The following is a 72,089-nucleotide window of genomic DNA, read 5'->3' as shown; positions in this document are numbered from 1 at the left end:
TGAGCCTCTCCTCTTGCCAGGTGGCTCAGACGGCTTTGTGAATATCTGGGATCCATTCAACAAAAAGCGCCTGTGTCAGTTCCACCGCTACCCCACCAGCATCGCCTCACTGGCTTTCAGCAACGACGGCACCATGCTGGCCATTGCCTCCTCTTACATGTTCGAGAAAGGAGATATCAGCCACCCGGAGGACGCCATCTTCATTCGTCAAGTTACGGATGCTGAGACAAAGCCCAAGTGAGTTTTCCAATTTTTCTTTTTTTACCGCAACAAGGCACACCATGGCAGTTTACATCGTCCCCCTCGTTTAAGGACAGTTGTATTTGGAGTAAGCACGTCCAGCTGCAGCATGCATTGATCTGTATCTGTCCACTTTTCAATATCCGACAGCTGAAAGATACAGACGAGAGCGCCAGCTTTCCCGTTTGGTATACCGGTGGCTCTGGTAATAGACCAGATTTATTATGACTGCAACCTGATTTAAAAATGCAACCAAACTGACTATTTTTATATATAAAAACTTCTAGCTGGTTTTTTCAGAAATGCAAACACACTTGAGGCGAGTAGGAGACAGGTGTTAAACACACAGAGCAGATCCAATCTGAAGAACCACTTGTATATTACGGTTTATGTCTATATGAATCTGTTTCAGACCGCGATGTTTCTGCCCATAGTCTCTTTTTCTACAAGTAAACATCTGTATCGGCGTTTAGGGTCAGTCTGTGACTTTGTGAAAAGACTTAGACAACTTTGTCATTTTGTAAACACAGAGTACGTACAGAACGAAATTTTGTTGCATACAGCTTGTAAATTGCAGTAAAGTTAAATTACAGTATAAGGTGCAGCAGTGATTTTAAAAGTAAACAATTTAAATGTAGACAATGCAGGAGAAGTCACAGTGTACAGGTGAGTATTTTTAAAACCATTTGTATGGGCAAAAATTGATTGAAAGGTGCATTTATTGTGTTTTTCCTTTTGCAATTTTGCCTTAACAAATCTGACCCATATGCTACATGAAGTATTTCACTCCCTAAAAGAGGACCTGTCTAGTCTAGGGATCAAAATTTACAATCCAATGAGCTATTTCTAAAAACTTTTGTCCACAGCCCAACTGAATAAATGTGTCTAGAGCATTACAATCTGCATGACGTTTGGAAACGTGATGAATTAACGGGTTTTAGAAATGCCCACTATCTAAATGTAGGTTAATTGTATACAAAACCTGATGTAATTCAGTCTTAAGGTCTTTAATTTGTATATAATGTCCATATTGATGCATTTCTGTGACAACAGCCCAGTACTTTTGTCTGAGGGGGAATGACATTGAAACCGTTGCTTGCAGAAGCATTTACTAACAACCTTTTCACATTTTTGTTACATAACAACCACAAACTAAAGGACACAACTTAAAAGAATATTGTTCTAATTTTTTATTTTATTTTTTATAAAAAAAAATAAAAAAATCAGGCATGCATTTGCATTCAGCACCCTTCACGTTGACACCCTCAGGTGTGTTTGGATGCATCTTCTCTCTCCAATATGCCTGAATGATTTTAATGACGTAACCAGACGTCTGCAGAGCTGAATAACTTGCTGATTCGGCCGGTTGGTTTAAGTGTCTTGTAGTAAGGAGGCATCTAGAAGTTGCATGACCGTAGCTCTGGAGGATAGGATTTGGGCTTCCCTTCAGAAATGATTTAAAATCTGTTAATCCTGCTGTGCCATGGAGGACTCAAAGGATTATTGGAAAACATTAGTAAATAAGAAGCAGGATGAGGACCGAGCAGCACAGCAGACGGGTCTGGATAAAGTTTTAGGAACGTTTAACGTCTCGTATCATGGGTCAACACATCGTATGATTTAGCAGGACAACACTAAACATAAAGCCAGAGCTCCAGTGGAATGGTCTAGATTGGGTTTCAAACTCATTTCTACAATGGGCCACTTTGGCATCAGGAAGTCATTATAAGGGCCGGTTGCTCCTGTATAGATGACACTTTCGAATTCATAATTTCAGCTCACAAAAAATGTAAAAAGTATTGACAGTAACAAAATGTAGCACCCTCAGGCACAGTTTATCTGCAAAAAACAGTTCATTTACAGTGAGTTAAACTTTAAACTCATCATTCTGCATCACTTTTTTCTCTTTTTAGACATTTATGGGTTATTTTAATGCATTGTGTGAAAATCTGACATCTAATGGCAGGATGTTGTTACTACACAGTTTAAAAAAAAAAAAATCAACATTCGTTACAAGAGGCACAGTTTTAGCCACTTTACACTATACAAGGATATATGCCTCTACTTTATGACATGATATGCCTTTTGTGGCGCTTGAGGGCCAGATAAATTACCTGGACGGGCCTGATTCGGCCCGCGGGCCTCAAGTTTGACACGTGGTTTAGATGATGGTAAAGAACATTACAGACAACTCTTAAGCATCTTTTTCATTAACAATAGTGTCTCCAGATCCGTAACAGCAGATCCTTCATGCCTTCAGCCATCAGCATCCACAACAACTGGTGGAAGAAAGCTGCATGATACGAGTTACAACATTTAATGTCAAAGTTAATACAAGTGTTTTTGAGTTAAATTAACATCTGGACCGAAATCAAATGAAGAATGTGCTGAGATAAAAACACAGATGCCCATTCAAGCCGAATGAGGTGGAGCTATTTAGTGAGAAATGGGGGAAATTTCAGTCTGTAGTTGTGCTAAGCCGACGGCGACAAACCCCAAAGCACTTGTATCTGAAAATGTTGGAAACGAGTACAATCCTTTTATTTCACACACATGCGCTGCTTTGTGTTAGTTTACCAGAAGAAATCCAAATGAAGTTTGTGCTTTTAGCCTTACGAAATATTAATGTTCAATGGATGTGAATACTTTGCTGGATATTACATTGTTTTCCTGTTTTGTACTGAAGGATTTCTAAGGGTAGTTAATTTTTCTTCTTCTTCTTGTTTGCAGGTCAACCTAAAAGTGAAGTGTTCTGGTTCTCACTGCGTGCGACTCCTCCACCATGTTGGGTTTCTGCGGGCCTCCAGCATGCTAAATGTCATCTTATTATGTCTCTTTCTTTTTCTGCCTTCTGTACACAACTTTTTACTTGTGATGTTTGCTGTAAATACACGCTAAATACTTCCTTGTTCCTTTTGTTATATTTTTCCTTATCTGAGCTGAGTTAAACTCTTTTCTCTTTTTGGCTCCGTCACTGACGGGGCTCCACGTTTTATTACTGACTGACGGGAATAAAACCTTTTTCTTAAACTTTGAGGATGAACTCCATTTCTTCACCACCGTTTGTCACAGACCAGTAGAAGAATATGAGACATGCTAGGAATGTGTCAAAGCTCTAGTTTTAGCCGTGAGGATGTGTCGAGACAGATCGACGGTGCGCTGGTTCCACTGGGGGCCACACTTGGCCCCAGACAGTGACCTGTGCTGATGGACGTCGCTGCTTTGTGGTCCAAGGTGAATTCCGCTTTGTGGCCGAGTAAACTGGCAGAGAACCACTAAACTGACTCCCCTGATGGGGCCGACAAGAAAAAGGTTTACTGTAAACCAGAAAGCATCCTGAGATTTTTTTTCTAACGCCTTTTTATGACTTTAAGGATTGTGTTCACATTTAAAAATGCACCTGAAAGTTTCAGCGGACCAATGCGTCGTGTGAATTTGTGTCGTACGTGGCCTCAGAGCAGACCTTTTCCTCGTTGCTTTGGAATGGCTCTGTCTGCTTCCTCAGCTTCCTGGAAATGATTATTATAAAACTTAATTTCTGGGACTGTCTGGAATAAGGCTGCCTGTGACGTCTGATTTGGACTATAGCTTTAATATGAAATGGCTTTCAGTTTCGACTAATTACAGCCAGCGAGGCAGACGCAGGATGGCTGGGGGCTTGTTTTATGCGGCTAAAGTGAATTACTTTGTTTCCTGTCATCTTTGGCTGCCGCTGAATCGTGGAGTTGAGCTTCAGGAGCACACATCAACCCTGTTGGACTTCCTGCTTTTGGAAATCAAGGTATTTTTATTTATTCCCCCCCAGAAACATTGTTCAACTTGAATAGCCGTGAGTGTGTCTCCACTATTTTGTAAGACTTGGCTTTTTCACATCTTTCACCACAAACCTTTTATTTTTATTAGGATTTTATGTGATGGACTGGCCTCAAGTATTCTTAAGTGGAGCTAAAATGATGGTCTTCATGATTTGGCTGGAACATGCATGTACATGTATCCAGCCCCTCTATTGTCATAGCCCTAAACAAAATCAAATGCTATTTAAAGTCGGCTATAATATTCTATCTTTGTGCGATTTAATCTAAGACGTAGAAGGAGGTGCTCTGGTTTGGTGAGACCTGGATTAAGATGGCTGATTGTCCTAGACACTGGGCAGCACAGTGGTGGCAGCATCATGCTGTGGGGAAGTTTTTCCCTTCAGTCTGGACAGAGAAGCTGGAGGCAGCTAAGTTGTTTCATTTGTTGGAGTCTTCTAGACAAAGTCCAGACCTTAATTCAACAGGGCATCTGTGGCCAGACTTACACACTGATGTTCAGAGACGCTCGCTTTCCAATCTGACTGAGCTTGAATTATTTAGTAAAGAAGTGGGCCATAATTTCAGTTTTCAGATTTGCAAAACTGTTACAAATATGCCCCAAAATTGGCCAAGTACGGAAGATACGAAAGATTCATGGTTGTAAAAAATATTCTTAAATCCCATGTTTCACTTTCCATTCCCAATAAAATCCCAATAAAACACATTAAAGGCTAAATTGACAACATAACACAGTTCAATTGAAGGCGTTGAAAGGCCTTCATTTTGCTGTTAGTTGTCCGTATTTGTCTCCGAGGCTTTTACCAAAGCCCTCTCGTTTTTTTTAAATGCTCATGTGGCAACGGTCCAGATAGCCACACCGGCGTGCGGCTTGTGTGGCTGAGCTCTGGTTTCCAGCAGCTGAAGTGTTGCAGACAGTTTGGCTCTACATGAAACCGTTACATGACAATTAAAAAGGGTGACTCGGCTGCAGCGGCCTGTCAGGTGCATTTAACCTGACCACAAAGGGCTCTTATGTTCACTCAAGAGGGCACTGATGACCTTCAGTCGGACACCTTATCCCTCAAGACCGGCTTCTAATACGAAGGCGATGATACCGCAGCTGATGAAGGGTGGTAAGTTATGGGAAATCACGCGACTCATTGGGGAAAACATCGACAACGTTTTGTCTCTAGTTTCATTGCTCCAGACAGTTGACAGAATGCTGACAATTTATTCGTTTATAATTGGAGGTAGTGCATTAATATTGTATTTCTCCCTATAAATAAATGGTTTTAATTCATGGCTTCCTAAGTTAACTGGACAGGCTTGTAATGCAAATAAAGCTCTTCCCATTTGTAAGAGTCTTGTTGTAGTTTCCTGGATACAACAGCTGATATTTCTGTGCAGATTGGAGAAATTTGTAAAGATTTCAGACCCTGCCTTTGCATCAGAATGTTTTATATTGACCAGGTACTTTTTGGGAGCTAAAAACCCATTCATATATTGAATTTTTATACTCTACCAACTATATTCATCTAACACGAATCAAAACTGCAGCCTTCTTTGTGGTGGTTAATAGATACAACAAAGCCAGTTTTTTTTTTTTTTTTTAAATGTTTCACATGTTCACCCCAATTTTCATATCAAAGCCATACCACACCAAATACAAAATGCGTCTTTTCTAATGAAGCTTTAATTAATTAAGAGACAATGACTTTTCAAACCTTATGACAATTGGATTATTTGTGAAGGAATTGTCAGATCTGCCACATCGAAGGGTTTTGGTGTTCATTGGACAGCAGCATCTCATTGAGATTTATGTCCAGACTTTGTCTAGACCAATCAAAAGCCTGTTTTCTGTGTCAGTCTTTCAGGAGTGGGTTTGCTGGTCTGGTTCAGATTATTTCCCTGCCACATAACCCATGTGTGCCTGTACTTCAGGCCCCAAACTGATGGCTTGACATTTTCCTTGAGGACTTTTAGCTAGAGAGCAGAATCCATGTTCTATCAAGTATGTTAAGTGGTCCATGTCCTGAAGCAGCAAAGCAGGCCCGTGACCATCATACTGCCATTGTTTGCTTTTATCTTTTTCTGAAATATTGAGTTTTACTCGCCATTTAACAGCATTCACCTCCCAAAAGGTGACACTTTGGTATTATCAATGTATTTTTTTGACAAATGTGGGGCAGACCTTTGTGTATTTTTGGTCAGCAGGGGTACTTGAAGCTTTTCCATAGAAGCTATTTTTGCCCAGTCCCTCTATTTTTTAAATTTTTTTTATTGTTGAATACTGAACAGTTACCTTAACCGAAGCAAATGGGGTCTGCAGAGCTTTAGATGTACTTGGTTGTTTTGTGACCTCCATGGATGCGTATTTGACGTGCTTCTATATGGCTTAGGAACAATTTCAGAGGGAATAACTTATTTTTTTAACTGTGTTTGATTTTTATTTTATTCTTTTAATGGGGGTACTGCTTCATGTTGTCAGAAGGGGTTTTATTTTATACAGGTCCTGCAGTGAACAGGCCTTGACGTTGCTTATAAAATTGAACAAAAACAAAAGGGAAATCTCGTGTAATTCATGATTTTACAAAGGGCTGCGATTACTGGTTGGGATAGCTTTTATATATCAAATCACTATTTAAAATCTGCATTTCTTCTGTTAAAAATTAAAAAGCTTTTACAGGGAAAACAGTTTTCTAACATCAATGGAAATGATTAGAATCGGATGAATTTAAGAGTTTTCATTTGTAGCTTGAATATCTATTTGAAGACAGTTTATGGTCAGTTTTGTCACTTGAGCGCCAAAGCATGATTCCACTTTTCTTTTTTCATTGGAAATTTAACTGAGGTCTAGTCTCAGTCTTGATTTTGGCACTAGATGTGAGCAGTCACTTTTATTTATTTATTTATTTATTTTCCCCTGCATTTTTTCCTGCCAGCAGTCACTTTTAAAGCTGTCCGCTTGTAACTAAATCAACCACAATAATGCCAGATGTGAAGCATTAGGTATATACAGTGCTTTTTCAAAGCGGATCCCAATTTGTCTCTTGGTTTCTCATTGAAGCCTTGTGAGAATGAAGTTATCCCAGTAAAAAATCAACATCGGAAAGTATTTAACATATATTTGTGAAATATGTTTCTCTTTCTGGGTGTGTGACATTTAAAATCTGATAGCCAATATGTAAAGCTTCCGTTAATGTGTCCCAGACATAATTTGGGCCAAATTGTAAATCTATTTCTTTATTTTTTTTAATAAACCAACAGCTTACTGTTTCCAGTACGTTTTAGCGGAGGACCAGGAAACCTGACCCTTTCACTTGGACATGGCTGTGGTCTGCCACAGGACCTCACTCCAAGCCGTCCCCTGCCTCAGGGAGGCTTTTAAAGAGCCTTGGTGGGCAAGACAACATCTTCTCAAGAGCATTGTAGTTACATTAGAGCCTAATTAGACGATAAAGCTCAAGGCCATGTAACTCACTGCTAGGTGTCACACTAACAACCATCCATCTCTGTCCAGGCCCATCAGGCAGGCAGGCGGCGTGGGTTGACTAGTGAAGGGCGCGCTCACCCGGCAGCTGGACCGCAGTAAATCACAAATCTCTCAGCGTTGCAAGAAGGGTTGGATACATGTTTTGGGATTCGAGGTTTCACTTTTGCTCCGAGGTGTTGAGGAGGAAATGAATCAGCTGACAAATGACATGCATGGAATGGGTAATTCTCCAAACCTTTGCAGAATCACAAATAAACCCAGATTTAGTTTTTTTTACAAACAGCACTCTGTCATTTATTCGGAGCGAGGAATGCGCATTAACGCTGCAGGCAGTACTGACACAGACAGATTGTCCTACATATCTCCTCCGTTAAAGCAACACACAAAGGAAACGGGGAAGACATTGAAAATAACACACATACGTGTACGTCTCAATAAATTAGCATGTAACTGAAAATTTGATTTATACCAGTCATTAATTTCACAGTGGGAGAGTTGGAAAATTTCACGCAATTCTGTCAATTTTTATTAAACGTGACTCAGAGCTCGTGAAAACCCAAAATTAAATGTCTCAGAAAATGTGAATATTACACTGACCAACTGTCTTTAAACTGACTTTGAATGCATAACTGTTGTGTTGTGACCATGTTACGGCCTATACACAAGCAATGCCATGGTTGTAATCCATTTCTTGGATGCCTTGGTGGTGGCCCTAGAAGAACATACTCCAGCCACAGCTGGCATCTCATGCATCCTCAGTACTCAATTTTTTCCTTCCGCTCAATGTTCCCAAATGTCCTTTGCTTGGACATGTCATCCTGAACAGACAGCTTTTCAGGAAGTAACTTTTTGTGGCTTTTCCTCCATGCGGACGGTGTCGAGTCAGCACTCTTCCCTGCGACTGTTAAGCTACTTCTGACCCAGAGACATCAAAAGCTTGTTTTCTGGACTTAAGATATTGAAAATCTCGCCTAAACTCTTGAATGAGCTTCGCTTCAATATCCTCTTGAGATGTTGCTTGTCATCCTCCTTTTTTTATCCACACTTTTCCCTACCATTCAACTTTAAATATGTATTTTAAAGTCTCTGTAATATACGAGTTCAGTGTTTTTTATTTGAATTAGTTGTGAAACTAATGAATTGTGATTGTTTTTTTTTAAAGGACGGCACAACACTTAAACTCTGATGTCAGCTGTCAAAGTGATGAATGTATGTACAAAGAAGGTGAGGCGCAGAGGCCATGCTTGGAAACGTTTGTCTAATAGCTTCTAGGATAACTTGAATAAGAGACGGAAGGTGATTATACACATAAAATATGCATTCAGTTGGCTATTTGAATAAACCAACAACGTTCAATGCCCTAATTGGGCTGTTCAGGCTTTGCTTAGCGTTTCGTAAAAAGTTTTACACCTACAGTAGGTATTCACTGTCACGCTTCACCCAACGTAGTTGTGAATGGAATAGATTAGTAATTTATTTTTTGGTCTCGGGGTTTGTGAAACTGTTAAATATAGATTGGCGGGGGGGGGGGACTGAAAAACAGTTGTCCTCTGCATTTAAACTGAAATCAGATTGCACCTCTCTTCATGGGCTGTCTGTTTCTATGAAGCTCTCTGTGTTATTTAATGGCCTCATGGCCACAGGGCAAGGGTTACAGTTTGTCCTTTCTTGCAATTAGCAGTCACGGTTAGCTTAGCAGAACTAATGCACCGCAGTCTTTGAGGCTCAGGTTTCCTCTGTGCCCCTGAGTGACTATGGGCAAGATTTAACTGACTGCTTGTATCCATTTCAAGCTGCTTTGATAGATCTTACTCGCAAAATTCCCAGAAGAGTACAACGTCAGATTGGCTATTATCAGTGTAGGTGTCACAGTTTTCCTCTTTAAGGGGGAAAAAAAAAATGGAGGATTATGAATTTCATTTGCTTGTGATACTTTGGGCTATTTAGTTGCGTGGCTGTTGACACCAGTGTCTCAAAGGGTGTCAGACAAAGCTGCGAATCCAGATCAATATGGCACAATTACGTCTGCATATATCTCTCGCACATGTCTCATAACATCATTAATTGATTAGTTTTGTGCTTTGTCCACTGACATTTAAGCAATTGGGTCAAAACCAAGTGATATTATGGATGTACGTGGCAAAAAGGAACATTACATTAAGGTTATTCCAATGCATTTTTTCATGGATGTCTTGTATTAATTTAGGTGGCATATCAACAAAAAAAAAAAAGATAACATTTTTTAGGCATTATATTTTGGTGTTGTTGGTTGATTTTGGTTATTTGTATAATTTACTAAATTACAAGAGACGTCCAGATATTTGTGTCCCAGATAAAATCTGAATCAACCCAGAATCTCAGTCCAGTACTACTTTATTGACATGACGTTAAAATTAATATAAACAGCGGCGTGTAGCACTGTGGCAAATGTTTGTCCTCTAACAGAATTTTTTCTAGTTTTGCTCTTTTGTTTGGCTAAATGTTACAGATCTTTTAATGTCTATAAGGTAACCTCAGGGGTCAAATCATGATTTTATTTCATGAGAAAAAGCTATGCAAACAAATCTGGCTCCTTAGGGGGGACATAGGAGTGGCACTACCAATAACTGATTGTGGCACCTTTTAGTAGTGCCCATGTAGAGTTAAGAAATTCCTTAAGTGTGTGCAGGGAGTCTTTAACACCCCTGTGGAGGGATTTTGGCCTCGGAATTGGTTTTAATGTAGCCACATTAGAGAATTTTCGAGAAGGAAGACCATGCAATGGGATCTCAATCAAACTGAAGTCCAGATTTTTTCATTTAAGGCCACAGTCTGATGGGTGGGAATAATCCTTCAGGATTTTCTCTTAGGGAGTGGAATTCATGGATCCCTCAATCCTGACGAGTCATTTGGGTCCTGAAGCAGCAAAGCAGCCCCAGACCATCACACTACCATCACAGTGTGTGATTGCTGATATGATGTTCTTTTCTGAAATGCTGTGTTATGTAAAAGTTTACATAAAATGTAACAGAATGGTATTATGAGGCAAAAGTGGAACTTTTTTCCCAAATGTCTTGGGTATCATCGAAATGCTTTTGGGAAATGCGAGACATTGGTTTTCACTTTGGTACCTGAATCAGAAATACTGACCTTAACTGGCGCATGTGATTTCTGCGTCGCTTTTGATTTTATTCTGGGTTCTTTTATGACCTCCTGGATGACTCTTGATCAACTAGTTGAGTCTTTTTGATCGTTAAAGGTTCACAACTGTTCCATATTTTCTCCATTTGTTGATGATGGCTTCCTGACAGACATGTTAACTGACATATATCAAAACTTTGATCTTAATCTGTTGTTTAATCACTTTAGATCAGTAGATTTAGATTTTTTTTACCCTACTTCATGTTGACAGTCAGGTTCTATTTAAGTGACTTCTCACATCATGATGTAAATATTTTTGATCATGCTGTACAGCTTATCTTGTTTTCTTATTTTTTTATGTTTATTGCTATCTTTATTTATATCTGTGTCATTCCATCCGCCCTTAACTTTACTACTGAGACACTTGAATTTCCCCAATGAGGGATAATAAAGGACATTTCTATTCTATTCTATTCTATTCTATTCTATTCTATTCTATTCTATTCTATTCTAAATGCATGAAAAGCCAACAGATGTAGACAGATTAACTTTTTTTAAAATAATTTGTAGTAAGGGTTTTAAAGAATTTGTGTTGTAACATGTTTGTATGTTTTGTGCCGTTTAAATGTATTTTTTTTATTAGCTAACAACATAGTCTCAAGATTAAACAAAAACCCGACCAGAAGTGGCAGTCAGGGAGAAAATATTAGCTAATTAATCTTAAGTGTGACACAGTTTTTATAATACAACAACACGCTTTGAGCTTTTCTTTCCACTAATATTTGTCCCTTATTATAGAAGTGGAATTTTTTATTTTTTTTTTTTCATAATGTGCCTCCTCCCAAAATCTATGTTATTGAATATAAAGTACATTTGTCATTTGCTAAGTGCACATTCTGTCTGAGTGATCAGTGTTTGTCCTGCATTATGGAGGCAAATCAATGCCACAAAAAGTAGGTATTTTCATAAATAGCTTTTGATTATTGGACATTATTAACGTTTCTGAATTCGGTAAAGTGAAACAGTGTTTTTCCCGATCGACTCAATCGCAGATTAGGCAAAGTAATGTGAAAGCAGAAGATCAATCCACTCATCTAATAATGTTTCTGTGCGCGCTGTTGCAGCGGGGCATCGAGAAGTCTGGTCCTAATTCATCATCGTACACACACATTATTTTATTATTGATGGCTGTTGCCTCAGGCAGGTCCATTTGTTGTTGTTGTTTTTTTTTTTTTTTTTTTTTTTTTTCTCTTTCCAGTTTTATGCCAGACTGCAGAACGCTGGACGGAGGTTTGTTAGGGCAGCCCTGCCAGCAGCGTCGCATGCAGCACTCTCCCATTCAGATATTGATCATCATTTCTCCCGATAATCCGGCACCTGACACATTTTACAACATTATGTGGAACAGGTCAGGGGGCCGTGTTAATGAAACGGCATGATGGATGTTGTTGTCCGCCGCATCAAGAACTGGATTTATAAGTGCACAACTCCGGCCCTGCAGAGCTTGTAAAGAGTTAAGCATTGAGGTGGTCCAAAATCGCACTGAAGGTGGATTTAGTTGCGATGATGGCTTTTTGCTTCTATTAATTTGTGTTTTCAAATTTTGTCAAGTTAAAAAACCCAACCTTTAACGCATTACGCTGGGATTTTATCATAGACCAACACAAAGTAGAACGTGATTATGATTTGGAAGGAAAATTATACAATTGTGGTATGCATTTGTATTCAACCCCTTTAATTCAACACCACTATTTAAAACATAAGTAATAGTCTTCTGGGAACTAAGAAAGTAGAGTGCACCACCACAGTTCTAAAGTCCCTACTCTGGCTCCCTTAATCTCAGAGAATAGGCTTTAAAATACTCCTGTTGGTCTATAGTGAAGTCTGAGTGACTTAGGACTAAAATACATCACAGACTTGTTATCAGTGTATCAACCATCCAGACCACTAAGGTCTTCTGGTTCCAGCCTACTCCGCATACCTAGAACCAGAACCACACATGGAGAAGGAGCATTTAGTTCCTATGCTCCACTTATCTGGAACAAACACCCAGAAAACGGTAAAAATGCTGAAAGCCTGAGTTCCTTTAAACCAGGGTTAAAAACTCTGTTTAGAGTTGCCTTTGATTGCTCTGTTTAAACGGTTACATTTTATTCTCTATGGATGGACATTGGGGGTGTCCGGTTAGTAGTCTGGGATTACAAGGGAGTCCAAGTGATCTAGGTCCATTGGACATCATGGACGTCAGTGTTGAAGTCGGCTATAAAGGGTTCTCGAAGCCCATTAAGTAATCAGGATTACAGAACCCTGGGAGTCCATGTGATTTATAGTTGGGAAATATAGGGACTCTGGGACATCCAGTGTTGATTTGTAGTTAACTGAAACATCATTAGATTAAGTGTGTAGTCCGACTTTTCTTGACCTGCCTCTATTATCCCACTGCAATTTACTTTCCTCTTTCTTTTCTTATGTTCTGTTCATGTACAGCACTTTGAATTCTCTTCTTACTGAAATGTGCTATACAAATAGACTTGTTTCGCTTTAGAGATATCCACTAAGATGCTTAAATCTTTAATTTAATTTAATTATATTTTATTCTCCAAGGACTCTCATTTAAAGTTACACCCTACTTCCATGTATTTATTTTGAAAAGCACTGTATTGTAGCCCTGGTTGTATGATGAGGGTTGGCGTCCTTCTAGAAAATAAACCATGTGGTAGTTTATTTCCCAAAAGATTCTTTAAGTTTTTTTTTTTTTTTTTTTTTTTTTGCAGCCTCCAGCAATAATCTCCTATATTTAGCTCCCTCTACCTTCCAACCAGCTCTGGTTAGCTTTCCTGTCCCTGCAGGGAAAAAGAACCGCCACAGCACGATGCTGCCATCACCGCGGGGCTTGCCTGTTCAGGGTGGCGTGCAGCTATTTTCATCATCCATGCTATTTTGCGGACAAGCCAAAAAGAAGTTCAGCTTTGGTGTTATCCGATGAGTGCACCATCTTCATCCATAGTTTGTATGTCCCCTATGTGGCCGGTAAAAAGCTAAAAACTGAGTTTCCTAGCGCTTTCTTCTTGCCAAGGCGAGATTTATTAAGTGCATGATTAACAGTTGTCCTGTTCACGGATTCTCCTACCCGAGCTGCAAAGACGTGAAACTCCTCTGGAGTCAAATGGCTGGGTTGCTTCCACAGCATGTCGTCAAGTTCTGCATTTGTTTGATTCAGGTCTGTTGGAATTGGGAAGCCTCTGAAAGCTGCAGAGCAGTGGCTCTTGGGCACCAGAGTTGGAGACCTCCCGCTTTAGGCGTACATATCTTAGGTTTGCAGTTGAATCATACCGTTTCCATATTAAGAAGATAAACCGAACATCATTCCGTTCATGACTGGGATATGATTGAGTAATCTCCTCAGTTTTACCCTGTTTTATTGTCTTTATCATGTTTATTCTCTAATGTTCTCCAACAGCCATCTAAGGCCTTCACAGGACACATGGGTTTCAGATAAACTTACACACAACAGGACTGCTTATCAATTATGTGGCATCTGAAGGCAATTGGTTACATTGGTTTTATTCAGGGGAACCAGAGCGAAAGGAGACAGTTACAAACGCACTTTCCTGCTAATTTTGTGTCGGTCTCTGACATATAATCCCGATAAATCCAAGGTTTGATGTAACGTGACACAACGTGGAACGGTTCATCGGTTGTGCAAGCCGCTGTGGATTTGCTCTGCTCCGAGGTAAATCGACAAAACAAAGACGAGATAAAACTGAATGGATGTTTTTTTTCTGTCCGAAGGGTAACAACATGGTAAAAATCAGGCTGCGTGAGAGCACTGGGAGTGAAATCACGAGAGAGGGCTAAAACACCAGGCGTGAAGTGAGCTGTATGACTGCGAACTCCCTGCTCCACTCCCTCTCCACCATACATCCTTCCCTCCCGGCTAATGTATCCCCTCTCAATAGCCCGGGGGACAGAGGAGAAAAGACATTGGTTTGTGTGAAGCACAGAAAGCCCCCCCCCCCCCCCCCCCCCATCATTCGCCGCACTAATTGGCAAGAAAGCTTCGCTTCATTCACTCCTGCGCGTCCTTTGTTGTCCTGTATAGTGCAGCACCTTTGAGGGGTTGTTTCAAAACCTGGCTAATTTCTGCAGACCTCTTACCTGTAGCCGTCTTGTGCTGTCTTTCATTATTTATTTTGTGAAAACACAGCGACGCAGTACCCTTTTTGTTTTTTTATGAATTCCTGTATGACAACTGAGATTTCTTGTGTTTTTGGTTACATTTAACTTTAAACATCTGCAAGTAGTAAAAACAATATATATATATATACCTGATGAATTCTCCTGCTTTTCACACTTGGAGAGCTTTGCAGAGACAGAAAAGAGGTCGGTGGGCTTGAAAAGGGATGGCTTGTCCTTCCTTTCATCATCACGCTTGAGTGGTTGTATAAAAGCCTGCAAAATGTAGCTTGCAGTTGTATTTTTTTTTTGCCACAATTACACTTTTATCCTGTTGTAAAATGCATTCAGAGGTTTTTGACTGTGTTTCATTGGTCCATTATTCTGACAGGCTCTCTTAACCCTCTCACACATGAGTTTTGTATTAACCCATTAAGAGTTTAGGCATCCTCTGAAAATGGGAACCGCTACAGCCATATGTATGATCAGGTCTTAATGGGTTAAATACAGCTGCTTAACAGCTATTTTATTTTTCAGCCGCTATATGCTCTATATTATTTCCAGGCTGCATGGAGCCCCGAACAGAATTTCATTTAGGGGGTGCGTAGGGCTTCGAAATATCATCAATCTTCGAAGCTCAACTAATATCCCCTTTATATCATCAACATTTATGCTTTGTGCAGGTTAAAAACGTTCAAAAATCTACTCTCAGCCTTTAAGGGTGCACATGAACTGTTCTTTTCACAGGCTGGACAGATGCTATAACCTCAATGACTATCAAAATCAATAATTTGGTGCATAAATTTATACTAATTTCTCCAGTCTGGTTAAAAATGAACATACAGGCTATAACATATGCATACACCCTCACTTACATTTGGTTAAACCTCCCTTTGGTGGTTTGACTGCAGTACTGGGAAGAATTGGTAGATATAATTGAAATTGGGTGGTTTCCATTGTGATATCTGGTGTTTAAGAGTAGCCAACATAGTTGTATTTGTTTTTTTTAGCTCAGGGTTTTGGAGAAGGGCTTCCCATAAGCCTGATTATTATTTTTTTGTTTTATTCTCGAGCAACATTTGATTTGTTTTGGGATCATTCTCCTGGTGGAAACCAAATGCAACCCAACTGTCAACCAGTTGACCCAAATTGTCCCCTTAAGATGAAATAAAGTTGGCCATGATATTCAAGAACAACCCAGGAAACTCCAAGGCTCAAGCCCGTTATAAACTGGAAGCTACTAGACCAGCAGCTTCTGATCACCATGGACCAGGGAGGTGCTGACCAAGAAGAAAGAAGAAAGAGCCTTCAAACCTAACCGAAAACACTGAAGCAAGTGGGGCTTTACTTTATACTCCATCCAGCTGGAGTCTGCCTTGATAGCGGTAGCCACACGATGCTTTTTTCAAAGTTATGCCAGACTGTTTGTCCATTACAACGTTTCTTTTTTAGTATTAGATTCTGTCTTCAGCATGGTTTCATCTCTCTTGGCCTTTTCAGATAGAAGACCATTTGCATATTAGGTAAATTTAAAATGTCAGCATAACTCCAGCCATAAACTTCAAGCAGCTTCAGCTTGAGGCTAATCTGACACACAGCAATGGACTAATTTGCACACCAAACGTCTAAATGATTTCTGTGGTGGAATTTTGCGCCATTTGTTCAAGCAAAGGGAAGGAAGTGCAGCAAACATGTTGGGGTGCTCATCCTCAGAATGGACCCATGCACGCTGAAGTGATGCGAGAAAATCAGTAACAGGTGTCATGTGGGAGTGGTTTCCCTTTTCTGTCCAGCAGAGGGTCAAACGAGTCACCTGACCTGAAAAAACCTCCAGGGACACAGCGGAAAGGCCAGAGTTCAGAGCTAAACACCTGTTCTGCTTCTTCGCCTTGACTCAGTAATGCATTGCTCACCTCCAGAGGGTTGAGAGGACTCCCCAGCAACGTGTAATCCCAGTTTTTGGGGGAAAAGATGGCAGCATAAATGCTGTTCATTTCATTTGACCAGAAATCTCGGTCAAACCTGATATCCAAAGAGGGTTTCTGTTTTAATAGAGACCCTCATTGATTCGGTTTCTGTAGGGAGTGCAGGCTGGATCGGTTTACCTTGTTACCTTGTCAAACTCTGTTCTCCATGTCCGTATCCGCTCAGCTTCCCCTTCCAGTCACCGCCGCGTAGCCCAACAGGCTTTTCTTTGTCCCCGTGGCCAGCCATCCATCCATAATCCCCAGTTTTTTAACCACACTGGAGACATGCTGCATGCTTTCAAGGAGTGAGCTGTTGATTGATACCCTTAGCCTCCCTAATAAGGTTCTGAAGAAACATTATGGCCCAGTTGTGACAAATGATTGTATACGCAAGTAGTTTCACTAATACATATCTGTCATAGGTCTTATTGAGTAGGAATATTTTTGGATGCATTTATACTAGAGTGCCTTAACAGCGGATTTTGTTCCATTACATCTCCAAACTTCAACTTATTTTATTGGGATTTTATATGATAGAGTAAATGATGTAGTGCCAAATTAGAGATTGGAAGGAAATACATGGTTTTAACAATCTTTGACAAATAAGTCTGAAAAATGTGGCATCTAGCCCTCCAGAGTCCATATTTTGTAAAACCACCTTTTGCGGCACTTTCTTTTGGGTCACCATTGCTTTACCTCTCTAGAAACCGACATTTTTAGCGATTTACCTTTGCTAAACAGCTAATGCTTGATCAGGATGTATCCAAACTATTTGAAATGCATCTGTGGTTGCATGTTTAATGTCATTGTCCAGCTGGTAGGTGAACCTGCACCCCTAGTCTCAAGTCTTTAGCAGCTTCTTGCAGCTTTTTTTTCTTCCCAAGTTCGCCCTGTATTTATCTCCATTCATCCTCACTGCAAAACTAAACTAAAATTAAGTAAAAAATATTTTTGAAATTAGCATATTTGTTCTTGATTTGAGAAAATAAGATTTCCTGCCAATGGAATGAGTATTTTTTTTACCCCTAAACTAAGATAATTAGATATACGGCACTTGAAATAAGACGATGGAAATGACTTGTTCCTATTTTAAGTGCAAAAATCGTACATCATTAGCAGATCAATTAAACTTGCCTGCTCAAATCAAGGACAGATACACTAATTTCAAGGAAATTCTGCTTATTTTAGTTCCCTTTTTGGAGTGTTCCAGTGAACTCTGACAAGCTTCCATTGGAGCCCATTGAAGAAAAGCATTTGCACAACATGATGCGGTCACCACCATGTTTCACTCTGGACATACAAACCTAATCTCTGCCTCGTTTGACCAGAGTACGTTCTTTCAAATGCTTGCTGTGTCTTTAATGGCTTGTGGCAATCTTTAAACGTTACTTCTTATGACTTTCCTCTTGTTGTCATATTGTTGATAAATTGTGCTGAGATCTTCCAAGATTAGGACATTGTTTTATTAAGCCAATCCTGCTTTAAAGGTATCCACAGCGGTTTCCCTGACTTGTCTCCTGTGTTACTTGGTTTTCATAAAGGTTTTCACAGAACAGTTGGATTTATGATCAGATTAAATCCCCATCAGCTAGACAGTTTATTAATTAGGTGACTTCTGGAACTAATTGGTTCTGGTGGACTTTAATTATGGCTATCAGAGAGGGGGGCTAAATAGAAATGCACATCACATGATTTTGTAATAAAAATCTGAACGGCATTGGGGCATTTTCCTTATGCACTGATTTATTTCTGGTATGTCACATAAAATACAGAGAAAGCACATTAAAGGTTTGTGGCAGTAAGAAAAAGTTATGTTGGAAGGCATAGCTTACCAAAACATTTGACTGTAAAAAATAAAGTAAGCTTTCTATAAATTATTCTTACTCAGCTGTATGACTATTTAAATCTAAACTAAAAACCTCAAACCACAGACTGCACATCGTCCATATTCATGAAATGATGATAAACAAACCACCTAGTCTTTTAACTGAATAACATGCAATATATTTAAGTTGTTTAGTAGAAATTAAAAACAGGCATTTTTAAACAATCCAAAATCTGTTCCACTGATATTCATACACATTTGACTGCATAGCCTAACAAGAAACTTATTCCTTTCTGATATTTAGAGTTTCAGACTTCATGCAGTCATTATCCAAATAACTAAATATTAATAGGTTCAGGAAGCAACTGAAAGAAAGTGGAACAAGAGAATAAGGATCTTCCTTTATAATGAAATATCACGTTTTACTTAGTGAAGCATTCATGCTTCACTAAGCTCTGTTTTTGTGCAACATACCAGCCAACATACTCACCTTTGTCATGCAATGGCTTTTCCTTATTTTTATGACTTTCTACATTGCAGATACATAGTGTAGACATCAAAACTATGACTCAAAAGTATATTGAATTATGTCTCAAACACAAAATTGTGAAATAACTAAAGAAAATTGTGTATATTTTAGCTTTTTCTAAAGATGGCGAGTCAAAACCTTTGTCTGGTAGTGTATAAAATCCAAACAGGGATACGCATTATCAAATGTCAGTGCACCAGAAAGAAGCTTGGTGGCAGCCACATAGACCCCCCCCCCCCCCCACAAACACACACACAAAAAGAATAAACCACCAATGTTAAACAATCCAAAAGCTTTATTACACCACAAACTGAAAAGATAAACAACTTAAAAAACACACATAACAGCTTAAACCAATCAGCTGAATAAAGTGGCTACAATCCATCTATGATGACTTTATCATGGAAGTGCTTGAAGTCTGCAGAAAAAAATAATTCACATAAAAAGGTATGCTTAAATTTGAATACACTATGTGTCAAGTCATTCCTTATTGGACATCTTTAATTTTTCATTATCTAAACAATCTATGTAAATATATGTCAGTTAAATGCTATGGATAAGAAAAGCTCTCTGGTCTGACTTGGCTTGAACTTTATGAATACGAGAAATTCATCAAACTGCTTATGGAGTCATGTTACACTGATATGTCTTGAAAAATGCCTGAGCTGGGCATGTTTGTTGGCACTGACAGAACACCTTAAAACATTTTTTAAAAATAACATGATTTAATTGCTTTGGATTTTGCATATGTAGTTAGAAATTTTGTTACAATTTAAACACATTAATGTGGTGATTACAGACAAGATTTTTCCATGGTTTTGCTGGTATGTCTAACCATCTGTTATGAAGAGATTGGAGGGCCTCCCTGCTCTCCAACCTCCATATCTCTCTCCAATCTATGTGAGATTCTGGTTAGGAACTCGGCTCAAAACAAATCATTGACTCCAGTCAAAAGAAACATGTTGGTGAAATTAAAACACTGCTCTAGATCTGCCAGTGAAATAATTATGTTTGTGCTTAACGGTATAAATATAGAAACAGAGTTTTTGCATTTTTAGTTAGACGTTTGTATTGTTTGAGATTGGAAATATCTCCAAACAGCTAATGGTGGCAGTGTTTCAGCCAGCTGACAGGGAGGATGCAGCAACCTGAGAACAGCATTAGGTATGCACTAAACACCAGGTAGAAAACTTTGTCACCCCATCACTTTCTCTGGCATCTCACTGAAATGACTTACAGGAATGATGTGAGGGAACATTTTAGTGCTTTTCGAAACTTTAACCATTTAAAACCTCGCTACACCTCGAGACTTGCAACTGGCTCGTGACTAATCTGAACCAATGCAAGCAGATGGGTGTTGCTTTCCAAACTGTCCCTCAGATAAAACATTCAAAAAGGTATGATGATGCTTCTGGTAAAGATGCCAAACGAGTGGATCTTATCGCTGCAGAGAGCTAATTTTACTGCATTAGCTAAAGGCCCCCGTATCTTGATATCATAACATCATTTTGCCCACTCCAAAATGATGCTAAATAAAACCGCGGTGTTGGGGGGCCGTGCCCGTACACCTCTGAACATCTTAAAATCTCCTCTGAACAGTGGGGCACATTAATAAATCAAAAACATTTACTTTCTCTAAACAGCCTGTAAATAACGTCCTATAAAACCCACACAAACGGTGACACCCTCTGTCCTCATCGAGCCACAGGCCACCCGTTTTAACAGCCGCGATTAGCACATTAAACACTCGTGGCTCAGTCTGATGTGACCCAGTCAGCGGGCATAATGATTCATTAACAGCTCGCGCAAAGTAGGGGCTGGCCCTGGAAATTCAAAAGATGGCAAAGTTAATAAGGCTAATTGTCAAAAAATCTCATTAACATCATGTTCACTCAGAATTAAGCAGGGGGAAAAAAATGGCAAATGGGATCTTTTTCAAAGCACGTTCACACAAAGACACTTGGAATCCTCGGGCTACACGCAACAAAGTACCACATCTGTATAGATAAACACTCACTCATAAAAAATGTTTTTTTTTTTTTTTTTTGCATATGCACATTATTCATTCAGAATGCTTCCATTAATCCTTTATCGTCTCCACTGTGTCATATGCTAAGCGTAATGCTTTGAATACTGTATGCTGGGATTTTGGCATCCGCTTCTTCGCCGCTGACTCTGAAGATCACAAAGGTGTTGGAGGGGATGGTGGCGGTGGCATTCAGGCATTTACCCAGCCAGCCGTGGGGGCCTCGCTTGTACATTTTAACTGTGACCTGAAAGGCAGAGAGCAAAGCATAAAACCTTTAATTCAGAAAACAAAGGTGAAATAAGCAAGAATTTTAAACAAGAGATACTCGTGTGTGTGACGATCTAAATGAAATGTGTTATTATGGGAACTGTATGGTGTTTTTCAATGTTGTGACTCTGACTGCAACCAGAGGATTGGTCCTGCTAACACCCCCCTCTGTCCCTCAGGTTCCGGGGTATCAGCTTATTGGTTGTCCCACATGTCAATCATTGTGACACGCTCACGTAAAGCTAGTGTGCGTGCACATTCCTTGCTAACTTCAGCTTGCTAGCTGTGAGTGCACACTTCTGCTGTTTATGTATCCGGTTAGCTTCGTTAGCTGTTGATTGTAGCTCCGCTGCTCTCACCGTATACTTTGGAAATGGCCGAGAGTCGCAAGAGGCAAACTGTCTTAAACGTTTATAAGAGGAGGATGGCCTCAGAAGAAAGAAATACGACCAAAGTGGATTTAGGAGATTTTTTTTTTCACGCGATCCCCCTGAGGAGCCGAGCAGCAGGTTAAGATGGTTTGCGCATGCGCAGTTTTTCAAAAAAGGGATTTTGGCATCGCTTACTTACATTTACTGAAAAATTGCAGACTCTACCTTTAAATAGAAGGTAGATATTTGTTGGAAAATAGCTTCTTGATGAAATTAATCCATATGTGCCATCAATAGTTAAAAAGCTGTCTTAGAATCGTGTCAGACAAAAGACTTTTCTGTCCTACCATGACAAACGTAAAAATAAGAAGTTTACTAAACAGGGACTTTAGCTGGAAATTACTTTTAAGATAAAGCCAACATAGAGTTTTTCAGCGACTGACACGACAGCAGGGATGGCCAGTATGAATTTAACATTCTGTCCTAAAATTTCTGGTCTTCATTGTGATAAAAAGGGACAACGTATCTGTCACTACATAGAGTCAGAGCCTCACAAACACCAAATTATTATTCTAAATATAAAAAGGTATCCATCATTTAATAAGCATTACCAGCATACCAGTTTAATTAAGTGGCACGATAGCACGGCAAAACAGCATACACCTGGATTTTATTGTATATTCAAATATATTGGTACTTATTTATGCTCTCATACGCAACAGTGGAAACATATTTCTGCAAAAGCAAGAATCCCAATGCCACTTAGGGTTTGCAAATATTATCAATTAGACTTTATTGTTAACACAATTCTTGTTGCGATAACTTTCTCCCCCATATGACATGTAACATGATAATAACTGCCTGTCTCCGTGCTCCAAGTAGGTCTGGTGTAAAGTGCAAAAGCACCTCAGGCCCTCTTAAGTATACTGGTGAGTCTGTGATGATCTGGGCCCCGTTTCTCTTCCAGAGGCCCTCAGACCTTCTGAAAGTGTGCGGCATTATTTAATTTTAAAATAATAAATAAAAATATCATGGGCTCTGTCAGTAAAATGGAAATGGGTTCTTGGTAATTTCCAGCAGGATAATGCCTCAAAACATATGGCCCTCTTGCACAGCCCTCCAGCCTAAATCCTATAGAAAACCTGTGGAGTGAGCTGAAGAAAAGAGAGCATAATAAAGGACCTCGGTGTCTGGACTACCTTGCGAGATTGTACAATGAGGAATGGTCAAAGATCCCTCTCTGTATGCTCCAATCTTCTCAAAAGATGTACGAGCAGACTAAGTGCTGTCCTATTGGCAAAAAGGGGGGTTTACAAAGCACTGACAGCAGGAGCAGCAGCAATTGTGCCACTGGTGATTGTGTTAAAAACAATTATTACTAAACAGCCCCCCCACTAAATGAATGCACTCAAACTAGAGTTAGATTATGCTGCTATACTAAAACACTGTACATTTTTCATATCTTTACCAGACTACAGCTCACGTTTTAGATGTGGAACGAATCGTGTCTGTATTAAATATTAACACTCACGTGGAACTATTAAACTGTACCCTTTCCAATCAGCTGGCTTAAACATGGAGCTTCTCAGTCGGAACAGAGATCCAAACAGAAGTCCGGAACAGAATAAATATTAAATTAACCCTGTTCTCGGTATGAGCTTTAATTCCCCTCCGCATCTTGAATGGAGTCATCCCTCCCGTGATTTTCTGTAGGTTGTAGGGCATAATACGCTTTAACACTACATCAAAACTGCCTGTTATGTTTCAAGCCTGACAATGGAGGCCTTAACTAGATTTAGACATGCAGGTAATTGAACCACATCCATTTCAAAAAGAATGCCATGCCGCATCTCTTGTTTGGCTGCATTTACTGGGGATAACAGAATATTACAGTGCCTTTTCACAGTTCCATTTTCTTTCACTTTAGCATTAGGCAATTTTTCAATTATTTTTTTTTTCTCCATGTACTTTCATCCCCCAGCTCTCCATAATGTCTAGGCCTTTTAGTTAATGCTAGCGACAGTCAGAACCTAGTATATCGGCCCCTTGTCCATTTTGCAGGTCATTGTGGAAGCCCAATGGGCCTTTTATTACGCCGACATCAAAAGGCAGATAAGCATTAGAGGTGGGGAAAATACCCTGCACTAGATATGTTCCCTCTTTCCTTTGTCTGCTATTGAAAGTGATCATTTTAATAGTGAAGAGGTTGCTGAGCTCCGGGGCTGATGGGAAGTGCGACACCCCTGACAGCCTATGAGCAAGTCGATAACACACCACAAGCACACAGCGCACCCTCAGCACCTGCACGCTCTTGCTGCTAACCTAATTATCTGCAACAAAGGCCGCCACGATTTCACACACATACACACACATATCTTACCGCCATTTACTTGCTTATTAGTGTGCATTAAAAAAAAGGAGTAGAAAGATGGAGGAAAAAAAAAAAAAAGAAGAGACCAAACAATTGTGTCTTATATTGCAGCCTTGGCTGGATGCCACATGGCTTGTGTTACAATAGCATCGGGCCACTTCAGAGTCAGTGAGTGTCTATTAATTTGGGATGCATGAAAAAGTAGCTTTGTGACAGCTGGTGGCTCGGAGGTTTACAAACCAAGGCAAAAAACATCAGAGTGGAATTATTCTAGCAAATTACAGCCAAGTGTAATCATCGCTAATCAGCAATTAACTAATTAAAGGAAAAGAAAGCCAAGCGCTTCTATCCTCTGTGGCGCGGCAGAGGGTTAGACAATGCAGCTACTGCGTCTTTCAGCTTGGACGAGGTCAGAAAACGCATTTTAGAGGTTGCACTGCAGCTTGCAGAGGAACAAAATTACCCAGAGAGAACAAGCTGTATGTTATGCAGTTCTAAGTTGCTAAAGGGAAAGGTAGGGTTCCTATTTAGCCCAGAGAATCTGTGTGCCAGACGTCTTCTTCCATTCAAAATAGTTTAACAGATTCAGGAACAGGTACTGCATGTTACTCTTAAAGTCACTTAAAGCAAAAGTCTGAAGTAAAAGACGACACTGTGTCAGATTTACAACAAACAGACTATAAAGACACAACTAACCTACAGAGCCCTGCACACCTTTTGCGTTTTGTCGCGGGATTATACAATTTAATATTTTGTTTGGGATTTTTTATGTTTATGTGATAGAACAACACAAAGTTCTACATAACTGTGCGGTGGAAGGAAAATTATACATGGCTTTCACAATGTATGGACATATTTAATAAAGCAGAATTTGTATTCAGATGAAGCTTGTTTGTCAAATTAATAGTACCCTTTGAAAATAACCTTTAAGCAGGTATCCAACAAACTCTTCACTAAGCTCACATTTCTGTTTTAAAAAGGTTATCTTTATAGGTCTGATTTAATACTCTAATCTTAGATATCGTGTTTTCATTAGCTGTAACTGGAACATCATCATAAATAATAGAAATAAAGGCTTTGAAACTTTAAAATCAATCTGGGTGTATGTAATCTATAAAATAGACTTGGTCAACTGAGTTAATTAAATAAATTAAGTCTTTAATAAATCTCAACATTATGATAATTCATAATAAATGGCTGAGAAGTGTGGTGTGCATTTGTACTGAGTCAACAGCTTGTAGAAAACATCTTTCCCTGAATCTAGAGACTAAAATATTTTCAAAATAGCTCTAGCAAGTCAGATTGGATGGAGAGTGTCTGTAAACATCAACTGTCTTGTAGCAAATTCTCAGTTGGATTTAGGTCTGGACTTTGACTAGGCCATTATGAAGAATCAATACACGTAAACCAGTTGTAACCTATTGTAGTTATAGCTGAAGGTTTAGGGTCATTGTTCTCATGTAAAGTGAACTTCTGTCCAAGTCTTTTGCAGCCTCCAACAGGTTTTCCTACTAAGTATGTTAATCTTCATCCATTTTTCCATCAACTCTGACCTAGCTTCAATGTCCCTGTTGAAAAAAAAAGCATCAACGCCATGTTCCCTCTGACCAGAACACCCTCTTATGCCCGGTTGTGCGATTTTGGGCCGTTGCAGACGAAAGAAGAGGACTGAAGGACAGTTGTGGACAAATCTTTGATTGTGGCTCTAAACCTGTGGTCTTAAGTCACACTGTGAGACGGGTTCAAGGACGGACATTGTTAGTACCTTGCGACCAAAGATAACCTGCGATCAATATCTGGCAGTGTCAGATATTTACAATGAATATCTCACTGTGTGACAGCTGCTACGACCCCCGTATACTAATGGTGCTGCCCCACAAATAAAGAAGAAAAGGAATATGTTTTGGAAGTCTGAATCGATTCCTGTCAGGGAAAACCTGTTTGCTGCGGCCCGGCTCAGGGAACATTAACCAAGGCTGTGAACAGGTGCATCTTCATCCGCTGTGTGCATGTCGGATTTCACGGCAGACACAAACTGGTGACAGTTTTCATTATTGTTCTCTTATTGTGGTAGCCTAGACCATGCTGATAAATAATTTGGGCCCCAATGAACTTTTTCTTCCTTTTAGACTTTTTTTTTTGGTGCCTGCAGTGGACCTTGATGCACTGAACTGGGAAACTTTGCCATAGAACATATTCATCTACAGAAAACTATTTCATTTATTTCTGGACTATTTATCAAACTTATTTGGTAGTGGTCTTGTTTTGGATGGATTTGTGATTGAAGGATAGAGCATGCGACTGAGTAGCTGATTTATTTATATAAAATACAGCCTGTGTTATAGATGGATGGCATGCACTGATGTGGTGCACGTTGATCAAGTAGCTTATTGTCAGAGGTCGTAAGTGGAGTAGTACTAAACGGTGATCATACAATGTGCACACAACAAACTTGACGTCGTACCAAAGATTATTAAATCCACGTCGCACAGTGTGTCATGGAGTAGTCTTAGAAGATTGCTAAAACACACAGTATTAGAAGGCCATTAAACATGAGTGGGTCCCCTACATGGCATGCGGCAAACATTGAACTGTGTAATTGGCTTTCTTTGAACAATAGCTTTCTTCTTGACACACTTCCACAAAGGCCAGACTGGTGGAAACCCAAACTAATAATTCAAAAGATGATCTGAGCTGTGGATCTCTGCAGCTCCTCTAGAGTTGCCATGGGCGTCTCGACTGCTTCTCTGATTAACATAGTCTGCTTTAAATGTCTTCTCAACTTTATCCTGCTATGTTTCTTTTGTTTGTTCAGTAATGTTCTCTAAATAACCTTCGTGGCCTTAACAGAAGTGGATTCAAGTTGGGATTAAATTACACAGTCGGACATAGTTTACAATTTACGGTTAATTTATAAAGCATATGGATCTAGAATTTGTTGAAAACTATCAGAGTAAAGGGAGTGAATAGAAATGCAGACTAAACTTTTCAGATTGTTAACCACGCCTAATATTCCTTTCATCTACTTCTCATACTAGTTTGATCATTGTCACATCCCTTCTGTATGGTGATATTTGATTTTGGATATGGCAAAGACAATCAATAGCTATGTCTGAGGAAATAGACAACACTAGCAAAAGCTACTGCAAGCAACTAAAACCAATAGAAAAAGCAAGAGTTAAAACTAACAGAAAAAATACATTTTCTGGAATGACAAAAATATTTAATATGGCAAATGGTGGACAATATATTCGGCTCATAATTATTTTCACATACATATTTTATTTTTCATCTGTAAATTTTTCTTCTTAACCTTAGATCATTTGTTTAAATATTTTTTGGGTACCATACTGTATGTACTAGCTAACTGGAATTAGAACTGTAGACATGTCTAAAAATCCTGAGCTTTGTTAATGTTGTAACTTAGTCACAAAATATATACCATCACACTGCAATGAAATTTACATAAATCCCACACAAACATTTTATCAATCATTCAATTATAACGTTACTTAATGTTATGCTACATTAGGCAGACACTTTGTCTGCACCAATGAAGTTTCAGTCAGTTCGATATGCCAAAAGCTTTAAGTCTCGGACAATGCAGGGCCCTGGACTTTTTTTAAAATTATTAAATCAACTGAGAATAATTAGATTTAATCAAAATCAATAAAAATGTCTACAATTCTGGCAAGACCAAGCTGCCAAGTCATGGAATCACAGTTTGCTACAGCTTTACAATCTTCAACAAGCCAGTATGAACAGATCAATAGCTAAAAAACTGATAGCTCACCTTTCCTTGTAAACTGCTCACAGGTACACCATAGTAACTACTATTTCAAGCACTAACAGGCCAGGCATCTGTAGCACTTGAGGACAGCACCCTCGGGGTGACGGCTGGGTGGAGAAGAAGGAGCTGAGAGCTCAGCTATCAGTGTCTACCCTGAGCTGCCTCTCTTTTCAGAGACGTTGGAGTCATTTGAATGACATCACTCCTCGTGTTTCAGACAACTCCTTCTTATTTACCACTACCAAAAGTCTTCACAAAGCAAGAACAAGGTTCATTCTGCTGATATTGATCTCTACCGGTTTCTTTATCTTTCACCTTTAGCGGGTGCGTTGCACATATTCACAGAATGTTTGGTTTAAATTTGGTTAAACACTAAAACAAACACACAAAATTTATGTTTCAATGGGACTACACATTGTAAACCATTTAACTTGCGTTTAAATACTGGGGACTGACAATTTTGATGAATGTGGTTAACGAGAGGAACCGTGTAACTGGGTAAGGATGTGTCACCACCTGTGTGTATAGCCATTCACAAAGTTCAGATTCTTCCTCTGATAAAGTCAAAGAATCCCAGCGGGGCATCAGTCAGAAGGGCCCGTTACCTGGAGCCATGGGTGCAGTGTTTCAGGTGAACTTTCAGTGAGCGTAACGTCACACCGGCTTCAGACGGCGGGCTTTTTGTTCTGCGCTGTGTCTCCCCAGACGCAAATGGAGAGGTAACATAGAGGGACACACCTCTGACAAACCCAATTTCTTTGTCGACAGCTCAAAATATCATGTAAAGGGATTGCAACTGATTTGTAGATCGATTTACTGCTATGAAACAGTGTTCCCCTATACACTTTTTCAGTTTTTTTTTTTGTAGCTTACATGTTTCATTTTATCAAAGTTAATTATTATATTAAGCAAAGATATTATACCCAAATAAACCTTGCCCTATGCACAAATGTAATTGCCGCCTTGTGAAATCCTAGAAATCCTAGCTGAATTAAATTTCACAGACCCGGGCCTGGTTACTGCAGACCTGTTGAATCAGGAGTTCACTTAATCCCACTGAAAACATGAAGTAGGATAAAAGATCTTAAAAGCCTCAAATCCTGCCCCAATCTAAACGAATAGAAAAACAGATAAGAAAAAAAGGAAATGGACAGATGTAACGCTGGAAAGAGTTGGAAAACCAATTTAATGACTGGTTGTGCATGTTTTGGCTGTTGGCAGTGAGTTACATTTTCCAGTTTTGGCCCACTTCTCTTTGCTGAATTGATTTAATTCAGCCACACTGGAGGGTTTTCAAGCATAAACAGGCCGTTTAATGTCATGCTACTGCATCCCATTTGGATTAAATCCCAGACTTTAATCCAACTGGGATACAGCTAATGACTCACTGTAGTGTAAAGCGTTTGGGGTCGCCGCACTAGTTAAAGCGCTATACAAGTTCAAGCCATTTACCTTTTACTCAGTCTAAAGCCTCTGTTTTGCATAGAGGTGGATTAGTGGCTTTACCTTGAATCTCTAGCTACGTTTACATGGACAAGAGTAACCGGAAAAAATGGCCGATCAGAATTAAAAAAATGTGGCACGTAAACGAGCCAATCGGAATATGATGATCGGATTAAGTTCAGTCGGAATTATATTGTATTCCGAAAGAGAGGGGTGGTTTATGCCGTTTGATATTCCGATCAACGTGTATGTAAACACTTGTCAGGCTCAACTTATACCAAATGTGGCAAACTGACCCGAGTGCGCTTGTATGCCCAACATAAACGTGACGTATTTCCACGTTGGCGAGTGGGGGAAATGCATCAGGAAGCAAAACTGTCGGGGTTCCCGATACAACCTGTTTGGAAAAATAAAAGAGCTTAAAATTGTTGCTTACTCAGTAACGTTTCAACCATAATTATCCAAAAGTAATTACTATTTCACATAAGGTCAAGTTGGTCTGGATAGCCTTTTGTCACTAATAAATACAAAACAATCCCCTGAACACTGCTCTTTAGACTTATTTAATTATCTTTGGAAAAAAAAAAAAATTGATAATAAAATATCTAAGTGTGACAAAAAAAAAAAAAACAGCAACAAAAAAAACCCTGAAAAATCTTCAGAAGTGCTTTTTCACACCATTGTGAATATTTTGGAATCGGCGAACTAGAATAAATGTACAAATCTACTGAGTGGGATATTAAGTAGATCATAGTTCTATGAGAAATTTGAATTTATGTAAATAAAATTTTTATCCAAATTGTTTATATATTTACTGAAGGTACAATGAGTATATATTTTGCCTGAAACAAACTGCAGGTAAATTCAATAACCACTGCTGCAGTATCCCTGCTCTTTTTTGAGCATAAAATAACTACATAGTACAACTGAACTTTTGCATGATCCAGATGTAGTTTATCTATAGGAAGGATTAGACTCGGATGTGCTGACACAATCATTTACGTCGATATTAATGTTTATCTCAAGCGATAAATGTGGAAACTAAAGGGAAAAAATTGCACGTTAAATTCTGAATGGCTGTTTTCAAACAGAATGCCTCAGCCGACAGGAAGCCATTAGACTCTCTCCAATAACCATTTGCATCCAGTCACCCTGCTATGACTTTATTTCCATCCACATAAGTGCATTTTCTGAGAGGTTAAAATATGAATCCCCTCCTATTCTCCTCAATGGGTCTGGTTGTCTGGCTGACTTGAGAGGGCCCAATCTATGACTGATTTAATTTGGTCTTTACGAACATCTCTAACAAAATTAGCCCCAGAGCACACACCGACTGTCCCCATCTGACTCCATTAACTCTCAAATCAGGTTTAAAGACCATATTGATGCCGACCGTTATTAAGGATGATTATCAAAACAACAGACAATGGGCCAAAGTGTCTGTTAACTAGTTTATCTATAATTTCACATAACCGTAACAGATGGCAGGGCTGTCAATTAAGCATTGTATCTACAGCCCACAGCGGCCGTTTGAACATGCAGTGTACTGCCATTTACATTAAAAGTACAACAGACTGCTCACAGGTGGTCAGGAGAAATGAATTAGCACCCAAATTAAACTTTTTTTATTTAATGGGGAATACAGAAATGCATCAGTCGGAGAAAACCATGACCTCAGCCGGTCTTTTCTTGAAGTTAGTAAGGTTTTTCTTTTGCTGTAATTACAAAAAGAAAGGATTAAAAAAAACCTCTAATGGCTCTACGCAGTCCACTTCACCACCTTTATTCACCTCAATTAACGAGAATGGCTTTTGAAGCTGTAATTAAGTGCCTCTGCTCCACTCAGTCCTCTTCATTATTTATGAATCCCTATTGATCATATCTAAGAGCCCAGTTCTATGGGAGATCACTGTAATATCCGGAATCCACAAAACAAATAACAGCGCTCGGGGGAGATAAAATTAAGATCTTCAATGACGACCAAGAAAAAGTTCCAGCAAGAAACCCCCCTCCCATTTAGTATTTGAATACAATGGAGAATCACTAATTGGAAAATATCCTGAATAAAACCCTAGAATGCCATTTTGAAAAAAAAAAAAAATTGTATTGGACTGTGCAACAATTTTAAATGACTGTTCTTTGACAATTTAACAATGATTTTTTAGATGCATGGGCAGACAACAGCCCTCGGGCTAAGATTTAACATTAACCTAATATTAATAACAGCATTTAATGCTTTCTAGATTAATACTTTTGTTTTAGCTTTTGACAGCTTTCCTCTACTAAGATTAATTTCAGCATGGTGGTGAATATGAAACCTTTGGCATTACAAATAATGACCACAATAAACACATTTCGTGTGAAACTGTAGAATAAATGTTATTAGCTGAAATGCTGAGCTCAAAATAGCTAAAATAAAAAAAGCTGAAGAGGCACAAACAGGGCTTAATTGGAAAAAATAACAGATCCAAAATCAAAATAGCTAAGATTGTCTGAGAAACTTGATGTACAAAAAGGGTTTAATCTAAGCAGAGATAATGGTTTAAACTGCTGTCACTGGTTCAAAAGGCAAAGTTAAGTCTGAGTATAGAAGGTTTTGAAGTTGAGGAAGGTCCCTATGGAGAGCTGGATGGGATTCTTTAGCTGCTGAGACGTGCAGTTCAAGTTCCTTAAAGAAGCTGTCCAGACAACAACTGAAAATCAAAGTCATGTAACATATAGTTCATCCTTTATATTTATATTCCCAGTCAGTTTTTAATGTGTTTTCATTGTAAACTGTAATGTCACTGAGTGACATTTTGCCTAACAAAAAAACAGCTCCAACTTTAAGTTTTACAGTTAAAATAATTCCCGTTTTATAAAGCCATTTTTTTAACAAACTCAATTAAACTGAGCAATAGAAAATATGTTTCTTTAAATAACTGTATATCTAACCACAACCGTGGTAATGCATTTCTATTTAGTCTGAAATAAAATTGAAATGTCTATTTTAGTTTCAGCGGCAACTTTTGGGTTAATATTGATACCTTTAAAGGAGCAATAGGCGATGTTTCACGGCTTGAGCGCCGTCTGTAGACCAAAACAAGATGTGTGACAAGCCGGCCCGGCTATGTAAACAAGAGACTGGAGAACAACATAGAGAAATGCGGTGTGACGTTTAACCATAATCCATCTGAAACATTACCGTTAGCTTTTCACATCACTATTCTTTAGTTCTTTCCAATTTAAAATAATGCTTATTGCTCCTTTAAGCTTCATTTAAACATATATTCAAATTTACGGAAACTCTATCAGTTAAGTAGGAATGTGCAAAACACGAACCTGGGCCGCTGATGTTTAAATTAGCAAGAGTGCATGGAGAGCCCTCCAACATGCATGCTATACGAAACAGCCGGATAAATTTAGAGGAAATACATAAAGTCATCCTCAAATCAACCGAAGCAGATTCTCTACATGGGGCTTTTCGCTACTTCTCAGTACTCGAGTGAACAAAAAAAAAAAAAAGATTTTTACCAAGCTTAATCACATCACAGCTTTTATCACTGCTGTCCACTATTTAAGTGCTCCGTGTCTTTACTAGTTAATCACAGACACTTGTCATACTGCTGCACACTTCTATTGCGTAATTACGTTTTCCTCAGCAGCTTCACACACACACACTACAGAGCAAATTATTTCCAATTCCAGTTTCCTTTTCGAGAGCGATCCTGAAATTACAGAAACTTGTACGTCCTAGTGCTTTATTTTCGAAACAATTTTCATTTAAGTTGTAAAAGCTGTCGAGCAAATTACAGATCAGTTTTTTTGGGAGAGAATCTATCCTAAAACTTTTAAGAAAAACTTTAGCCAATAAATAAGAGAATGGATGAGGTGAAAATGCATTCAGATTGCAAAGAAGATTCACATTTATAGAAGCAGCCTTACTTAAAAAAAACAAAACAAAACAAAATAATCATCACGACTTTGTTATATTTCTAAGTAGAAGTTTAATAAGATCTCGAGGCGTGAGGTGTTATATTCAAACATCATGGCATTTCTTGTCAAATTGGATTATGTCTAGGGGTGCTTCAAGAAGGTTTTGAAAACGGTGACAAGATGAGGCCCTCTGATTATTTTGGACTTGGCATACCAAAACAAAGAGCCATTTAAGAATTTCAGGAGTTTTATTATTATGTCCACATTGCATAAAGGGGGGTTGAGGATGGCCGTTCAAAATTGATGTGCTATAATTGGAGAAAATAAAAGACATAAGCAATAACAAATAAATGCTATGTCTCGTTTAAACTTGCCTTTTCCCTTAGATTAATATGAAGAAAATATATTATGTATGCAAGCCTGGCTATTATCCCACGGCAAACACTTTGTGGCACCACTAAGTCTACCTCAAGAAGTGCTATCCAGTTGCCAATATCGTGTGACCTTGTCTCCCAAATTTATTATTATTTGAAGTACAGCGCTGTAATTTCTGCACCCTTATCTATGTCTATGACTTTTATTTTAAAGAATACAAGTAGTACGTGTTGCCCTGTTGTGTTGAGGGTTTGGCTTATAAAGATGTCATCAGGTTGGCCAGCAAAACTTCCTTATGAAAGCATTGAAAAAGCCCCCACCAATTTAAAATGTTTTTTTTTCTGGCTTCATATTTTGACTACTCAGTAAAAAAAGAGACAAACACAGACAAGATAAAAAATAAATGTGTTGCCAGAGTGAGAACACAGCGACAGGATAATTATAACCCAGAGACAATGTTAAAGATGTCATCTGCTTCAGTTCCCAACTGATGCTAAGCTAAAGAAGTGTTTCCTGTTTCTTATTGGGTCTGGGTTTAACTATCTCTACCTTGAAACCTGAAGTTTTTCTGCAATAAGCAAAGATTTGTTTTAAACCCAGTTTGAGATTTATGAACCTTTATTCCTGTGGTTTTCAGACCTTTCATAAAACTACCATCTTCTTAAAAACGCAAATCTTATTTGAGATATACCTTAATGCCAAAATATTCTAAAACTGTATTTAAATGGTAGTTGGACTTTTTCCAGATTTGCTGTGTTTTGTCTAAAAAAAAGGGAAAAAAAATATTGTCCCTTTTGCCCCTGCATGTTTTTAATATAAATATCTCAATTCCGAGTAGAAAAAAGAGATTGCATATATCCCTAAAGTCCAAGAGGAAAAGACAGAGTTTTTAGACCAACCTCGACCTCACAATTCAATATGGATACCGTACGTTTGAAGCATAACAAGAGCTGTGGTAATAAACTGTTTGTTAGCACTTGTTGCCGTTTGTATCACAGTAAATATTCACACATGTCTACACATGCAAAATTGTGATTACTAACATGTTCCTTTAGTGTCCCAATGCATAAATAGAAAGATATTCAATATTATTATTCGCTTACCTCACTAGCAGTAGTCTGGTCACTGAGTAAAACAACGGGCAAATCCTGCTGATCTAACTTGTTCCAGCAACTTGCCAAATTGATATTATTTCTAGAGTTTCAACTCGAGAAACTTCAGGTCAATAGAACTTAGCATATCTTGTTGTATAGCGCAAATCTATGTGGTCATTTATTTTGTGGGTTGTCTCTCATTTGATCATATTAGTCTTGAAAACTTACTTTTTACTAAGTAACTTTTGTATAAATTTCCACTAACTCCTGCCAGGAGCATCCAAGGATTCATCAGGCTTTATTATATTTATGAAAACAAACAAAAAAGGAGAATTTCAATGTATCTTTTTTTCAGATACGATTATTTAAAACACAATTTGTGACGTGGAAAACCACTATGTGTGAAAACAACATGTAGCCAAAATCTCATTTTGTTTTCTTGCGCCTAATATCGTGATACGAGGATTCGAATGCGATTAAAATGAACAATGCGTGTATTTTTTAACCTCTTTATAAATAATTTAAACTCAACATAAAAGGAGACTGAATGGTCACAGTGGTGGCCGATAAGATCTATTTAGGCAGCAGAATTGTAAGGCTTTTGTAAATGACCTGCTCCGGGCCTTTTTACTGTTTGCCATCGTTCACTACCAACACAAAGCAGTTGATGTCCCCCTCCTCGCAGCCTTTTCATTTGCGCTAAGCTCGACACGCACCAGGCTGTCTATTACAAGCCTGCGACACGTGCGGCCCGGGAGACGGCCTAACGGAGAGGAATGTCAGGGTGGAGTTAAATTAACAAGCTGCAATTGTGTAGAGCCTGTGGCCCATCGCGGAGACGAGATGTAGCTCCAGCAACCAAGATACGCCTATTTGTACAATCTATATATTGGTGGAGATGTTAACTGTGACTTTTCAAGCTTTTGACATGGAAGAATTCAATTAAAAACTTTTAGGAGCTCCTTCTGGAGAAAACGTTGTGCATACCAGACTTCACAAGACAGCGGGAATAACCAAACAGGAGGTAACACAAAAAGGATTTTGACACGAGGAGGCTTTCACCTCTTACTCTGCCTCCTTTTACACACATGGGGCACACACACCCTGTAATTACTCCTCAATCCATACAAATTGAATGAAGCCAGAACCGTGGTCTAAGAATATAGACCGTAATTAATAAATTACAGCCACTCTACTCTATCATTCTCCACTTTGGAGCACGGAGACCTCCCCATTCACCGCAGAGCAATTACCCGAGCTCGCAGGTAAAACACACGCGATCCGATGCCACTTTTAACAGCGCAAACAGATGCCCGAGTGAAACCGTAAGGTCATACCACAGGGTTTTTAGCCAGTGTGTTTACAAGTAACAAATCAAAAGCATGCATTATTTCTGAGCCTTGAAAATATGCCCAGGGGAAATATTAAGTTCCCCTACAACCCCTCAAGCTTCCCCTTTGCAGCTGCTGCACATGAGCAAAGTGGATGTCTTCCTGCAGACGGTGGATGACACGGGCTTCAAGCCGAAAACCCGTCTGCGTATCTCAGTTTTTCTGATGACTTCTACTCTGGAACGCGTGTAGCCGGGTGCAGCAAACAAAAAGCAACATATATTTGCGGCATATGTCAAGCTTTGCGACGCGTTTGCACTCTGAAAAAAAAAGATGTCTTTGAAAACAATATATTTTCTTTCGCTGTGTGTGTCCCCGTAGGCTAGAAAGGAGTCTGCTGGAGACTGTCTAATGACTGCCGGGTCATGTATCAAATACACAGCAGCTGGAGGCAAATAGGGAGAGTGCATACTCTGGGTTTAGGTTTTAAGGTGGGGGCTGGGTGCAAACTGAAGCCCGGACTTGTATAGGAGGCCCAGGCTCAATGTTTGGGTGCAGAGGGTTGTGAATCAGTAATGGTTGGGGAGCACAGGTCATGCTCCTTGGTGTTGAAGAAATAATGTCAACCTTCTCAGCAAATTAACTGACAAGTGAAAGTGACGTATGAAAAGCAAATAAATGTCCTTGTGAGAGGACCTCGGTAAAACTGGTCCTAAATGTTTATTTTAGGATTTCAATAGAAACACAAAATAAATGTAACTACCTTCTTGTGTGCAGATTAACAATTGCTGGGGGTTTCATATGGTGTTCCTCAGGGTTCAGTGCTGGGACCACTGTTGTTGTTTTTTAATCAATGTTATATGTGAAGTTTATAAACTGTGTTAATCCTTACTGTTCACAGAAGACACACATCTATGTTTTAATGGAAATGATTGTGGACTGTGTGAAAACAATGGGAGAAACCTGAAGAGTTGGTTTGATGTGAAGGAACTTAAATGTAAGTAAACCTACATGTATTTTTTTCTGTTTTTAACAAGCTCAGTAAATAAACTTCTCAAAATAAAGTATCTGGAATCTTTTTTTAGAATAGTTATAGGCAATAAGCAATGTTGGAAGTTAAAATAATCATTAAATCAAAAATGGCAATTGTGTTAAAGATGTATTACCTCAGGATTCATTATATATTCTACCTTCTTTATACTTTCTGTTAGTGTGAGGAAATATATTTAATTATATCAACCAATACGATTAAATTTTTTATTCTTAATAAAATAGCTACAGGAATTGTAAATAAAGCTAATTATAGAGAGCCAACAAGTACCCTTTTTGGGAACTTAAACAGACTTCATTAAAGTAGCAGTACTTGGTAAACTTTCAAACCTACTGAATTAGGTGTACACCAAAGCATTATTATTTTTTCACTTGTAACGAGTATTTAAAACCTCTAAGGATATTTATGAAGAACTGTTTGAAAAGCCTTTAGAACGTGCAAACGCGAAGCATGACTGTTTCAGTTAGAGGAATTATAGAGGAACAGTTTTATTAAGAAACTGATATAATGTAAAATATAAAAAAGATTTAAATATATTCTTAAAAACAATGTCATCAATAAGTAACAAAGTGGTATATAATATGAGTAGTATGAGGGAGATATTTAAAAGATAAAACAAATGAAAGTCAAAACTTATGTCTGAGGTGTAACCATTTTTTGGAGGTTGCTTTTTTTTTGGTTTAGAAATTGCCATTTCTGAAGATTTTCTTGACTTGTGTTGGATCTTTGTGTCCTTTTAACAGTTACATTTTTTTCTTGTATGAGATACAAACAAATGTTTTAATTATTATCATTGTTGTCATGTTAGAATGATCTTTCCAATAAGTAATTTGTTTCCAGATTTTTTGTTTTGTGCCGTGAGTTAAATTATTCCAAGTTTCAAATAAATTTGAAAAAATAAATAATTAAATAATAAATAACAAGGATGATGCAAAAGAAAAATAATCAAAGAATCTCTCAACATCTCAAAATGATACCTTTTGGGTATTGAACTGTTTCCAATTCATGTTTACTGAACATGTTGGAAGCAAAATTAATTACCACCCTGAAAAACTGAGGCGGCAGTGGCAGTAATTAACACTTCAAACGTTAATCCAAATGAATTGAAAGTAAATTAGAGTAAACTGTTAGTAATACATAAGTTCAATGTGTTTATCTAATTTATTAATTTACAATTTACAAGAAATTTTACCTCAAGACACTTTTCAGAACAAACAGGTTAAAACTAATTTCCAACTATTTAGAATTCAGTCACTATTCACAGTTATTTTCAAAGTTGCCTCACTTACAAATGACCAAATTGCAAAATTGGGAAGGACACCAAGAATTTTGTTTCTATCAGGGCCATGAAGTCATCCCTACTGAGACCTAAGGGAATGCATGACTCAGCAAAGTCGACACTATGGGTTATTCTTGCTACTGTAGTAAAAAGAAACTTAAATGAGACCATTATTGTGATATTAGATCAATGATTGGCTGTTTGATGCTTTAGATGTACCTTTATCTATTATACAAAATTAAAGGGAAAAAGCTTGTAAATAATATTTGCTTTCTTTATTGCAAGCAACACAATAAACCCATCATTTGCTTTTCCTTTAATTATAGATACATATTTTTTTTTACATTCTGGAAAAACAAACATTGACCTTAACCATTATGTGTTTAAATAATATTTTAAATGTTGTCTTGTTCATCAATTTTTAGACAATACATTATCAGGTATTGTTTTTTTCTCAACAAGGCAGAGGGTTGAGTTAGACAGCAACAAGATACTACTGCCCCCTGCTGGTTCATGCGCAGCCTTACATCTTACACCATTACATAGCACGCAGACTCCCCAGAGTCAGGTTAGTGGACTCACCTGAGGAACATGACCCAGGAGAGCCCACAGGGTCTTAACTCTGGAAAACTCTAACGTTTCAGTATCTTGTCGGTCGAGCGCGATGTACTGGCAGCCTTCATAGTCTCCTTTCAGCTGCTCGCCTCCATGAAGAATCATCACATCCCACGTTCCCATCTTCCTGAGGACACCTCGCACTGACTCTATCTGTCTGTAAGACAGGTGACCTGCAGAACAGTAAAAACATCAACAAGGTGAACTGGTTGCATTTCGTACGTTCATTTGATGGCTGAAGTTTAAGACTAAAAATTGGTTTTAAAGAGTGTTTAGTAGAAAATGTGGTTTTGCAGCTCTTTACAGCCCACCAGGGCATTTACTGAATACCTAATGTAAATCTGGAAGGCCTACTAACTCACCTGAGATCCAGGAGGGAGTCAAAGCATCAGATATCCAGCCCATATATCCCTCTTTGAAAGACCGGAGGAACGCATCTATCTGGCCGTAAGGCACCACCTCCCTTCTCTTCATCAGCTCCTCATCCAGCTTGCAGTCGGGGGAGAGGAAGATGACCCTGGGGAAGAAGAGGCTGCTGTGGACAGGCACGCCGCTCCTCTTCAAATGACTGCATAACTGAGCTGTTTTGCTCTAGAAAAGACAAACATTAGGGAGAAAAAATGAACGCACATTTTTCTCTTTCTGCTGTTTATTCATCATTATCAGCGTGACAATCTGGCTGATATGTTTGTGTTTGTTTTTTATCATGCAGTCCTCTTTCTGAAGTGACCTTTTGTAGACATCTGGAAGGGTTGAACTACTTGCTAATTTAAAACGGTATTCTTGGTACTTTCAGCATACTGAGAAATATTTTAACTGTATCAATGGAGAAAACTAACATTGTGAGCCTGTGCCTACGATTATGTGGTTGTCTCCGTGTCAGGTTGGGGTTTTGGACTGCCACCTCTCCTGGGACATCTCAGGTCTCCACTAAGTGTGGAGCCTCCTCCCCCGTCAGGGGTGGTTGGCGTCTTGACCTGCTAATGCTTTGGTGGTCCTCGGTATCTGGGATGTGTGCTGGCTCACTCCTTGCGGCTGCTTTGCAGGGCTTGAGCTCTCTGACTCAATCCAAAAAAGGGCTCTGTTGGGGCCCTGCTGGGGGAGGGGGGTGTATTTGGTCTGGTGTAGCTGGCTGCCAGCAGAGCCTGTGGGGTCAGTGCTGCAGCCCTCGAGAGGCTTCAGCACTGTGGCAGCTGGGGTGTTTCCTGGGGTTCTCTTCCGCTCTTCTACGGGACGGGGGACGCAGCTATCTATGTGTTGGTCCTTCTAGGGCTCCCGTGCTCTCGGGACCTGGGGCTCTGGTCTTCACAGTGTCTGCCTCGGTGCTCTGGGGGGCGGGTCTTTGGATCCTCACAGCCACTGCTGAGCATTTTTCTTATGCACTAACCTCAGATATACAAGTGCACTCTTACAAACACCCACAGGTGCTTGGATCCAGGTATTTATAGATACACTTCTATATACAGATAAACACTATAATTAGCTTTGGCTGTCACTAAATGCAATTATGTTATCATAGGCGATGGTTGTTTGTACGTGTGATACTTTTTCAGTAGGTTTTGTTGATCTTTCTATATCCCTCTCTGCAGGTGTAGAAGCAGACTCCGAGGATGTTGTCTTGTCTCTTTTTCAACTATTCCAAATATGTCACCTTTTCTCCCCTTGTTTTTGCCTCATTTTTCGTTCTTCCTTTCTTTCTGTTTTACCTTTCTGTTTCTATGTCCATTAAATTGGAAAGAATCCCAAAATAACATCTAATAAAGTTGTTTTGCATCATATATATATATATATATATATATATATATATATATATATATATATATATATATATATATATATATATATATATATATATATATATAAAAACAGAGCACTATAGCCAATGCAGTAATGCTCCACCTGTGAAAGTAAATCTGTTGGAATCTCTTTGGCACTAAGAAAGCAATTTTGAGTTCTACACTGCCAGACAGGACACGTATATAAAAAAAGAAAACTAATATTACACAAAATTCAGCCTCAATCTTTAACCTAACAAGTTTTGACAATTACTCGGAATAAGTGGTTAAAAAAGCATAAAATATATCCTTTTGTGTGTTTTTCTAATGAATGAATTTTGTAAATACTGCCCTGTTTTTTCTGCTGAGGCACCTGCTCCCAAACATTTCTGTGCATGTGTCTGGTGGACAGTTTTATTATCATACAACACCCTGTTTTGTTTCAAGATTTTCTACCACTCTACATACTTGTTAAACAAATATAATTATAATTAGAATAACCTAAACACAGTATAAAATACATTTTATGGACAAATTGTTGTGGGCACGTATACATGACCAGCCTTATAGAGACACGTTGGAGGCTTTCAGAAGAACCAATCACCCTAAAGACAAAGGAAGTGATGTAACCTCGAGTGTATCTCCAGACTGAGCCGTTTCAGCAGCGCAGCTCGTGTTCGCCAGAACAGTCTTCTAATCAAGCTTCCTGTTAAACTGAAGCATCTATAGAAATGGAAATGAGTGACTCCTAACAGGCTAGCCACATCAGGTCACAGCTGTGTTTAGGCACCTGCCTGCTTTCAACCCCCCTCGTCCCACCCCCTCAGTCTATGCACGCAATTATAAGAGTGCCCACTTGTGAAGTTTAGGTAGCTCTGCTGCTGGGTTTGAAATTTCCATATAAATTGTTACAGTGACACAGAGTCTCTTAACCTGGCAGCAGTTTGTATGAATTCAGTGATTTGGATAATTAATTGGACCTTGAGCTTAAGTATGCCAGACAGTTTAACTCTTTTTTTTTTTTTTTTGTTAAGCAACATTCTGCTAATATAGAGTCTGTTTACCATGACAGCTTTGAGGGGATCTTCAACCTGCTCGATGCGAGTATTGGTAAAGTTCTGGTCTTTTTCTTTCACTTGCACATGCCAGCTTTGGTTTTGAGCACACACTGTCCCACTCCATGGCTTTACATCCATGCAGAAGATCCCATGACCTAAAAAAAATAAATAAGTTAGACATAAGTACATAAGTCAATGTCTGTACACCTCAATAACGTTTTTTTCTTTCCTTTACTATTTTTTTTTGGGAGGGGGGGGGGGGGGGTTGTGGCACATTCCTGATTCTTTAGGTCAGCTGTGGTTGCTTAGGGTTAGGTATCAGTTTTAGAGGGCAATCACTAAGAAAGCTTTTTTCACCTAATGAATAAAATCATAATTTGAAAACTGCTTTTTGCATTTACTCAGGTTATCTTTCTCCAAAATTAACAGTTGTTTCATGATCTGAATTGTTTAAGTGTGATGAAAAAAAGCAAAAACAGATGGAATCTATATGGGGGCAAATGTTATTGTTCTGCAGACTTTTTCACCACACTGGCATAAAATCTTCAATCTGCCAACTTTATATCTCATAACAGGCTAAATTCGGTATTGTAGGTCAAAGCTAAAGAAAAACTGGAGATCAGAAATCGGTTTCCAAAATTCTCAGCAGTGCGTCTCTAATCATGATGCTTTCAAACCTGTCAGGATAACCATGTTGATGTCATCTTTGGCTGTTTGAAGCTGGCTGGGGACACGGAGATTGCAGTGAACATCTTCCTTCCTCAGCCCAGTGACTTTTCTGTGGAAGAACAAAGAAAAATGTAACTTTATCTTTCCAATGTACACTTTAACAGTAAATCTGAATTTTACTCCTTGATTCAGTTTGTTATTTCTGACCCTCAGTGTGGCAGAATAAGGTGCAAAACATAACCTTCCACAGTGCCTCTCAAACTGGAATTTACCACTGCGATGATATAACGTTGGCTACAGTTAAGATTTTAATAACATGCATGATGTTAAATGATACCCATTTATACAGTGAAAAACTAACGTGAGGCAGGTCCAAAGACAGTCCCTGAAGAAGATGAAAGATTTTATTTGTTTGCACAACAATAGTAGTGATGTGCAACAGCCAATCGATGAGAATCACAGCTACGATTTAAATTAAGCCACAGACTTTTAACTATATTCCAACAAATGTCGAGGATTTTTCCTAGAAAAGGATCGGTTCATAGTTTGGAGGATTTATTCCATTGGTCATGACAGTCATGTCACTTTCTGGTTGGTAAGGAATGTGGGTGGATGGGAAGGTTTAGTTAGACCAATGAAATTTAGTTTAAGACTCATTTAATTTGTAAATATCTGTAATCATATCTCATCAATGCATCCATCTTATCTTGTACAATCAATTCTTAGTGCCGCTTCATACTTACATAAAATGTTGTAAGAAGTCAGACAGGGTTGGAAGCGGCTTTAAATTTTGCTTTTGAGCACTCTCTGACGCTTTGTGGGGTAGATGAAAATGGGCGAGGAGGTTTCCAAACTGAAGCATTCTAGTTTATATCTAGAAAAAGACAAAAAAAATTAAGCCAGAAGACATACTGCATAAACATTTTAGTACCTTAGTCTTTTGTCTAGGTACACAAGCTAAAATATGACCATTTAGAGGACCTGACAAAAGTGTTCATATCCCCTTTAAAATCTTTTTTTATTTTTATTTATTTATTTTTTGTTACATTTTGGCACATTACAATCACAAACACCAGAATTTTTGTACCTTCAGTTAATATTTTGTACAGTGGTCATTAAGTGTGACTAAAGCTGCAAGTCTTGTGGGGCGTGTCTCTACCAGCTTTGCTATGGTGGCCAAGAGGCGCAAACGCACTGCAAGCATATAAATGCCCTGCAAACACAAAGGTACTCCAAACACAAAACAGAGGCTAACACACAAAACACACACAATGGAAAAAATGCAGCAAAAGAGAAACATTGCAATCACAGAAATGCAAACGTGCTAAGATGCTGCTAAGATGCTGCATTTTATATTGCTCAGTGTATTGCATAAACATCTGTTTTTAATCTAATATGATCTGTAGCTCCAAGTTATTCCATAATGTGTGGGGAATAACGTTTCCACTGTAATATTTAGAACCCAGATTAATGTGCCTGCCGCGCTGACTGCAGTATGAGGCCTGTAGACCCGCATTTGGTTGGTGGTTGACTCCCCCTAGTGGTCTGGAGGACTTCCGTCATGCCGAGCAAGTTCGCAGCTTTTCTTAAAGGAGAAGTCCGGTCAAAATCAGAATTCAAACTGCTGAACGTACTTTAAATATAAAATTATTACATACTGTTCAATAAATGATAAGCTTTTTTGATTAAGAGTAGTTTTGATTTGAAGGTTCTTTTACGGGGGCCGCCATCTTGGTGAAGAACAGTACTGCCACCTCCCAGTTTGTGACGTCAAAACCGAATTTATGAAGAGTAGCGAATAAAAATTTCCAATTTACTCTATCAAATGCTTTTTCTGCGTCTAAAGACAATATATTGGTTTTAATGTTTTTACTGTAGGAATAATCAATTAAATTAAGTAATCGGCGTGTATTTGTGGATGACTGCCTTCCTCTGATGAAACCAGTTTGATCTGGATGTATTATGAGAGGAGTTACTTTGTCTAATCTTTTTGCTAAAGCTTTACAGATTATCTTAATATCCACATTAAGTAAGGATATGGGACGATAACTAGTGGGCAACACAGGATCTTTGTCTGGCTTGAGCAGAAGGCTGATGGTGGCAGAGTTCATATTAGCTGGAAATCTACCTTTTTCCTGTATTTCCTGCAACATTCTGTGGAACGTTGGGGCTAGAATATTCCAGAACTCTTTATAAAACTCAGTGGGGAATCCATCTGGACCTGGAGCCTTTTTATTAGGCATGCTTTTAAGAGCTTCCTGGGTTTCAGCTGTTGTCAGCGGGGAATCCAGTGTCATTCTTTGGTTATCTGATAATTTAGGAAGTGTAATTTTATCCAGAAATTGCTTAATATCCTTCTCTGATGGATTTATCTGTGGTGTGTATAAAGATTTGTAGAAATCGCGGAAGGTATTATTTATACACTCTGGTTCACTTACTGTATTACCAGTTGAATCTGTAACTGCAAATATAGTAGTTTTCTCCTTATTTATTTTAAGCTGATTAGCTAGAAAGCTTCCTGACTTATTGCCATGTTCAAAATTTTCTATTCGGAGTCTTTGTATTAGAAATCTATTTTGCTTTTCAATATAGTGGTTTAGTTCTAATTTTACTTCACGGATTTTACCTAACTTCCCTTCTTCTTGAGATAATTCTAGTAACTTAAGTTTTTCTTCTAATTCCTGAATCTTTTTGTTTTCTTTTTTCTTTTTATGAGATGAGAAAGAAATTATTTTACCTCTCATCACTGCAGTATTTTCAAGCGTACTTTCTAAGTGTGTCGTATCCCTCTGCCGCTCTGGTCGGTACACAAATGTTCCGGCAAATTTCGGTAGGTCTTTTTTATAAAAGACCTACCGAAAATCCTCGCTCTCATGTCATCTTGAAGACATTCTTCTTCTAAATGTTGGCTACAGACGACGTGTTTTCTCTCTGGCCAGAAGTTCCATGGCAAATCCTCTCTTCAAGTAGGTAATCCAACAAAAGAACCCGGTGGATCGGAAAGGTGAAAAAAACTAATGTTTTTTTCCACTTTTACACGATGTATTGTTACATCCAACTGCCATGCACGTGAGCATTGTTGCTTCAGCAATAGCTTTCGCGAATTTCAATGGTGAAGTCCTCTGGAAATCCGAAATAATTGTTGTTGATTGCAGCTGTGTACAACAGCTCCTATGGAGTTTGCTTGTAAAGCGTGGAGAACTGCCGTCGGCTTGCTGCGATTCTATGTCACAGGATGTGATGTCAGACGGCCATTACTGCCCATATTTGGGCAATAATGGCGACCCCCAATACACAGTGATCCAGACGACAATTTATGCTTTTATTTTCTTGTTGATTAACCCCAAATTCATTAAATAACCACAAACGTATTAGCTTTAGTTATAGCTAATGATCCACTGATTTTTCCCCGTTGACCGGACTTCCCCTTTAACTTGCAGCGGTTTTTGCTTCTTAAAGCATTTTGCCATTGCGCGTGTTTTGCGTGTTTGTGCGTCAGCATCATCTGTGTTTGCAGCATGTTTTGCACTTTTCTTCAATAAAGGACGGAATTGAGGAGCACACATCTAATACTTGCCCTGTTTACAGCCCCACCCCACCCCCCAAGACACCATTCATTGACCTCCTTGCTGCTCTGTTCTTGTCAGTCCAGGTGGAATGCCATGAATTGAGAGGTTTGGACTTGTCCACATAGTGTTTCCATTTTTGAGCGGTTACAACATCTCTGGTATACAGCGTCCATGTATACTAATAAGCGGGTATATAGACAACATTGGATGGATGGATGGATGGACGGATTGAGATGTTGTGGATATTGTTTTATAACCTTTCCCTGCTTTAAATTTCACAACAACCAGATCTCTGCTGTGTCCCGTGATGTTTTTTTCGCCCTGTTGTTTTCTAAAAAACCTCTGAGGTCTTAACAGGACAGCTGGGTTCATATAGAGTGGAGTCTACATTAGGAGGAATTCTGAAGACAGTTAATTCCACTGGAATTTATTTGGGTGTGTCGAACTAAGGGGTCTGAACACATACACAAACAAGACATGTTTCCATCTGTCAACAACATCTTTTAAGACTGGGTGAATAGCTTCACGTGGTTCTGTAAAGATATTCATTTTTATTTAATATTTATGCTCAAGGAGGGTTCATCTTAAGTAAATAACATTTACAGCTAAATAAAAAAGTTGGGAGGAAATACGCTGTTGTCATAACACACAACTTTTTCAGTTTTATTGACGGCACCCGGCGGCTGGGCTGACCGAACTTGTAAAAACAAAGAGGAACAGAACAAAGAACGCATGCGTGGCTAACACTAGTACTTACTGTTCAGCTCTCAACAGCTTCGGAGGAGGAGAATGTTTCAGTCTGACATCTTTCCGGCCTCTGTGCTCAGTCTATTTTTCTTCAACAGGCTGAGTAACTCTATCCAGGAAAAAAGCTGTTTCCCAATGCCAGCGCCCCCTGCTCCCCTCCCTCCCAAGCAGGACCAAAACGTTCCTGGAAGAAGTAAACAACAGACCACGTGCGCCACCTGCAGCGTCAGATTTCCTCCACGGGGGACGAGACGTCAGAGAGGACGTCAGTCAGAGGCCGACAGCGCTGCGACCAGCGAACTACTGACGGGTTTCTAGAGTATGGCAGGTCAATATGACATATAATCACAGCACAAGCTGCTCTCTAGTTTCTTTTACTCTTATCAAAATTACGCTTTTATTTTGAAGACATTTGATTGGAAGTATGGTAAATAATATCATTGGTGCTTGATTTTGCACAAAGGTCTTGTTTGTTGTTGTGGAAAAATAATGTGCGTTCGTCCGTCATTTTAAAATCAGTTCAGAGAACATTGTGGCATGCACTGTGCATTCTTACTGGTTCCTTTAGTTTTGCAGGTCTCTCTTGTATATGAGACCTGTCTAAATAAAAGTAAATATAAAAATAACAATTCTGCTTAAATAATGTTTAATAAGCCTTGTGTCGTTCTTATCAATTACCGCAATAGTTGACCCTCAAAATACATTTCGCAATTAGCAACACCAGTCATACTACTACGTTTTGCACTTTAGTTATTTGCACTGAATCGGTTTTAAAAATACTTTGTGACATCAAATCAGTTTATTTAAATAGTTTGGTACATATCTACTAAAAACTAGCATATTATTAGGTCTATTTTGAAACATTCCACCAACCTTATTAATGAAACACAATTAAAAGTTTAGAGTTGCCCCTTACTATGTTGGCAGAAGAAAATATAAAATTATAGGATTTTGAAAATTACAGTCATCCATGAGATTTTCTTCTTGTTTACAATCTGGATTTTAGAGATCTCAAACAATTATCCTCCCTAAAAAAATTGTCACCATAATAATATAATTTTTAAATATTTTCGGTTTGCATTTTAGATAACTACAGTGCAGATGATAACATCTTTTTTCAGATTAAAACGGGTCTCCCCATATTTTAAAAATTGTTGTACTCCTGGTTGAATGGAAATAGGATTCTTGACAAAAATCTTTACAAATAAAAACAAAAAAATCTACAAAAATACCTGTCAACTGTTTTGTTCATTTAATTTCTTCAAATAAAGGGTGAAGACAAGTAAATTCACATTTACTGAGGTCCCTGACCCAAATTAGCGGAAGAAGCAGATACAAAATAGGAACTTTCTTTGAGCGTCAGAAATTTCTGCAATCCAAAAACTAAGCAAAGGACGAAAGGGTAATTGCTAAAGATCATGATTCAACACCACTACTTCGAAAAAGTATCACTGACAAGTAAACTGGTAATAAGCTATACAGAAATTGTGTTTGAAATAAACTAAGGATTTGAGAGTGTCAGTGCAGACTGTGGAAAACAACAGAGAAGCTCTGCCATACATTACACACAAAACATTGAGCCAGTGACAATAGTGTGATCCGTGGAAAAACACAAAAGGGTTTTAAGACCTACAGTACAATGCAAAAGTATTCATACCCCTTGATCTTTTTCGCATTTCTCAAATTGTAACCTCAAATTTAAATGCGCTTTAATGAGACAAAAGTTATGGGACCAGTTATCTTCTTGTGATGCTGTTAGCTTTACCACGATGTTTAATGAGAAAAACAATAACCAGAGACATAAATTCCTTGGTCTGTGCAACAGCACATTTTCACAGCTTAAAACTGATTAAGGGAGAAAAGACCTTGACCAAAAAGCAACTTGATTGGACTTTAAATCTGCCACTGAAATAAAGACCTTGTAGTGCCCAAACAATTGTCTTTGCGCTAACTAGAGAAAGAATAGCAAGGCAAGTTTATTTGTATAGCACATTTCAGCAACAAGACAATTCAAGAAACACAAGAAAAGAAAACATTGCAGAGGAAAGCGCAATACAACGGAACAGTAGCAGTAGGTTAGGATGTAAGACAAGTTGAACAAACTTCCACATTAGCATTCGAAGGCAACTCTAAAGAAAGGTTTTTAACCTTGATTTACAGGGACTCTTCTTCTGGGAGTTTGTTCCAGATAAGTGGTGCTGTTTTTAAGCTATTTTAATTAGTTACTAAATGCTGATTGACCGAATGGCAATAGGAAAAGTAAAAAAAGAAGAAGGGACAAATTATATCATTAAGCTTGACGTGAAGGTGAGCAGCAGCTCAGGGGACAAAATGTAAAACTTAGAGTTCAGTAATGTGAAGAAGTTGTCCACAAATGCAAATATTTTACTTCCTCTAACCCGTGTAAGGGTAAAGAAAAAAAGGGGACTGTGGGGTGGCACCGGTTTGTTTTCTAATCTCATTCTCATAGATAGTCAGTAAGAACACATGCTGGCAAATACTGCATGAGCCTGCAAAGAGGATATTGCAAAAAGGGTGAAGAATATTTAATTCCGTAGTAAATACACTGCGAAAATCTCAGTGCGATGATAAACAATATCCGGAGAGCAGAAAATGCTGTGAAAGAGCTTAATATCAAAACCAGATAGCCAAATCAGCTCATATGGGCTCAATGGAAGCCAATAAATACAGGCACTCTGCCTCTCCTGACCTTCACTTCTGGTATAGATTGAGCCGATAAAGCAGGCACAACCTCAATAAAACCCACACAATGGAGTGAAATAAATAGATATTAAATTAAAGCAGAAGCGATATTGGCTGAACTGCTGCGGGAATTCAAGGACAAAAGCCCCTTTGTGCTGTTTAATACTGTGTAGAATCACCACCTTGTGATATAGTTCCAATCATTCTCATCTCTTGCCTTGATATATCAACACATATAATCATCTTGTGTTTGAACTTGCAAATGACACATATATGAGATGTGGGCCATGCTCCAATAGTTTGGCTTTCCTGTCGGCATTCATATCGAATTCATCATCTCGCTTATCACCGACTGACTGCAGGAGGAATTCGTGACGTCATGGTCTGTCTTGCACAAACTTTTTTTTTTGGTCATATTTTCATGCTCACCAAATTTATTTGCATAGGCAATCATTGTTAGTCTTCAGACTGATTAAATAGCAGGTTATTTTAGTGTCCACTGCATCCTCCAAGTGGCCCCTGAAGCATTTTTCCCATTGCCTGATTTAATCCAGTTGTCACCTAATGCACCTGAAGAGCCCGCCGAGTGCCTGGGGGAACATTATCAAGTGTAGGTAGACAGAGTTTGAACTTATGGGACTATCATAAGGGGGTTTCACAGCACAAGTACAAAGAAGCAAAATAATTTGGAAGCTGACAGTATTATACATTTCCTTGTCATGTATTTATATCTAGAAAACCTTCCAAAAGTGTTGGGAATAATAAAAACACCATGAAAAAAAAAAAACATATTTGTAGCACGATGGATTAATACGACGTAAATGTACCTTAAGCATTAGAAAAAAAGTTATACTCTGTTATTTCGACTTAATTAGAAACTTTCAATTAGTAATCCAGGACTTCATATTTTAGAGGCCTATTTCTCTCTGCCACTCATCACAATGGGAAATACAAGAGACCATACCAGTCAAGTAAGTTCAGATGTAAAGTATATTGATTGTTATCAGTCAGGAAAAAATAATAAGAGGCTTGTTTCTCTCCTACAGGCTCTAGCCCTTAAGTATGCATGGAAGCATGACGGTTTAACCCACACCCTCTCAGCAGCTTCACCTCGTTTCTCAAACACATGTTAAAAATTCATGGTGCTTGGGGTTGTTTTCATATGTACTTCAGCGCCAAAACAGTTTAAAACCTTAAAGGATTACCTTGAACGAAGGATTTCTTGCATTTGTTGTCACACAGGGCGCTGCAAACAGATGCCGATGATTTAGCATCCATCACAGTTAAACATAGTTACAGTTAACAGACAGTTCAAACCCACCTTTTTATCAAGGGTAACAATGATTGTGGGGGGATGGGGGGTGATGTAAATTAATGACTCGAAAAGGACAATTTTTTTTTTCTTTTTTTGCCCCTGAAAGAGGATATTTCAAATCACACATCTCATTTGCAGAAGTAATGTCTGCATGACATCGCTAATGCTCGCCTCACTTATTTCTGCTCGTTTCCGCTGAATTATTAATACGAGAGATTCTCCAAATGCTCCTTCATACGCCTATTTATTTTTTAAGCAAATTAGCACATCGGCGCTGAATGATATCAAGAGTCTAACTGCCTCAATCAAACAGGGCGATCTGGGTTTCCAGCAGAATTAGCTCAAGTATGCAGAATACCCATATCCAAGGTTTTCACATGTATTACAGTAAGCTCCACATGCAGAAGTACAAAACAGACAAGTCCTGTCATACAATCAATCTGAGCCAGTATTACATCCAGACAAACTATTATGAGTTTGACCCCAGAGAGCCATTTTTTTTGTGTCCAGCTTGCCTCCGTAATGACTTCAGCCAAATGAAGAGCTAATTAGTATGCTAAAGTTTAATTGTTCAATTACAGCTGGATGTGAGGAGAGACCTTGTTTGCCCTTTCATCGTGTTTGAAAACAGTGCCCCATATTGTAATTTCCGGCAATTACACAGAGAGCCCTCGATGTAAGCAAGGCCACGCTGAACAGCCTTTTGCCACCTGCTTCGTGCAGCTGTGTGCACCAAGGAGAGGCTCCAATCAGTTCAAAAACAGGGGCCAGGCTCTCAGTGGGGAAGAAGGAGTGCAACTAGCTGATGATCGAAAGCATGAAAACAAGCGGTACAAGTACTGCAGAGTACAACGTGTTAAAACAATATTATCACAGAGTAAACAAGAAAGCAGTGATGGGGAAACTGCTTGCACCGTACCTACATATAACCAGTTCGACACAGATTTTACTGAAACCTTTACAACGCTGTCTTATATAATGAGAAAATATGCATTGTCTCCAAGCCATTAAAACTGCTTATGTTTAAAACTACAGTTTTTAAAGCTACAGTTATGTTGCTGTAGCACATAAGGTTGGTCTGCTTGGCTAAATTCAGAATGTACTATATGATATATAATGTAATCTATTATGCAATAATAGATCTATTGTCAGTTTAAATGATCAGTGATTACAGTCCATTATAACCTTTTCAGTAGCCCAGATGGGAAACCAGGAGACAAATGGCGGACCTCTTTACTCTCAACCGCTACCTTTTAGCCATCTGATGGGTGTCCCGGATACCATATGTGTCCAATTTGTGACTGGTTTCAACCGAACAAAGGCCTGACCTATGAAGTTGATAGAGGGAAAGATCTATGAAAAAAAAAAAAAAAAACCAACAACAACTTGTTCTCAGCAGCAGGGATTAAGACACACGAAGATAAAAACATTTGGAGATGTTAGTGTACAGAGATGAAAGCGACAAATGTAATCCTTTCACTTTAACAGTTGTGGGCACAGCTGAAGTTAAATGTTAAATGTCTTTCTGACAGTTACACAACTTGTAATGTGTTCGTTTTTTAAAAGTCACTTAGTTATTTTGCCACATTGAAACCACCAACTAAAATGTATTTTATAGGGACTTTATGTGACAAAAAAAAAATTAAATGATGCAATTTAGATAAAAAAAAGAAAATGTGCCCCCTCCCTTTAATGCTTTGCTCCCTAAACAAAATCTAGTGCAACCAACTGTCTTTAGAAGTCACCTAATAGGTAAATAGAGACGCCTGTGTGTCTCATTTGGTTCTGTTAAGACCTTAGAGGTTTGTAAGAGAAAATTAGGGAACAAACAGGGTCATGGAGACCCAGGAACACAGCACATAAGTCAGGGGCAAAGATGGAGAGTTGTTTTTAGGCCAAGTTCATCGGAAAACGGTCAGATTATGGCACAACTGCAAACCCAACAAGACATGGCCGTCCACCTTGAGTGACAGGCCAGACAAGGAGAATGTTAGTTAGAGAAACAACCTAAAGGTCTGTGGTAATGCCAGAGGTTGCTGCTGAGATCCTGCAGCTCAGGTGAGAAAATTTGTTGACATTCCACAAGTTTGGCTTTTTATGGAAACGTGGCAAGAAGAAAACAACGCTTTTAAGAAAGGCAGAAGAAGTACTGTTTGTAATTTGCCATAAGCCACATAGAAGACACTCCAAACACGTGGACGCAGATACTATGGTCAGATTAAAACAAAACTAAACGTTCAAACTTAGAAGGTTGACAAAAAGTAACATTTGGACATAACTACAATTCCCAATTGTGGAATAAAACTAATGCCGCCTATAACACAAAACACACTATTCCTCAGTTGAAACATGGCGATAGCAGAATCATGCTGTGGGTCATGGCAAGCCCCCCACAGTATGAGGCCTAAAGCAGAATTTGAACTGGGGATCCTCTTCCTGTTTCGAACATCACCACCACTAATAATGTTTCAATACAGATTTGTCGGGACCTGGCAGAAGGGGTCACGTTTAATTGGCTGAGCTTAGAAGAAATCGCAGATCGTTGTTTTTTTTTTATTTGCTGAGATGCTAATGTGAATCAAGCTCAAACATTATGAAAAGATCAAACTCATAGCATCAGACGGTATCCGAGTGTAGCAATCACTAGTGAAGATTATTCACTTTACATTTGCAAAGAAAACTTGCCACTTCCTATAAATCTTCAAGTTACATTTTAAGCAACTTAAAAATCTTTTAAATTTATCTAAGCTGAAGCAGTCAAATCAACCTTATAGTATAAACAAATATAAAAATGTCTGGCCTATGGTGGGTTTTAAAATTCAATTGTTTATGAGGGGCCCCTGATGGTTTAGGAGTTCACTCAGTTCGCTTATTCCTCGGGCCGGCTCTGCTGTGAGAGATGGTTCTTATCCACAAGGACAGGGAAGCTGGTCAAAGAAAAAAAAAATGGAATAAATTAGATTAAAGGAATCTAAGGTCGATCCCAGAAAAAACCCTAAAAAAAGAAAGCACAAAATTAGAAGGCCTATATATGAAAAGCTGCCTGATATTGCTAAAATACTGTGATAAATCTTCCTCTAGACAACATATGGCAGAAACGAGCACTTCTTCGCTGAGGGATTTTTTAAACCACAGCTATAACAACATCTACTTTCATTTCTCCGAGCAACAAATGTCTCTTTCATGTTCCTCCAAGCTGGTCTCGCCGTCTGAAATAAAACTACAACTGTGGATGTCGCCACACAATGACATTTCCTTCTTTCTTTCACTCCTAAAATTCCTCATATCATCTCCACACAGATGAGCAATTTGTCTGTCATGACGTCTCAGAGGATCGGTCGACTCTGGGCCTACTTCACTGACAACACTGTTATTAGAGGTAAGTCGAGCCGGCGGCGAATGAATCTGCCTTCTGTTCAGGAGGCCGGAGCTCTTTTCAGCGATTAATTCGATAAATATATTAATTATGAATCTGGATGACAGTACAATCAGATTGTCAGGCTTCCAGACATGGCCTTTTGTGATAATTCAGCTCGGCGATCGGGGTCTCCTCGGGTTTCAGGAGCTATCATTGCCGGGGCTCAGCCTCTTATCAGCACCTGACCCATTCACTCGGTAATTTCCTGTGTGTTGTAATTAAATGGAGGCTTTCTGATTGCAAGTGAGTCCCTTTAAGAGGTACTTCTCCTGTTTCAGGCAAAAGGGGACGGTCAGTGGTCTGGCTGTGTTTCCACTCGCCCTCTGTTGGATGTAAAGCAAAGTGAAAACAATTATCAGGCATCATTTAGAATGCTTTGGAAAAGTAGTTATATTCCTTGAACCTTTTGGAAATATTTGTTGAGCTACATCAACAAACTTCAATCCATTTTAAAGGGATAGATAGATAGATAGATAGATAGATAGATAGATAGATAGATAGATAGATAGATAGATAGATAGATAGATAGATAGATAGATAGATAGATAGATAGATAGATAGATAGATAGATAGATAGATAGATAGATAGATAGATAGATAGATAGATAGATAGATAGATAGATAGATAGATAGATACATCCAACAGCCGAACTCATGGGTGTATTTACCTAATCAAATGTTTAACTGTGTTTTTGCCTTTGTTATGCCTGGATTTCCCCATTATTGAGGGACAATAAAGGTAATTCTTTTTCTCTATGTTTAATAGTGACGGTAAGAGCAATTCCACACGCACAATGTGAAGCGGACTCAACGGATTAGGACCAAACAGCTGTGTAACCGTAAGAAAACCACTAATCACTATGGCTAACCGGGAAAAAAAATTGCTACAGTTTGCTAGGGAGCATAAAGATTGGACCCTGGAGGACAAGAAGAAGGTCATGTGGTCTGATGAGTCCAGATTTATCCAGTTCCAGCGTGATGGGCGCATCATAGCAAGAAGAAAGGCAGGTGAAGGGATGCACCCATCATGCCTCATGCCTACTGTACAAGCCTGTGAGGGCAAGGCTATGATCTAGGTTTGGTTCTGTTGGTCAGGTCCAGGTTCAGCAACAGTATGTTTTTCCCCAAGGATGAGGTCAACTGGATATACTGAATGACCAGATTATTCAATCAATGGATTGCTAGGAATCAACAAATTGTGAACGAGTGGTTCAGGGAGCATGAGATGATGAGACACCACAGAGTCCAGACCTTAATACCACTGAGAATCTTTGGGATGTGCCGGAGAAGGCTTTGCGCAGTGTTCACACGCTGCCATCATCAATACAAGATATTGGTGTAAAATTAATGTAACACTGCACTTGTGACATTGCAGAAGATTATTAAAACAATTTTACAGCGAATGCGTGCCATAATCAAAGCTAAAGCTAATAAGAAGCAACAAATTAGAGCATGACCTTGTTTTGGTGGCGACTTTTTATTTTATTTATTGGCCAGGCAGTATAGTTTATTTCTGTTGAAATTAATGATTACGGCTTTCAGCTAACAAACACTTCAAATCCAGTTTTTCAAAGGAATTGTATATTACAAAAGACCAATAAAAAAGATTTTTGATGCAGAAATGACATGTTATGTCCAATGCTCGGTAAATGCTGTAAATAGGCACCAGTGCCTTGCACCCTGCTAAGATAAGTGGGTCTGGACAATGAATGGACATTATGTTATGTTTTGGCCTACAAAATTATGCGGACAACTGCTGACTCGGCATTTGTGCAGCAGACAGTCATTGACACTCAACACAAGAAAGGTGAGCCAAAATATGTCATTGCTACAGAATCTAGCTGTTCAAAGAGTACGCATGTACATGTTGCCAAAACTACCAATATAGTTTTTCCTTCTACTGAATTCTCCATTACTATACTTTAATACTTTTTTTTTTGCATACTCTCTTTGTGTATGGTGTCAAAGAGAGTACAGACAGGCCATCCCATAACATTTAATATGAAAAAATATATTTTTTGTAATTTTCGGAGAAAGTTAATTTCGGGTTTTCACTAAATGTGATCAACATTTATACACATAAATGGTTGATATATATATATATATATATATATATATATATATATATATATATATATATATATATATATATTCCTGTGTGTAAATTTATATATGACTTCATTGAAACGCTTATATATTGAGCAGCACCTGTATCAGCATGTATTCACTTGCTTTTAAACAACTCAGTCCTTGAGGTGAAGTCCAGAAGCTGCCAATGATGACACTCAATGTTTCTCTGCTGCTCTACCTCTCCACTCATCCCTTGTAATTAAACAGACTTATTTTTCCATGCGGCCAATGAGCGTCATTAATTCAGAGAATAGAACCATTATGGAGGTTGTGACTCCCAGGGTAGCACTGAGGAAGAGGTGAGGCGGTGGTTGTTCAACCCCTCCCATGTGTGCCGGCTATTAATCTCAACGAGCTTTGAAGTGGCTTCATCACAGCTGCAGGAGCGGGGTGATTTTCCCATAGCGCTGCCAAAATGAAAGGTTTAGTACTAGGTCCTTTATTCTGACCTCTGACATTAAATCAGCTTCCAGTCACACATTATATTTATTTTACAACAACTCCACACATGTTTAGATGTTATTTTGATAACATCTCTTCTCTTCTGTTTTATATATATATATATATATATATATATATATATATATATATATATATATATATATATATATATATATATATATTGCCATATTACAATGTTTCATCTTATCAAACCACATCTTGGCTGATAGAGCAATCTGTAAGGCCACCATTTGTTTATGTTTAAAGGTGTCAAATGTTACATTTATGAAAAGCTGGACAGGCAATTTATAAGGGCAATTCAAACTGAGAAAACCCCAGCACTGGGTTTGCTTTTCCACAAGGGGGAGCCGCAGGTCAAACTTTTCTGGTTTATGTTTATATGTAATATTCCAATGTTCCACTAGAGGGCAGGAATGCATGATTTAAGGGCTGAACTCAAAAGCTGTTTTTTTTTTTATATATAAGCCGCCCACCTGAGTAAAAAAGGTGAATCACGTATTTTGCTTGTCGGTCTTGCTCAAGAGTGTCAACTAGAATCAAAGGAAGTTCCAATACATGCTGTAGCTCCATCATGTGCCTGAGTAACTATGACCAGCTTCCTTCACACATCCTCAGATGCGCAGAAGAGTTTATTCTCCAGGGAATGGATCAGGTTTCCATCTGTAAGCTGTCATATGTGTCACAAACCATCCCATCAGAATCAGAGAGCAGCAGCTTCAGAGGAGATGCCAAAACCAGGAAGGAGGCCTTAAATGGCACAAGGGGAACAAACCCCAATTATACTCCTTTTTACATGTAATCGCTCTGCTAATAAATTCATTTCCTGACACGAAAATCTGCTCTCATCTTCTGTGGGAATATGTCTGTGCAAGCTGAGTCAGGCAGGTAATAATGGAATAATTAAGCTTTAGCGTTTCTAATTAGAGTTTTTTTTTTCTTTCTCTCAGAGGTGAAGGAAGTGGTGGTTGAAATTTTCAAGGATTTATTAAATTACTGTGAAATCAAATTAAATTGGTGGATTAATCCTTCCAGTAAATTGGCCCAGTGAATGAGAACATTGACTTTTTTTTTTTTTTTTTTGAAGAAGTTGTTTGAGAATGTGGAAATCATAGGAAAAAAACAACTTCCAAAACTCAAGGGCACTGAGTTTAGATAACCAGATGTGGTCAAAATGCTCAAACTTTTATTGTTTATTTAACATGAGCCTCACACATTTATAAAACAGGAACGTAAATGCCAAAGGGCTATTCTTTTCTCCTGTCCCTGGACAGGTTTTACAGAATCCTCTAAAACAACCAAAACTACATAATATGATTTAAGGAAAAGATACAAATATAAACCTCAAACGAATGGCCCACGTCAGCTCAAAATGACGAGAAGATAAAGCATTAAAAGCTTTCTTTCATTTAAGTTACCCTTTGCTACATAAATCTCCATCATTAGTAAAATATATGCATAGAAAACCAAAATCAAATATTACTATGTCAATCAATGTGACATTGGTTAGTGTTTAACAGGTTGTTCAAATGAGATTAAACTACTTATAATGTCCAATTATTTTTTTTATTGGACTTCAATCTGTCTAATATAATATGCAGTATGCTTGGTGCCATTGGTTGCTTAAGGTACCTAAGAATTTAATTTAATCATTTATTTTTTTTCTCTATGCTCAATGCTTCTTTTAGCGTTCAAGCACCGTTTTATCAGAATCTCACAGACTACATCTACTTGGTCAATATTATCAATGAGGAAGGAACAAGAATCGAATGAGACATTAAAATAGAAAAAACAATTCTAGATTAGTTACTTAACCTTTTAAAGCCTTGTTTAGTTACAGTTAAAGCTACAACTCCTTTGGGGGATGTCTCTACGAGCATTTGACCCTGAAAGCTTTGCTCTTTTGTCTTTGCAGAATTGATCAAGCCCAGTCAGATTGGTGTCAGGAAACCTTTTTATTTTATTTTTTTATTTGTTTTTACAAGTCTTACCACAAACCTTAATTGGATTTAGGTCTGGAATTTGACTAGGCCATTCTAACACACGGATAAGCTTTGACATGAACCATTCTGTTGTAGCTCTGGCTTATCCAAGGTTTTCGTTCTGTCAAAAGGCGAACATTTGCCCCAGTCTTAAATATTTTGCAAACTCTAATAAGTTTTTTTCCAGGAGCTCCACAGTTTTACTTCTTTTTTAAAAAAAAACAAAACTTAAAATTCTACCCTTTTGCTTACAAAAATTCCCCACCACTTCAGATGAGAGGTCAAAAAGATACACAACACAGCAGGACGAATAAATACAGCATAGATAAAATAATTTCCAAACCAACATTTCAACAAGTGAAACTAAGTATCTACATGTCCTGTAACTGTTTGAAAATGACCAGACTAAACTGTTCTTTTTTTAGGGCACTTAGGAAGATCTAAATCATTTCTTTATTCTATAAACCTGACAGATTGTTATATTTTTTTAAGTCAGGGTAACAGGTGTAGAGGGAACCCAGACCCATTTCCCAGCTCATTTTTGAAGATCCCAAGGTGTTTCTAGACCACAAAGGAGATTCCATCCAGTATATTTTAGTTCTGGCCAGAGACCTCCTCCCAGATGTGTTGCAAAGCTTAACCAAGCAAGCAGTATCTGGATAAACTGACCAGATATTTCAGGTTTACACAACCACATTCACTTTGTGTTACAGGAAGTGCAATATATCAAACTTTATTCCCCTTGTTTATTTTCTTTCAACTTTCTGACTTTGCAATGTCAGAGAATAGCTTAGTTGTAATATAGCAAATTTATGCCTTTAATCGTGGAAAATTATGCATTTCTTTCTTGAATATTTACAACTTTTCAGCATCAGAGAACATGCAAGTTTTTTTTCTTGCAAGCATGTGAAATTAATCCCATAATTTCAGAGTTTCTTTATGGAAATTTACTCCTCTACCACCAAACATTTTATTTTCCTTAATCTACGATGGCTGTGATATGCTTTTTTGTAATTACAAGAATTAAGTCACAGTATCATCAGCACAAAGTCATTATATTATGAGAATAAGGTATAATCATTTGCACAATCGCTTCAAAGTCTTGATGCCAATAATAATTTAATGCTGTTGTGCTAAAAAGCTTGAGTATTTAGTGAAAGATGCTCAACATTTATTTGTATATTTTTGTTACAGGCTGTAAAGTTTGGGAATCCCCGTGAGGAATCTTCAGCATACCAGAATCAACGCATTTCAGGTGATGTTTGTTTCTATAATTCAGTGAAGTGCAGGCTTTACAGGTTAACTAAGAGAGTCCCTGGGAAGTCATCTGTAAAATGAAGCTATGAAGGAGCCTCATACTTGATTTGCTAACAGACCTGAATGTGTTTTATGTCTTGTGTTGGAGCAAAATTCTGTCTCAAAACATTTACTTCTGCCTGTTTAGTCTTAGCCAAACAACAACTCACTCCCCATCTTTTTGTTGTTTCATCCAACAGCTATAGATGTGGCTATAAATCTGTCAGAACACTTCAAAATCTGTACAGCACAATGCTGTGCAAAACTTTTCATCTGAACGCTGTGATAGCAGCTCAGCGGGACGTTTTCCAAACACAAACAGAGCAGCATGAACCGATACGTCAGCGCCCACAATAAAATATCCCGCAAACGCAAAGTTCTTGAAAGAAATCGCCCATTTTAAGCCTTCAACACGCACTACCAGCACTCTGCAGCCGAACTGAAAATAAGCGTGTCGTCTGTGCAGGGCTGATTTTGAAACGCTGATGGCGAGCTCTGATTTGGTGCTGGGTTTCTTCAACATTGCCCCTGCTAATGCAACAAGACGAGCCTCAGATTGTGTTTGCAGGGTGCACTGCTAAGCCTTGGGATACAGATGGAGAACGAGGGTTAAGCCTCTTATCAGAGAGGCTTTTTTATTTTGACGAGGTTCTTTTTTTTTTTTGTTGAGAAAAATGTGATGGTTAGATGGTAATGTTGCAAATGAAAGATCAGTAGAAGCAAAAAAAAAAAAAAAAAAAAAACAACTTGTTGATTTAAGGCTAATTATAAATGTACCATAAGTACGTTTGCTGGAACACCAATACACAGTGTAATACCAATCATAAATCTGACCCTTACTTTACTTGAAATTACTTTTAAACTTCCATAATAAGTAATGTTATATCTGTTGCAATTCATACTTTGCTGTACAGGGTTTTAAAATCTCCAACTTATGAGTTTATTGTTTTTAAGTGTACACACAGAAAAGCAACAGAACTGTAGCATGCTTTCTGTTATTGGTGCAAATTACAACAAAAAAAGGGGGGGGGGGGGGGGCTTTAATAGACACACAGCCCCAAAGAATCAAAGGTCCACAATCCTACTTTTGAGTGGGCATGAGTGGCTTTTCTGCACATTCGTTTTTGTATAACGTTTGTTGCCAAGCAGCTCAAACATTGCCTCACTTGAACAAAGCACATGGTTCCAGTTAAAGGCGCAAGCGATGCCTAACACACTCAACATGTTTACATGGATGTATAATAAAGGGACAAAAAGGGGTTTTCCTTTCTTTGAGTCACTCAAACCCTTGGCTGGCATGTAGATGGTGTCTAACAGCTGTCGTGGAGACTTGAAGACCTAAAGATGCTACTCAGAAGATGCTGCGCTTCTCCAACGAAATGCTTTTGAGATTTGTTTGACCTCCTGTATTGTCTTCCCATTTCGAACAGGGGACAAGATAAAAGAGCCTCTGTTTCAAATCTTTGTACCCCAGAGAGACAGGAAGTCATAGTGTGCTAACTACAAGCTCCCAGACACTTTGATCAACCTAAAACAGCAATATCCCTGTCAATATTGCACGCAAAGCCTTTGTTTTAATGCCATCAAATGCAGCTTTTTTTTTTTTAAATGAAGCTCCTGCGACTCCTCTTCACACATCTGATACTGTGGCATGAACTAAAAGAGTCTTCGATGAACTCTGTTGTCAGGATAGTTTGGAGTCAGGATAGTTTGGAGTGTCACAACTCCGAAGCACCATGCATACTGGAGAAATGAGCCGCTGCTATTAAAATAAAGCTACACAAATGCTGTTAAAATGTTTCGGCAATGTTCCAACAATAACATTACTTTATCTCCTGCTGAATTATGCAGACGTTTTGATTCACTCAGCTTTGCATGCCGAGCGCTTGGAGGGCATCCAATTCTTGGAAACCTGACCTAGCTTCTGATTAATTTAGTTAACTAATTCAGATAATATTCATTTGACCATTGTCCTGGGACTCTCACTTGAATCCTCAGATGGTTGGTTGATCTCTAGAACCAAAAAAAAAAAAAAAAAAGAAGAGCAAAAAAAACAAAAGGAGACTGTGATGTAACAGCAAAAGTAATGTACCCTGTCCTGACACTGTACAACACTGTGTAGCACACCTTACATTCAAGCAAACATGTCCTATACATGTTAAAAGCTACGGAAAGTGCGACATACCGTGTTTCATCTCCTCATTTTCAAACCCAGGAGTCATTGCATGTTCAATGAAATTGAATAGGCACTCTGATGAGGCTCATTTATATAATAACAACCTTTAAGCAGTTAGTAAATATGGCTTTCTTTAAGCCCGATTTTCTGCAATAAATTTTTTTTTTTTTAATAGTCTGATGTAATATTTTAATCTTATGGGGAGTGGTGGCCTAGTGGTTAGAGCACAGAGCTTCGGTCCCAGAGGTTCTGAGTTCAACTCCCACAAGCTGCCATTCTGGGTCCCTGAGCAAGACCCTTAACCCCCAATTGCTCCCCAGGCGCCACACAGTGGCAGCCCACTGCTCCCCAAGGGGATGGGTTAAGATGCAGAAGTGAATTTCTCCATTGTGAGATCAATAAAGTTCAATTATTATTATTATTAAATACCTTGTTTTCATCTGCTGTCAACATAAAATCATCGTAATTAGAGAAATTAAGGCTTGAAGACATCAGCGTCTGTGTAGTTTGTCTACATAATGTGTTTCACTAAGTACAGTGGGTTACTGAAATAAATAAACAAATAATATTCCGACTTATTGAACATGACTGTACACAGCAATACCAGCAAGTGCATGATAGCCACTTGAAAGCGTTACAGCAAAGAAATGGCTTCAGTGATGTTTATTTGATGGGATTGTGTAGGTGATTGTACTAATACAATAACAAAGGATTCTTTTTTTTTTTTTTTTTTTTTTTTTTTTTTACAGCAGATGGGTGCCAATAACTGTAGTGGGTGCTGTGAAACGGTATAATCCCGACACCGACCTCCTAATTGTTTATTTTCTTTCTGCACGATTGCGTTTCCTTGTGATTTATTATACAAAACTAGCCGCAAAGGATCCAAGCTTTTAAATGGGCTGCACGCTGGAAGTAAGCTGATATTTTTTTGTGGAGCAGGAGCAGTATTAACAAAAAAAAAAAAAAAAAACAGCAAATTGGAAAACAGCTACAGAAGCACAGCTCATGCACGGACATTCAATAACGGGGAACACCGTTCTGTTGCGTCTGAGATAACATATTTATCAGCAGGAAGAAAGCCGCATTATACCAGTGATAATATGGTTGATCTTCAAAGCATATCGCTGTTGTGGAAAAGCAACCGTGTTTTGTTCAAACAAGCAGACAGGGTTGATCATAGGATGTAATTGCACACAAAGACACATCTGAAGGTGGCGTTTGGAGCCTTTCATCTTCAAATGGATTCTAACAGCCTCATCAAGCCAGAAGCTGTCCTGATCTTTCATTGACTCTGCCGTACACTAATTAAAGCCTGTCTGATGAGAGAAGGTAGAGGGAGATGTGGCAAAAAAAAAAAAAAAAATCAAGAGTCCTTCCAAACTCTTCTGTTTGTTGTTATTAATCGTTGTGTTTTTAGATATTGGAAAATTTGATTGCCAATTAGTGAAATATAATTGTATTACCGGCCTAACACAATTACTTAGTGCCGCTTTGGGAAGCTGCTCTGTTTTTTAAGTGCTATAACGTATTTAGGCTCAGGCGCATCTGAGTTACAGAGGCTCAGCATGATTGCAGGTGTGATGACTAAGCCAGGAGGAGCAGGAAGCTGGCCTCTCAGCATTATTGTTAGCAGCAGTGTCAACACCTTCACTTCTCCATACTTACAGGCTGACATTTCGCTCGTTTTATATAAAGCTTCTTGTCTGAGTGAGTGTCTGTCTTGTCTTCCCCAATGAGACCTTTACAAGCTGCATGACTGCTCTGCTAACAGTGCCTATGGTTTGCAATGCATACCTTCCATACTATATATGTTTGCGCCTGTGCTTGGACAAATCACGTTTCAGAAAATCTTCTTGAAACTTGGTCCTCTTTTAGCACCTTGAAAAAGTATTCTTGTCTCTTGAAGTTTTTCATGTATTATTTAAGTTTAACATGATATACCATGCATCGCCGTCAATCCCATTAAAAAAAGAACCGCACAATAATTATGTGCCAGAAATTGGATACATGGTCATCCCCTCAATTTAAAAAAAAACAGTTATAAATCTGAAATGTGTGGCAAGCGTTTTTATTTAGCCTGCCGAGTTGATAACAACATTTTTGAAGTATGTCTCTACCACCTTTCCACACTTCTTCGTAGCATATTAGTTCAACATTTCAAGTCTTGCAATAAATTCTAAAGTGGATTTAGGATCTGGTCTTTTTCCATCACATGAATATGTTTCATCCTAAATCATTCCATTAATGATTTAGACTGAAGCTTTTTGTTCACCAATGTTCTGAGACCTTCACAGAACAGCTGGATTTATACTGTGATTAAATTACATCCAGATGTTTATTATTCAAGAGACCGCATATAAAGTCACACCTATCGTAAATTGTATTTGCAAATATTCTGAAAAAAACAAACAAAACATTTATGATTTTCCTTCCACTACTTTATGCTGGTTTATCCCATAAAACTAGAATAATGTGTGTAATTGTAATATAACCAAGTGTGAAAAAGCTCAAGGGGTGTGAATACTTTTGCCAGAGACTGCAGCACCACATTAAAATCCTCCATCACTTCAAACTTCAGGTAAGTGCAGGTAAGTACACTAAAGAGTCAGGAGGACGCAGAAGCGGAAATGAATATCTATGTTTAGGTTTTAGGAAAAGCCTGCCCATCCGGGGGAAGTCGAGTGTGGAATTAGAACTGGCAGCAAAATCAAATCCACACCGTTGCTGCATAAAGGAGGAGCGCTTCAGGCTCTCTGTCATTCCACAGCCTCCCACAGTCAAGGCCTGCATTTAGGAAATGTTCTGACAGCAGACATTATCCTCAAAGATCGACAGACATTGCGTTGTCTCCTGACCACAGGAAACATTGAAGATTCTCAATTCAAAGCACATCCTGAAAGGTTGCACATTTCATGCGGGTCACGTAAAACAAAATTATAAAAATGATTATACCGTAAATCAAAATTGACAATACTACATACTGGAAGTCATGGAAAGGGTTGCGGAAGGCGCCGTGGTTGACCAAAAGGCTCTGGAGGACAGTGGTGAGACCGCTCTGTCTGCTGTGGAAGAAGTTCAGAAGAATGGATCTGAGAAATGATCATGGATTAGACAAGCAGAACCAACAGACTGCAGAGCACAGGATGCACAAGTTGCAGAGACGGCTTGTCTAGGACCTCCTCAGAGATTCTCTGAACTGTCCCTGGAGGAGGCAGGTCAACCTTGTTGCCTTTGGAAGATACCAAAGTTTGGTGAGGTAAGATTCCTTCAGGACACGGCAGAGGTTGCAGAGGTGGTTCACTATTGACTGCTTTAGGAGCTCAGCAACAAAAGGTGAGACAGGCTCAGGCTGGCACCTTGACTCTGGAGATGAGGAGAAGGTGGACTCTGAGCAGTTAAGGGGAGAACGGGGCTCTGAGGATGAGGGAAAGCATGACTGAAGGTGATTAGGAGGGATGCTCTGTTAAAGAATGGTCTGGAAACAAGGATTACGGCAGTTCTGATGATGATAATGGTGGCATCTATGGAGACAACGTAGTTCCAGGGTGTGGCGTCGGGAAGTGCAGACTCTGGAGACAATGGAGGTGCAAAGCTCTGGTCCACTGTAAAGAAAGTGTGACAAGTCGGCCCATGGCTGGCACTGAGGTGTGATGGAAGTGTCTAGAGCGCCAAACTGGGGACGTGGTTGCAGCTGGAGGCAAGGAGGTGAATGCGGCCTCTGGGACTCTGGGAGGTGCCAGGACTGCATGGAGTGTAGGAGTGTTGGACATGTGATGCTGGCTGACAGGAGAAGTTGAGCCCAAATGAGAAATGTTGCACAGTGTTGTACTGTGAAGAGAGCCGGTTTGCCACCGGCCATGCCCAAGAAGACGAACTCCGTGTCGGAATCAATGGTTTATAATGAATAAACAGTCCATAACTTACTGTCTGAGAAGCGAAAGCAGCAGAGGAATCTAAAAACAAAACACGGTCCTCCAGAGAGGACAGACTTTATGAACAAGGTCGGCAAACAAGGTAACAAGCTAATCTGAGAAACAGTAACCTAGAAGAACCTGAATAATAACAAAGTAACCGGAGGTACAGAATATACTGAAACACAAAACCAGACTAACCAAACCTGAAGGGACATAAGAGTAAAAATATATGAGACAAAACTAAAATAGGTCAACAAAACCAGGTCCATTACGGAACAATCTGTCCAGGCATGCAGTACACATCATGGGAAATACTGCATGGTTATATAATTGCTGCTCAAGTGTTGTTGCACTAATATTTGTCTGCATCTGTAAAGTGGATGACTCACACTTAGACATACAATGCTTTCCAATGTTTGCACCCCTCAGCAGAATTGCAATCTTGATCACAAAAACTGAATACCTTCTAAAAGATGATTTCTTCTTTTGCTGCCTTTTGCTTGAATATATACCCTTCTTGCTAATTACCTACACATCAATGTTTACAGGCTAGTTTTTTTAAAACAATATGTGCAAATGCACCAAATCTTGGTGCCTGTCTGCAATCTTTGTCAGATATTTCACTTTGTATCATAAAACCTTGTATTGCAGCTATGTTTAATGGCAAAAATGTACTCAAGCTTTTCTCTTAATTACACTAAATGTATTTTCTCTGTTTTCAACAACTAAATCCATATATCTATAAAATTTCTATACGATGTTCGAAAAGGCCTGAAATGAGTGTTTGTGTGGCTTTTCAATTCTTATTTTTTTTTATTTTTATAGGAAAAAAATATCTAAAATCAATCCATCACAAGCTGTGTTTTCTCACCCAAGCACATTACATAATCTATCACTCATTATCCTTCAAGCTATAGAGACTAGTCACTGGTGCTAGTGTCTGTGGAGCTGACATTTAATCATGAAAAGAATAATTAACGAAACGCCTACAAATAGGTGCACTTGTGCCCCGGATCAACGGTTGGCTCTGTGTTGATAAGGCCTGACAAGTGGGACGGTAACTGAGCATGTCTTTGTTCAGAGACTGATATGCCCAGTGCATTTTGATTGTTTTTATACAGCAAATTATTTCACAACCTCAGTCTAGGCTGCTGTCAGATTCCCACACTGTGACAACCGTGAGTAAAAACTCCATAGTTCAAGGTATTTGCACAAAAAAATGACAGCAAAAAAGCCATACTATGATCTAATTGCTTTTACTAAAAACACAGAAATAACCAGTTATTTCTACTACTTTCCGTAGTAATATTGACAATCACTATTGCACAGCTGCTATAATCTCTCATAATACTCTTATGAGTGAATTTCACCCTCTGAGGGAAAATAAAGGTAATTTCTATTCTATTCTATAACACAGTGTATGTATCTTTAAAATGCCGATGTTTGGCCTCAAAAAGTTAACTTGGGGAGTCAGATTGATAATGTGTAGCGCTCTACATTCTGCACAATATCAATCTCGGTCCGCTCCCGCCGAATCCGTTCGGGGAAAAGAGGGATATTCAACAGAATGTTCCGAGCTGAGTAATGCCAGGTAAGCATAAAGTCTTAACGCTTAATGCTAACGTCTATGGAAAATCCTGCTTCACTGCTAATGACTCGCATTGGTGCCAGAATGATAAACACAAGCATGCGCAAGTGTCACATAACATCGACCTGTGTTCAAAACCTCAACTGGTGTTTAGTTCCTATGCTCTAAGGTGCGCACAAACTGCTTTTGATTGTGATTCCACATGTGCAGCACCTGTGGGTCAAAACTGTTTCGCATCCACTCGTTGTAGGCTCCCGCGTTTGAATTGAATTCTCAGTGAGTTGTTGTGGTCTGGAAAAGTACCATTATTACATCAACAAAAAGTGCAGATGTTGTGAAGTGCATGTGTTGGGGAGGGCTATGCTTCGCCCACCTCTGGTACATGAGCAGAAAAGTACTGTTATTGATGCTCTGGTCCAGGGTATTTACCACACTGCGGTGTGAAGATTTGTTGCTGATAAAGCTGCTCGGTCTGCTCTGTCTTCTGAGTTTTTCCAAAATTCTTCCCCTTTCATGTCGGTTCTGCTTTGATTTCTGGCCTTTTTCCCTTTATATATATATATATATATATATATATATATATATATATATATATATATATATATATATATAGAAGCACTGATCGTGGCAGGCCTTCAGCACCAGAGCAATAGAGGCCCAGCTCTACCATACCAGGCAATATCCCAGGTGCAGGCTATGCAAAGAGGCTCCTGAAACTACCCAGCATCTGACAGCAGGGTGTAAAATACTACCAGGGAAGGAATACATGGAACGTGATAACCAAGTGGCTGGTATAGTGTACAGAAACATGTGTTCAGAATACAAACTGGAGACCCCCAGGTCAAAATGAGAGTTATCTCCCAAGGTGGTGGAGAATGACAAAGCTAAGATCCTATGGGACATCTAGATACAAACAGAGAAAATGGTAATGACCAACCAACTTGATATTGTGATCATTGATCAGCAGCAGAGAACAGCTGTTGTGATTGATGTGGCCATCCTGACTGATGGAAACATCAGGAAAGAAAGACCACGAGAAACTGGAGAAATACCAAGGGCTCAGAGAAGAACTAGAAAGAGTCATCGAAGCACTCGGGGCAGTAACCCCAACTCTGGAGAAGTGGCTCCAACAGATACTTGGAGAAACATCAGACATCTCAGTCCAGAAGATCAGCTTTTCAAAACCAAGTAGCCAACTGTGTAGGTCTTCAGCTTGCAGCTCTGCTTGCAGCTAGAGCAAACTCAAACAAGAACTCTGCACAGACGACCTTAGGGTAAAGAATAGGACAAATCTCCCGTTATTTTTCTTTCTGTTGTTTCTGATCACCTTTTACCACAGAATGGAAACCAGAGGGGAGGCAGAGTAGAAGACATGGTGTTAAATCCTCGCTAACGAAACACCACACGTGTTTGTGTGTGTTGCCGTAACAACTATTTTTCAGCCACATCACTGCCCCCTTTTATCACAGCCTCAGCCAGCACCTCATCCAGCTCCAGCGCCTTATAGCTCACGTGCTTCAGCAGCAGCATCACACTCTGATGAGTCCCATGCTTCAGAGGACCGATTCTCCACGCTTCCAGTCCAGAGCAGCAGCATAGTGTGGGGGCGTCATCCAGTTTCTGAGGAAAAAGGAAGATGCCGCTCCCTATCAGCCTGATGAGGCAGATTTAACTTGAAAAGAAGAAGTGATGATGGCGATGATGTGCAAGTGGGAAGAAATCAGACCAGTATAAGAGGCTCTGACGGTAATACATGAGAATAACAGCAATCAGTTTGATTCAGTATAAGTTCTGATTAAATGAGTAAAAGGGATTTTTTTTGTAAAGGACTGGTGTCCTCTCTTTATGGATTAGTGACAATTCAGACACATTTCCTTTTAAACTTACCATTTTGCAGTTTGAAGTCGTTTATTTTGCTTAAAGTGCACAAAACCTGTGACTAGTACAGCTTTGCATTTCTGAGTTGTTATAATTTCATGAGCAGATAATATGTTATGTAAATACATTCATATCTCTTGAACGTTTCCGTTTTGTTATATGTGATTGACTATTACAAAAAAATAAGAGATATATATATATATATATATATATATATATATATATATATATATATATATATATATATATATATATATATATTACAAGAAAAATATTTTATACATTTTTTTTACAAGAAAAAATGTAAGATATATATATATATAATTTCTTGTAAAAAATGGATAAATATATATATATACATATATATGTATATTAACAAGAAACAAGGTTGGTAAATAACAATAATTAGTGAACAAACCGCATCATGAAGACCAAAGAACACACAAAAAGTTGAGGAAAAGTTCAAAGCAGGTTGAGATCATAAAACAACATATCCTAAGCTCGGAACATTTTTAGAGAGCTCTGTTCTTTCCATCATCTGAAAATGGAGGGAATTTGGAACAGCTACAAAACTGTCAAGACATTTTGTTCCCCAGTCTAACAAAATAGGGGATATCATTTCTTATTCTGGATGTTCGTAGAAGAAGAAATCTTTATTTGTCATTGCAATTATTGATTTAATGGAGCTGAAGAAAATCCATGGGATGTTTTATGACGTTAATTAGTAAAAAAAAAAAAAATGTTGTGATCATTTGCACTTCAGAATTATGCACTACTTTGACTTGGTCTGTAGAATAAAACCCCAGCAAAGTGTATTGAATAATGATATTTGTGGCTGTGACGTAATAAAACATGGACAAGTTCATGGGGTATACATGTGCAAGGCACTGTAAATCACCTGGTGTGTTTATTTAGTATAAATGCAGACCGTCTGAAGCTAATGGCTCGTCCAAAAGACCTTGTACCATCCAAAAGCAACTCCAGTCTCAAAGACATCCTACTGGTTTATGTGAGAAGAATCTTTAAACTGTCATCGTGTTTAAATCAGATGCCGATTGACACAGGTAACATGTAAACACAGGTAGGAGGCGGTGCCCCAACAATGCTCCTCCTGTGTAGAAGAGACAGAACATCCAAGGCATCTACGATCAGAGTTTCCACTGAACAGCAAAGTAAGGCTGTGTAAAAGTCCATGAAATCTCTCAAACCTCTATAATATTTGGGGCCTTTGCAGAGTTACGCTAAAGGGAAAACTTTTACATATTCAGTTCTTGGTAAGTGTTTGACACTGGAGGATTATTAATTGCACAATGCCTTCAAATCCAGTGTAAATAATCATTGGCAGGTTTGTCTTAGCAGTGTCCATTTTAGAGCGATTTTTGAATAAAATTGCTATGGCGTGGTAAATTTGTACATGCTCTGTATAAAAAGACGCATGGCCTCACATTGTGGGCTAATAATAATTGTTTCTGTTTGCTAAGAACCAGAATATCCATCCATCCATTGTCTATGCCTGCTTACTATCCATGCAGGGTAGAACCGGAATAGTAATAGTGATCATTTTTTTTAGAATATTTAGTTATTTTCTTCAAATTCGGAAGTTTACATACATGTCCTTTGCATTTGGTAGAGCTGTGTTTTAAACGTTGGAACTGGGTCTAAGGTTTTGGGTATCCTTACACAAGCGTCTAACAATGGTTTGCTGGAATTTTGTCCCATTCCTGCTCATAGAACTCGTGTAACTGAGTCAGGTTTGATAACCACTTTTTCGGCTTTGCCGGCAAATTTTAATTCGGGACAAGATGTGAGCTTGTAGTCTTTTTTCTTTCAAATGACCCATGTTTCCTGGGGCGTGCTCCGATGGTAAAGGGCTCAAGAACACAACAACAAGAGGGTCTTAGCCCTCGATGCTGACCCGGGTTCGATTCCAACCTGAGGTCCTTTACCGCATGTCTTCCACCCCTCTCTCAAACCCTCTTTCCTGTCAGCCTACTTTGAAAGAATGTGCCACACAAACCCAGAAAAATAATTAAAACAAAAATAATGACCGTGTTTCCCAAGCTTTAAATTCCTGTCTCATTTCTTGAAATGTAGGTTCAGTATTTTAACATAAACTTATCTTTCTCATCTATGTTGTGAAGGGCAACACTCCATCATGCAACAAGAAAACACCACAATATAATGCATACACCCCCCCCCCCCCACACACACACACACACACACTTTACAGTTGGGATGGTTTTCTTCTAATTTTTTCAAGCGTCCACCTTTTCCCACCAAATGTAACATGGTGATTATGGCCAAACGCTTTGATTTGAGAGTCATCGAACCACAGGA

At 38.7% G+C, this 72,089-nt stretch overlaps 2 protein-coding genes across 3 annotated transcripts in view; one reads left to right on the top strand and one right to left on the bottom strand.

The window, feature by feature from the left end:
• The window catches only part of bub3 (BUB3 mitotic checkpoint protein), a 6,693-nt gene extending 3,419 nt beyond the window's left edge, over positions 1-3,274 (top strand). The window contains exons 7-8 of one of the 2 annotated variants that reach the window (XM_036142028.1): positions 21-237; positions 2,971-3,274. In XM_036142028.1, coding sequence (XP_035997921.1) covers positions 21-237; positions 2,971-2,980 — 227 coding nt within the window. In that variant the 3' untranslated portion in view covers positions 2,981-3,274. Of the gene's footprint in view, positions 1-20; positions 242-2,970 lie in introns of those variants that run through there. The other variant, XM_036142029.1, reaches the window with a different exon arrangement.
• Positions 3,275-19,421: 16,147 nt separating this feature from the next.
• si:zfos-911d5.4 lies at positions 19,422-47,075 on the bottom strand. Its single transcript, XM_021316533.2, has 7 exons — positions 46,904-47,075; positions 43,321-43,451; positions 42,586-42,686; positions 41,915-42,063; positions 39,438-39,666; positions 39,043-39,248; positions 19,422-21,417 (listed from the first exon to the last, which is right to left on the bottom strand). Exons 2-7 carry the CDS (start codon positions 43,437-43,439, stop codon positions 21,250-21,252), a joined length of 972 nt encoding a protein of 323 aa, XP_021172208.2. The 5' UTR covers positions 43,440-43,451; positions 46,904-47,075; the 3' UTR covers positions 19,422-21,249.
• Positions 47,076-72,089: the final 25,014 nt, after the last annotated feature.

The sequence above is a fragment of the Fundulus heteroclitus genome, chromosome 10 (genome assembly GCF_011125445.2).
Source record: "Fundulus heteroclitus isolate FHET01 chromosome 10, MU-UCD_Fhet_4.1, whole genome shotgun sequence".
In the NCBI taxonomy this organism is placed as follows: Eukaryota; Metazoa; Chordata; class Actinopteri; order Cyprinodontiformes; family Fundulidae; genus Fundulus; species Fundulus heteroclitus.
Note: the sequence above shows the minus strand (reverse complement) of the source record. Positions and strands in the feature narration are given on the sequence as shown.

Bases quoted from the DNA above. Each gene is read 5' to 3' on its own strand.
- si:zfos-911d5.4 (XM_021316533.2), bottom strand. From the start codon at position 43,439: ATGCTTCAGTTTGGAAACCTCCTCGCCCATTTTCATCTACCCCACAAA. The intron at 39,249-39,437 runs GTGAGTTAGTAG...ACTGTTCTGCAG, and splicing joins GACTCCCTCCTGGATCTCAG to GTCACCTGTCTTACAGACAG. The intron at 21,418-39,042 runs GTGAGTCCACTA...TCTGCCTTTCAG, and splicing joins TCCTGGGTCATGTTCCTCAG to GTCACAGTTAAAATGTACAA.